This window comes from Schistocerca americana, chromosome 7, assembly GCF_021461395.2.
Source record: "Schistocerca americana isolate TAMUIC-IGC-003095 chromosome 7, iqSchAmer2.1, whole genome shotgun sequence".
NCBI lineage: Eukaryota > Metazoa > Arthropoda > Insecta > Orthoptera > Acrididae > Schistocerca > Schistocerca americana.
In genome coordinates this window covers 551552800-551624888 of record NC_060125.1, presented here as the reverse complement: position 1 = coordinate 551624888, position 72089 = coordinate 551552800, and the positions used below count along the sequence as shown (strand labels likewise).

The 72089-nt window shown below is 42.8% G+C and overlaps 1 pseudogene; it reads left to right on the top strand.

Annotated features, from left to right (window-relative positions):
- Positions 1–60949: 60949 nt before the first annotated feature.
- Positions 60950–61067, top strand: LOC124623219 (annotated as a pseudogene).
- The last annotated feature ends 11022 nt before the right edge of the window (positions 61068–72089 follow it).

Sequence of the window (72089 nt, the reverse complement as noted above, 5' to 3'; positions counted from 1 at the left end):
AGAGACAGACAATGACTCGCACAGCAGGCAGCCGCGTGCGCCCGCTGGCTCCGAGAAAAATAACATAAGACGTTAAGCCTTGAGAAAAATTTTAGCATTCTTTACCGATGTATACAACATGATAATTGCTTTGAAGTTGAAACTCTGTGCACTAGGAAGAGTAAAGGTTTACACCACATTTCACATGTAAAACCGTTTATAGAAAGATAATCTGCTTTTTAACTTTGTCTTTGCCATAAAATTTTTCACTTCACATTTCTAGTATGCTTTGTCAGACTTAGAATCTGTTAACATGCAACAATGTTTGAAGTTAAATATCCAGTCAAGAACCAAGAGAACTTATTTAAACAGAAATTACGAATGCATTGTTATAGTGAACAGACGACACAGTGTTGTTATTTGTACATTCTTGCTTGTTAGTTGCTTGATTACGTAACGACTATCAGGCTTACATACATAGAACATATACTGGTACTGCTAATGAGATTTTAGTGCAACATTTTGGTTTACTTGAAAATACATTACGGATTGAAGGTGCTTTCTGAGAGATACCAGATGACACAGTGGTTAGTTTATTTGACAGCTACACGACTATATCACGACGCTACTAATGTGTGACACAATTTACCTTGTTGCTTTTGCGGTATACCTGTTTTATATCTGCACAGTTTTTCTGAATTCTTCTGGAAGGTAAAACATGTTTTAGTAGTAACTTTTGTGTTATAGTTACAAGGAGACAGCCTTTTCTGTAGCACAACAATACGTTACAGCACAGTACTTTCTTCATCACGGCAATAAGCGTAATAACTAAGATATCTATACGCAAAGCATTTCACTTTTGTTTATCATGAGGTAAGTACATTGACTTCTGCAGAACTTAGCTTGCGGAAGACGACAACTACGACACTTCCACAGAGATTATCTTACAACAAGACGCACAGTTTAGCGATACAGTACATGTATTTGAGTGATTAATTTTATACTTAAAACATTTATTTTTAAAGGTTTTTGAATTACAAAGAAAATTTTCCGTGACACATTTCATTCCATTGCTGTAATCTGTAACACTTGAGGGTATAATTACATTAATCCTCAGGGGGGTACACGGTTACTTTGTGTACCATGTGTCTGGCAAGCACAAGGAGCCCTAGCTAATATGGTATTTGCTTATACAACTTTACACATCGGTACCATATTTCTCTAAGACAGAATTACACAGCTATCTGATCATTTAACTGAGAGAGACAAACATTTTTTTTACTACGTCAGTGACAGATGTTTACGTAATTACACAGTTGGGTGACTTCACACTTACGAAATCGTATTTTGTCTGTACTTTGTAAACTGTTCATATTTTTTCGGAACCATTGTGATACTACGAGAGCTTTGAATGATGTATTTGGTATGAGATCATGATTTTTAAAGTACGTTTGAGGTAGATGACACTATTGAAATGAGCAGCGATTTTTTTTTAGGTTTTGAAATTATTGGAGGAAGCTACGACGATTTTGAGATGTGGCTGAGGTTTTATGATGTTATTATTGCGATGATGATGTGTATTATGCTGTTGCGGTATGTTTATGATCAATAAGCTGATGCTATATGAGTTATTTGATTATGCTATGTATTTATTATTATGAAATATTGAAGTGTTGTCGCAAGATTGACGTGTCGACGAATATATAGATGTGTAATAAGGTAAGGAGTAATGAATAGTGGTTAGGGACTCTGACTTGTGAAAAAGGATGTTGGAAACCAAGAATCGTACTTTAAGAGTTATGAAATGTGTGTAAATGCGTGAATGTATCACAATGCCGGCGAAAATTTTTTGGACTCTGTTATGTTTACAGGATTTTGTTTCTACAGATTTGTAACGCAAATTCTTGACCTGTGGAATATTTTTATATGAGACTGTCACTGTAGTGGAAACTGGTGTCGTAAATATTTCGGTAAGAAAGTTAAGTGACCACCTGCACATAATGCGTTGTGGGCACCCAGCTGGGCGACAGTCGCCTGAAAAAAAAAAGCCATTAGCATGTGCCCCTTTCAGAGGCACAGATAGAAAAGAAAAAAAAGGGAAGCCATTATCCTCGCTATTGACATTCCTTGTAGAAAGCACCGCAAATACGACACGCTCATTACTTGGAAAGATAATTACATCTGCACCCCTGATTATGACAAGCGTCTTTCTCAAGAATTGAGAGAATTTTTACTGCCTTATGAAATGCCATATGGCTAATGAATGATGTTTCATGCCTTCCTTTGTACATATTTGCTCATTTTCTTTAATATCTAGTTTCTAGCTGCACTGCAGCATTGGTTAAAATAAAATTTCATATATGTACTAATATAGTTATTTTATGCCTACAGATCCAGTCAATAAGAAATTTATGATCTACTTCCAAGAAAACGAGGGCACATAAATAAACATTTCCCTTCACAGGAATTGCATAAATAATTTCTTTACGATTTGATAACTTATTTGCTAGTGTAAGTTCTCGTGATGCATCACTCTAGTTTTAAGATGTGACATAGGTATTAGCCATGGCCATTTTTTAGTGTAATATTCTTTCTGCTTAAGCTTTGTCATGTTTAGGTTTATAGCACTTGCTGCTGCTGCTTGCCAGGCATAGTGTTACTGAATTTGACTTTGTATTACTGGGTTAAGCCAGTTTTACTATTGATTTATTTTGATTGTTTGCTGCACATTGCCTTATATTAGTTGTAATATTGCAATTGCTCTGCTAATTTATGCTGCTTGCTTTGGCATTTGTATTTTTTTATCATTACTGTTTGTGTTAATTGTTTTGTGCTGCTGCATTGCCTCGTCCCATAGTTTAGCATCTGAGCTCAGTAGATTTAAGTTAGCTTAAGAGGGGGTAGACTATATAAGAAACTAACTGTGATGAATTGGAAGAAATGCATTTAGAAGCTATAAGAAAATGGTTTGGCCAAAAAAAAGGTATTTTGAAAGAGGATATGAACCAAAAAAGTTGGGTTTAGGGACAACAGGTTTAGGTAGGATTTTCTTGGAAATAAATGATGAGGTAAGATAATGGAAAATAAATAATTAGGTAAGAAATGTGTGAACATATAAATACAGAAAGCATGCTTGGATAGAATTTTTTTGGTGGAAACAAATATTGAAATAAGAGGAAAGATATATGGAATGAAGTTCTGGGTTGGACTGCAGTACCAAATGTTACACTGAAAACAAACCCTGTCCTTTCCTTTTGTGTTATCCCACTATGTGTTTGTGTACCCTTGTGTATTTCTTTTCTTCCTGTCTCTGTGTACTGTTTCATAGAAATTTTTTTCTGTTCTAGTACTAAGCTACATTCACTATGATGAGGAATACTGTTATCCTCAAGTATAATTTGCATTTATAATATGTTATTTTCTTTGTAAAGATGTTTAGACATTATTTATTCTGTTCTGTTTTAATACTTAGGTGTGAAGTTGATATTTCAAAAGTTATTCTGATCTTTTATGTATGTACTTATGTCATAATTCCTGTAACACTGATGTACATGTTATTTCGATTCTTTTGTAAAGCCCATATTACTACAAATGTTATCTGTACTATTATGTTCTTTAATGATGTATTTTGTACCTTTGTAATTGTATTCTTATGTTATAAAATTGTAATTGACACCAGTTCATCATATTATTAACTTGTAAGTTCCATTTCACTGCACACATTTCTGTTGGTCATAGTATATGGACAATATGTGAGAAGTAGGGAGTGTTAGTGTTTGCATGTGTGTTAATAATTCAGCAAGGGACTGGATAACAGCATTGCTGGTTCTAAGGACAATTCCAGAAACTTTGTGAGTGCACAAGTGGTGGTTTATGGACTTGCTATATTCTCCGCAAGACTCTTCGATGGTGATTGTGCACCTACACAGTCGCAGCAGATGGCTGCTGGCCATTTCTACAAGGACTACATTGGGTCTGCATCTTTGATGACCCACCAGTACCATTATTTCTACAAGGACTGTTGTGGATCTCTACCAAGACTATAGTGGGTCTGCTCTGTGATGACCTACCTACCAATATTCTTCAAAACGTCGAATGACTCTGCAGTGGGTTTGCTCTGTTGGCCAATTACCTGTCAGCATGTCAAGAGTCAGCACTGTCTTTCCGTTGGAAGGACAACACTACTTCTTCAAGATTGCATGGAAATCCACTACTTCTGTGTGCATTTTCTTTTACTGCTCAGACTTTGAGAAAAACACTATTTTACTGTGATGAACGATTAGGACTGTTTTTATGGACTGTGAGAAAATTTTAGCTTTTGACCAACATTGTATCAATAAGTGTGTGCATTTGATTTCTTTGTTATTGTAATTATGGAAAATTTTATCAAATCATTATTGGCCACTGCCCAAAACAATTTGTAAAATTTTTTGTGGGGAGCATGGGTGCTATGTAAGTAGGCTGTTTATGTTTTCTTATTGGCAACGTTACATAGCGCTCTGTATGAAAATCACTGGGTGTGCTGTGTGCAGTCTGTGGCTAGTTTGCATTGTTGTCTGCCATTGTAGTGTTGGGCAGCGGCAGCTGAATGTTAACAGCGCGTAGCGTTGGGCAGTTGGAGGTGAGCCGCTAGCAGTGGTGGATGTGGGGAGAGACATGGCGGAGTTTTGAAATTTGTCATGAACTGCTATATATATATATATATATATATATATATATATATATATATATAGCAGTTCATGACAAATTTCAAAACTCCTGGAAATTGAAATAAGAACACCGTGAATTCATTGTCCCAGGAAGGGGAAACTTTATTGACACATTCCTGGGGTCAGATACATCACATGATCACACTGACAGAACCACAGGCACATAGACACAGGCAACAGAGCATGCACAATGTCGGCACTAGTACAGTGTATATCCACCTTTCGCAGCAATGCAGGCTGCTATTCTCCCATGGAGATGTTCGTAGAGATGCTGGATGTAGTCCTGTGGAACGGCTTGCCATGCCATTTCCACCTGGCGCCTCCGTTGGACCAGCGTTCGTGCTGGACGTGCAGACCGCGTGAGACGACGCTTCACCCAGTCCCAAACATGCTCAATGGGGGACAGATCCGGAGATCTTGCTGGCCAGGGTAGTTGACTTACACCTTCTAGAGCACGTTGGGTGGCACGGGATACATGCGGACGTGCATTGTCCTGTTGGAACAGCAAGTTCCCTTGCCGGTCTAGGAATGGTAGAACGATGGGTTCGATGACGGTTTGGATGTACCGTGCACTATTCAGTGTCCCCTCGACGATCACCAGTGGTGTACGGCCAGTGTAGGAGATCGCTCCCCACACCATGATGCCGGGTGTTGGCCCTGTGTGCCTCGGTCGTATGCAGTCCTGATTGTGGCGCTCACCTTCACGGCGCCAAACACGCATACGACCATCATTGACACCAAGGCAGAAGCGACTCTCATCGCTGAAGGCGACACGTCTCCATTCGTCCCTCCATTCACGCCTGTCGCGACACCACCGGAGGCGGGCTGCACGATGTTGGGGCGTGAGCGGAAGACGGCCTAACGGTGTGCGGGACCGTAGCCCAGCTTCATGGAGACGGTTGCGAATGGTCCTCGCCGATACCCCAGGAGCAACAGTGTCCCTAATTTGCTGGGAAGTGGCGGTGCGGTCCCCTACGGCACTGCGTAGGATCCTACGGTCTTGGCGTGCATCCGTGCGTCGCTGCGGTCCGCTCCCAGGTCGACGGGCACGTGCACCTTCCGCCGACCACTGGCGACAACATCGATGTACTGTGGAGACCTCACGCCCCACGTGTTGAGCAATTCGGCGGTACGTCCACCCGGCCTCCCGCATGCCCACTATACGCCCTCGCTCAAAGTCCGTCAACTGCACATACGGTTCACGTCCACGCTGTCGCGGCATGCTACCAGTGTTAAAGACTGCGATGGAGCTCCGTATGCCACGGGAAACTGGCGGCGGTGCACAAATGCTGCGCAGCTAGCGCCATTCGACGGCCAACACCGCGGTTCCTGGTGTATCCGCTGTGCCGTGCGTGTGATCATTGCTTGTACAGCCCTCTCGCAGTGTCCGGAGCAAGTATGGTGGGTCTGACACACCGGTGACAATGTGTTCTTTTTTCCATTTCCAGGAAATATATATATATGATATTAAGGTAAATACATTGTTTGTTCTCTATTAATATCTTTCATTTGCTAACTATCCCTATCAGTAGTTAGTGCCTTCCGTAGTTTGAATCTTTTATTTAACTGGCAGTAGTGGCGCTCGCTGTATTGCAGTAGTTCCAGTAACGAAGATTTTTGTGAGGTAAGTGATTTGTGAAAGGTATAGGTTAATGTTAGTCAGGGCCATTCTTTTGTAGGGATTATTGAAAGTCAGATTGCGTTGCGCCAAAAATATTGTGTGTCAGTTTAAGGACAGTCGTGCATAATTTTTCAAAGGGGACGTTTCATGTTGTCTTAACAGATGTCGCATCATCTTGTCCCTTGTGTTTCCCACATATTCCTTTGCGCTCCGGTTCTACGCAAGAACCTCCTCAATCCTTACCTTATCAGTCCACCTAATTTTCAACAATCGCCTGTAGTAGCACATCTCAAATTCTTCGATTCTCTTCTGTTCCGGTTTTCCCACAGTCTATTTGATGAAGAGATAGTATTCCGTGAATCCCGCGTACTGGCGAACAGTCACTTACGTTGAGGACTATGATTAGAGTGGTGACAGAAACTGCCAAGCGACGCGCAAGCATAAATAGAGAGAACGGGTATAGTTTTCGGCTTTCTGGCTGCCAGCAGCGACAACGCTATACGGGAGGACAGTGCGCGCAAAGCAACTCACGTAGGCGCGCGGGAGACAGCGGGGGTGGTACATACACGGATCGCACGCACGCCGCAACCCGCACCTGGCAACAAGTAAACAACGCTTCGTCACAGCTGCTGACCGTTTTTAATTCGTCTGTTTCCAACAATGGCAAGATATGATGTAAACATCAATCGAGAACGTCTTTATCTGCCGATGGCAAGGAATAATATAAAGTCCAATAAAGAACGCCTAACATCTCTCCTCCTATCCTCAAGTACCCTAAAGTAAAGATCGTGTGACGAGGGCCTCCCGTGGGATAGACCGTTCGCGGGGTGCAAGTTTTCGATTTGACGCCACTTCGGCCACTTGCGCGTCGAAGTACCCTATCAAGTTACGTAACCAGCTTCCTCCGCTACTATACAAGATATAAAGTCTCTCTTATTTAGCAGTCAGCTCAGCACAAAGGCCTGAGGAGCATCACTGGCAACAGCAGCCGGAGCGTAGGACAATTTTATATTGACAATGCGGTCAACAGCCCAGAAGAGTTTTATTGACAGTTTTGATCAAGCGCTACGTAAGTCTGTGGAAAGATGAGGAGTGCCCGGTACTATAAACACTGATAACGTTATTGCCTTCCATCCCACGCATACCGAGCTGAAGGGCCTGTGGCGAGCTCTCGTGGCAAATAAGACGCACGAGAACCTCTCCCAGCAAACGATCACATGGAAATTCATAGCCCCACACGCGCCTTGGTGGGGACGGTGGCGGCAACGGATGGTGGGACCCGTCCAAAGCTGCCTGGGAAACATATTGGTACGGTCGCCTCGGACGATGAAGGTCCCAACACAATCCTGGTCAGCAATGAAGCAGCACTAAATTCAAGGCAAATTGCGCAAGGGGGGAGTAATCTGAGCAACTGACGCTTGTCCATTTCCTTGCAGGTGATCGACTTACAACAGTTGCCACAGGTCCAGAACCACCAGTTAGAATTGATGTGTCCAATGATTTTCGACGACAGCATAATGTGGTAAAACACTTCTGGGACTACTGGAAGTAAGACTCCTAATCCCGCTCATAAACTTCCTTGAAGCTCATCAAGTTCAGAAGGGCCCCGGCTCTGTGACGTCGGTCTTCTACAGACGGATATTCGTCCACGGAAGGTGTAGAGGACAGCGCTGACAGATCTTCGTGAGGGAACAAACCTTACGAACTTCGGAAGGTTCCATAACCTGACGTCCGGTTCAACTGGTCATCCCTCTAGAAGTTGACCAGAGTGGGGAGGGGTGTTGAGGGATGATACCTGTATAAAGACACTCTAATGATATTGATTATCTATAATTTGATGTTTGTTGTATACTCCAAGATGTACGTTCCTTTTGGAAGAAATAAATTAGTGTTATGCTGGAATGACGGTGTTGTGAGTCCGCAACACGCTTATTGTACTGAGAATTATTCTGATATTACCAGTAAGCGTTGCATCAGACGAAACGAGCTTTTCCAAACTGGAATTGATAAAACAATACTTACAAACGCCAGGGACTTGTAATCATTTAGCAGTTTAGTTTGGTCGGATGCAGAAAATCAACTATGTGAAAAACAAAGCGCGATGTCACATACCGCAGCCAGAATTTTCGCAGCTCCTTATTTCGTAACGCACAACAAAAACACCACATCACCTATCACACTCTATGCGGCCGCGAAGAGAGCGGACGCAGTGGAATCTAGTACGAAGGTACGTCGATGAGGCAGGGGAAGTCTTCAGCTTTTCCAGATCGCTTTCAGTGACACTTATCTCACTACTTTTCTTCCACATCTTGCAATGCACCGAAGGCACTTTTTGGTAACCAAGTAATGTGGCAGTTATCATGCAATTCGACTGGCGTGACCAACTTCTGATTTTATGAAGATAGGCTAAAAAAATTTTCGTTTGATGAGACAGACGTCGAAAAGACATATCTTAAATTTTTAATGAGTGAAGCTGGATCGTTAGAACATACAGTCTGCTGTTGAACTCTGCTGACTGATGAATGAAACTAAAAAATAATATGCTGACTTAACGCCCCGTCCACGACGAGGTCAGCAAAGACGACACTAACACTGATTAGGGAACGGTCGAGAACGAAATGAGCCGTGTCGTTTTCAAAAGAACCATCTCAATATTCTCTTTAACGCGAATCAGCCAAACCACGGAAAACCCAGATCTGGTCCCCTCTAAACCTGTGTGAGACTCTTGAAGAGCGAGAGAAACCGTCCGTCCATTAACTGCTGTTTTCTCCCACTCGGGAACTACGAAGTACTTCCAGTAGCCGATTCCAAAAGAGAAACAATAAATTTATTGGGGAAACACTGTAGTCTCTAGCGACAGTAAACCAGCAAATTACATGCAGTAAAATAACACAATACTTACTATTCTTACCATCGCTCTTCGAGGCCAAAAGATCACTTTTTGTACTCTAAACATGACCTTGTTGCGAGTTCTTTCTCAGTACACTCGCCGCAAAATTTCCCCACTAACAAACGATGATATTTGAATAGCAGCACATGAGAGAATACACAATCGGTGCCTCGTGAGGAAAGAGTAGTGAAAGTAATTATTTTGATAATCGATTTCTCCTAAACGATCCATTTTTAATTTTCGTTTCATTTAGTGAAACATGTGTGAACCACTTGAAGTTGGAAGAAAAAAGTCTATTTTGACTGACACTGAAATTACCTTGCGTATTCATACCTTTATACACAACTGTAAATTGCTCGAGACAGAGCTGAACAATATACTGAGAATTGTCAGTGATACACTAAGATCAACCCCTGTAGAACAGTTGTCCATATTGAGCCATATTCCGCCACATAGACTTCACTGTTCTAACGGATGCTGTCGTCGTGCATTCCATGTTGATTTCTGGTGTTATTTCACACAGTGTTGCCCGTTTGTTAGCAGTAACAGCTCTACACAAACGCCGCTGCTCTCGGTCGTTAAGTGAAGGCCACTGCGTTGTCCGTGGTGAGAGGTAATGCCCGAAATTTGGTACTCTCGGCACACTCCTGACGCTGTGGGTCTCAGAATACTGAATTCCCTAGCGATTCCGAAATTGAATGTCCTACGTGTCTAGCTTCAATTACTACTCTGTTAATTACCGTCGTGGGGCCATAATGACATCGAAAACGTTTTCATACGAATCACTTCAGTACAAATGACAGTTCCGCCAATGCAGTGCTCTTTTATACTTTGTGTGCGCGATACTACCACTATCTGTATATGAGCATATCTCTGTCCCATGACTTTCTTCATGTCAGTGTATTTGTAACAAGCAACCTATATATATTCAAAACCATGTTAGAGAACTATAGTTACCTGACATTTCAGTTTTGTGGGAGGCGATCTTTAATTATAGTGTTGTAGTCTTCTTTAGGAAAATTTTTTATTTACTAAGATCATAAGAGGGACACATCGATTTCCTTGTTTTGTCCAGTCAAATAGCATCTTCAGATCACGTAACAGAAAGCAGTGTCTAAACACTGCATTCTATTATGTGATCTGAAGGTGGCCCCTTAAGTGGTCGAAACTAGTAATCGATATATCCTTCCATGGTGTGCGTACTGTAAGACCTTCGGTACACACACCATCAGATTATTTGACTTGTCACTCTAACGAAGTAGGCGAGTGTCAGCAATATGTCTCGTGGTCTTATCGTGGCGTGTTTATCTTCTGCCGTTAGGTCAGACGATAGAAATGCCACTTGCACACTTACAGTAGCAGATTGACGGGACCAACTTTAAACAGAACTTGATTAATTTTCACACACATTAATTAAAATAATAAAAATCATAGACATTACGTAACTTGATTCTGGATGTTGTTTACAATTGACAATCTGAAGTTCCTTTGGTCTTGGTACGTTAATCTTATTCTCACATATCTCTGATACTTGACAAAGTGTCTATACACTTCTCTTCATGGCTGTATACAGGAATATGATAATCTTATTAGGCACAGACTAATTCAGACTGACTGATTGGAGGTCTGTACACTCGTTATAATACCTCGAGCGTTCAGGTATCACTGCGTGAGTGTGATCCGTGAGGAGAAAAGGTTCTACGTTAGCAGCAATTTCATTGGCTGCGTTACATATTAATACGAGGATCGGAGGAAGCAGAATTTGGTCCGTCTCTATGGCAGCGCCATCTCGTAGTGCGGAGACGGATGAGCGCTGCGCCTGCGCTGTTGTGCTTAGCGGGGCGCGCTCTAGTGGGAAAGTTGTGTACGCGCTGACTACGCGCAACAATGTACACAACACCTTCCTTGCTATCTTGTCAGATAAAAACTTTTCCTAAAGAAGACTGCAACACTATGTTTGAGCGCATTCACTGTTCATTATAAAACCCCATAATTACGTTAACAGTCCTTTAAGGACTTTTCGTACTGAACAGCCTGACATTGAGGTCTTGGATACCCTAATTGGATCGAATTTCGATTGTCACATGTTCATATTATTGCATTTCATTGACCATAGCTGTTGATTCAGACAATTTCATACAAGTGATTAGCTTTCACTGACGATTGATGGTTACCAAGTTGTGTAACATGAAAGTGAACTGACTGTGAGCGAGCTGGCTGGCAACAATGAGTGCCACACGATCTGCTCTCCTTTCCTTGTCGGCACATTTCGTCATCACATCCGCCAGTTGCAGCTATGCACTGTCACGTCATCTGCGATATCCATGAAGTACAAAGTGATATTTATGAAGCGCAAAGAAATGCGTGGAACAAAGTGAGGAAAATGTATACAACGCCAAAATCAGTGTTACCCTTTATGTTGCACGCACTGTCGAAATAACTGCGCATATTCGGCAAAATTATGCCGAACTTTTCTCTCGAGACCAGTCAGCTCTCAAGTGATGATAAATTGTTAGCTACAAGACAGCGTTTTCGCGACAAATGTGTTATCTTTAAAACCTGTCTGTGCACGCACAGTGGGATAACCACTATGAGAATTCATTCTGAGAAAGTGGGTAACGATCGGGGGTGAGACAAGTCGTGATTAAAAACGTAGACGCAATTATAATTCCGGTTTTGCAGACAAGACCAATCACTTAGATTAGTTACTTACGAAAATGAAGCAGTTGAATTTGTCACACAGCGCAATACTGTGGTTTGAGAGCCAACTTGAAAACCTTTGCCAACGAGCCGTCAGTGGCTCTGAGAGATCGTCGTGGAAAAATGAGCTATCAGGGATCTTCCACGGTTCTGTCCTCGGTCCGTCGCTTTTCTTTCTGTACATCAGTGATATGTCATTCGTGGTACATCTCTGAAACTATCACTTACATGCTGATAACATCCTGCTGACCTAAATGACAGTCCTAAAAGCATTGCTTCTGCGAAATCATACAGTAACGACGACCTCTGTTCAATGGGTATGTAAAATGGGTCTTAATAGATTCTAGGAAGTCAGATGTGGTTCTCATACAACCACCGAAAGTTAATTAGCTAGGACTATCGAAGGAGGGTAACAACAGTGCTGAAGAGCGGAGACTCTGAATATTTTTCAGCCCACCATTCAGTGTAAATATATAATTACACTAATAATAGGTTACACATTGACGAACATGCGATCACACTTACCAAGCTTGTGAAGAAAACGGTTCTAAGAGATTTTAGTTATTTATCTCAAAAGAACCTGTTTTACTTCCAAAGCAACCACGTCAAAGTTTGGTATCGAACTCCGTAAGAACACAAAAATACTAAAGTAGTGCCGTAAATAATTCGTAAATATTAATAAAACTGTTTGTAATTATGCTCAGTTATAAATGGAAAGCCAAACAAGTTCGCACTTGGTTATGAGTATGCGGTAATATTATGAAGTTTTACTGAACGTAAATACGGTTTGCGTAGTTGGACAGCTGCCTGATTTAAAGTTCCCGCTAATGTGTGCCTTGCACCAATAGCGAACGAGCATCGCTGCTATGATTGGTCAGCGCTCGGAATATAAGGGGTCCTCAAACGGTCACTAATTCAGCACAATTATATAATGTAATTTATTGACGTCCTGCCTAAACTGGGCAATAATATTGTCAATCAAATTGTGAACAATAAAGGCGCTGCTTGTGGGATAATTGCTCTAGTTTGTTACAAGCAGAAAAAAATGTGGATGAAAAACTGGTTCGAGGACTGTCAAAAATCAGTCACACAAACCTGAGATAATTGAGGGCTAACGAAAAAAAATAGATTACTGTATAACTTTTTGTGTGTTGATGGTCAAATATTTGATACATAACTGGAAATGGTTCCTCCCATACATTGGCCTCCCCATACATAGGCACTTGGCCCTCCCCCTGAATAAATTTCTGCGAATACACGTATCCCCATGATCAAAAAACAATAATGTCAGACGCAGTTCCACCAAACCAGCGCTTATCTACTAAGGTACAATTCCTTGCTACCGGAAAATATTTCGATGACTTGAAATTCAAGAACAGTTTCACTTCCCAGTATTTGAGACGTTGTTATGTAAACGTGTCATGCAATAATGAGTGCACTAAGGATAGTATTCACGTAAGTAATGCATACATAGAGATAAATATTTACAGGGCGTTCGGAAATTCCCATTACAAACTTCTAGGATTTGCGGGGGGGACTGAACACAGTGCATAACATTTTGAATAGGAATCCATGTCCGGAAACGTACCGTTTCCGTTTCACGATGGCTTCAGTTCAGATGTTTAACTCATTCATTTCTGCTTGAGGAATTAAGTTAGACGTGACGTAGTACAGTTATTATGTAACAGCTCGAAAGGATACGTAATGAAGGATCCATTTTTATCACCTAAGCTCATTTGTAAGCACACTTAAACATTAACATAAAAGAACCTAACAACCCAACATACCGTATGTGCAGAACAGTACTGGTGCATTACAACAGCGGCTGGATGTGAGAGCCACCGACGTTATTACAGACATTGTACCTACGAAGTATGTTCTGGCACACACTGTCCATCCCATCTGGTGCCTCTTCAGTTTCTAGTGCAGCGGTCGGAACTCGTGCCAGCAGATCTTCCTCTGTCTCTACAGAAGTCACGTAAATTAAACTTTACAAGGCATATGTTAGGTGACGTCAGATGAGCGTCTAACGTAGTACCTATCATCCTGTATACTAGGACTGTTGATATTTTTAAAAATATGGAGGACGTGATATATCGATATTTAAAAAAACATCGTTATCGGCTCTCGATGTATCAGAGAAAAGTATCAATATGTCAATGGAAAAAATATCGTCTTTCCCGCCTATAACAATATCGGCTGCACATTGTAAATACACTGCCGATTTTAGAGCTGCGTATTTAAGTACTGATTTATTATTATTATTCTTGGTGTTTTGCACTTAAAGAGCGCAGTTGGACTAAACTACATGGCCAATTCCTTTTGCTGCCTTCCTTGCTGCCCAAACTTCCCTCATTCGCTCGCTGTGTTTCTGTTTTCGGTCCTCTGTCCATGCTTGTTGTCGGCTTCGTGTCTTTGGTTTCATCTTGATTGCCTTTTTGGTTGCCCATATTTCTTTCATCTTCCGGCTGTGTGATCTTGCTTGCGTTCTTCGGTCCATTTTACGCCCGTTCGTTTGTCACAGTGTATCTCATGTAGTTTACTTTTCTTAATTATGTTTTAGAATTTTATTCTGTCGTTTATTGTGTCTGCTGTTATTTTGAGCTGGTTCAGGTCGTTTATTACCTCTGTCACCCATTTGTTGTTTCTAGTGGTTACCCAGTCAAAGATCTGTTTGGTCAGTCTGTGTGATGGCATTCTGTATAGGTGTCCATAGAATTGTAGTCCGCGTTTTCTAATCTTTTCTGTGGTTGTCGCTGTATGTTTGTATAGTTCCTCTGTAGGTTTCTTGATCCACATTCCATTGTGGTTAGTTGCACCAAATATTTTCCTAAGTATTTTCCGTTCTACTTTTTCTAGTTGTCTGATACGTGTGTGCCCTAGGATTAGTGTGGTCTCTGCTGGATACAGGTATAGTGCCTCGGGGAGCACCACCGTGTCGTAGTGGCGTAATTTGGCTTTTTGTGGGATAGACTTCTTGTTGTAATGATTCCACACTATTTAGTATGCCTTGTCCAGTTTAGCTTTTCTTTCTTCGTTTGAGCCTCTGTTATGTCCGCTCATTTGTAGTGTTTCACCGAGGTATTTGAAGTTTGCCGTTTTGTAAATCGTGCCGTACTTTGTGTTCAGAGATGAGAGTTTCTTTGTGCTCATAAACTGTGTCTCTTCGTAAGAGATCTGTAGTCCAGTATTGGAAGCGATTTCGTGTAGTTTTTCAATAGCGACTTTTGTTTCGTTTATACCTTTCGTGATAATCGCCAAATCGTCTGCAACAGCCAGGCATTTAATCTGTAGGTTTCCTAAGGTTATCTCCTGTTGTGATGTTTCCCATTCTTTCATTACCTTATTTAACACTAGATTGGAAAGAAGAGGTGAGAGACTATCGCCTTGGCGGACACCTGTGCGAATTTAAAAGGGCTCTGATAGTTCCCCACATAACTTTACTTTGGAGGTAGTGTTGGTCAAGGTTTGCTCTATGATAGTCCGTGTTTTGTTGTCTACTTTGTATTCTGCTAGATTTTGAAGAGAGTTTTCCGTTCGATAGAGTCGACAAAGGTGATGATCAGGTTCTGTTTGTGTTGTAAAATCATTTTCAGGTTCCAAATTTGTTCCACACAATATCGCCCTTTACGGAAGCCTGCTTGGTATTCCTCAATCAAGTGGTCGGTCTCGCATTCTTGTCTGTTTAGTAAAGCTTTACAGAGGATCTTGTATGTGACCGGTAGTAGGGATATTCCCCTGTAGTTGTTCGGGTCAGTCTTGTCACCTTTTTGTGTAGTGGGTGTATCAGGGCAGTTTTCCAGTCGTCAGGAATTTTCATGGTCTTCCAAGATCCTGTGGATGTCTTTGGTGAGTTCTGGGTCTTGAAACTTCCAGATTTCCGCCATGATGCCGTCTTCTCCTGGTGCTCTACGATTCTTGACTGACTTGGTTAGCAAGAAAGCAAGAACTACAAATCGACCACATAATAGTCCAGAAAGACTCACAAAAAGAAATTTTGAACATAGACACACGTAAAGGCTACTTCGACTCAGACCAGCGCCTACTACAGATCAGGATTCGTCTTTTGTCCAAGAAAAAGCTCCAGAAGTACAAAATTGTTAGACCAGATCCAGAATACGTTACCTTAAATCAGACACAAATATTACACAAAATTAAAATGGAGGAAACGGCAGACTGGACACAACTTTCACGAAGAATCCGAGAGGCCATGAAACTAGCACAAGCACCACGAACACGGAAACACCGTTGGTGGAACCACACATGTGACCAAGCTATTGACCAACGAATCAGTGCATGGAAAAAATTTAGTTGCCATAAATCCCAAGAGAATTGGATGAACTTCTTGAAAACACAGAAGCAATCAAGCAAAATCATTCGCAGTGAAAAACGACAGTATGATAAAAGGCGACTGACGGAGATCGAATCGGACTTCACGAAGAACAATATAAGAAACGTCTACAGAACGTTCAGAGAAAATATGACTGGACATCAACCACCCAACTTGTGCTTCAGAAGACCGGATGGAACCCTGGAAACCAATACCAAAAACAGTTGTGACATTCTGGCAAAGTACTTTGAAAAACTCCTCAACACGGACTCCCCCTATGGAAGAAATGATGACAGAAACGAGCACGTACAATCCAGATAGTGAACCTCCAACTCTAGAAGTATTGATTTATTATTAGATATTTTATACGTCACCAAGGTAGCAGACTGCCTATCCCCCTTAGAGTAAGAATTGAAAGGAAAAAAATGCACGTTTACGTTTGACGATAACCACTGTGCTAACAATGGTAAGTGCATGCAAGTGGCACAATAAAAGGTGTCCGATGGGTACGTCGCTCGGTTTCGTCACATATCGGATTTGTCCGTAACACTCCATGTCGAATGCCCTGTTTTGTCATTTCTGCCAGCGACCTAGCAGTTGTAGTGTCAAAATTGCGTACTGGAGCTAGACGCTGGCGTTTCTGCTGGTAGTGCCGAGTGCCAATTACGTCAGAGTTTCTCCTCACACGTCTCTACCTACTGCAAAGAACAGTCTTCTCATTCAGATTTTTGTTCATCATTTTGAGCATCTGTTTTTGAATAATGCTGATGTCAAGAAATAGCAACTGGTATTCTATTTCTTCTCATCGGAAATCTTGTTATTCCACTGCCAATCCCCAGTGCATTCGAACTTCTTGTTTCGTGCCACATATACTTGCTTTACCCAGCCAAAAGAGATAGATTGGACGTGATGAAAGCACAGAAGGTAGTAAGACTGCTTCACACAGTGAAAGTAAAATTATGTTCTAATGCGACTTCAAATATTTATCAAAAATTGTGGAAAAAATATAATATAAAATAAAAATATCGGCACTCGATATTGCAATTTTGATACCGATATATGAGTATGTCAGTGGAAAAAGTTCGCCGGCATATTTTTAATATTTTTGGGAAATACATCGATATTTTATCAACAATTCTACTGCCTGCCCTACTGGATACCCGGACAAGCAGGTCTCTTGCCCTCAGCAGATGTGGATGCGTTACACATCTGAACCGAAACCGTCTACAAGTACTAGAAGTTTGTAACGGGATTTTTCGGACAGCCCGTGCATATAATTTTGTCCATAACTTTGAATTAATTAAATTTTTTAAAAATATTTTCCTTCGTGGGCGTTCTCTATATTTTCTGAGCAACAAATCATACGGTTCCTCACATTTAACACTTTTATTTTTGCAGTCATCTGCCTTAATGTCCGCCAGCGATGATTCACACGGTTCTGTGGACTTTAACAATGCTGCTTGTTTTGAACTCATTTTCTGCACAAAAACAAACCTAACCTAACCTAATCTGCTTGGTATGTGTAGCACGCGATAGACTGTCAAGGTTATTATCAATACTGTCCGCAGAGGGCAAATATTTCCAAGCAGCACAGTATATTTCCAAAACTTTGATGTTCTCAGTATTATTGTGCTACCTGTCTATCTCACTCGTAGGCGATCAATATTGTTGCGCATCCGGGAATAACTTCGAGTAGCTGCAGTTGTCTATACCATAGTAGCATCGCCAGAAGATAGTAAGAATTTGCAGAACGACCTACAGAGATCTGATGTATGGTGCCGGCTCTGGCAGTTGACCCTGAACGTAAATAAATGTAACATATTGCGCAGAAATACTAAAAGATATCCACTACTGTACAGCTACACTATTGATGACAAACAGCTGGAGACAGCGTCTGCCGTAAAATATCTAGGCGTAACTATCTAGAATGACCTTAAGTTGAATGACCATATAAAACAGATAGTGGGAAAAGCGGACACCAGACTCAGATTCAACGGAAGAATCTTAAGAAAATGTAATTCATCCACGAATGAAGTGGCTTGTAAGGCGCTTGTTTGCCCGATTCTTGAGTGTTGTCCATCTATCTGGGATCCCTATCAGGTAGGACTGATAGAGGAGATAGGGAAGATCCAACGAAGAGCGGCTCGTTTCGTCACGTGATCGTTTAGCTGGCGAGAGAGCGTTACGGAGATGCTCAACGAACTCCACTGGCAGACGTTACAAGAGAGGCGTTGTTCATCACAGAAATATTTACTATTGAAATTTCGGGACAGCCCTTTTCAGGAAGAGTCGGACAGCATATTACTAACCCCGAAATACATCTCGCGTATTGACCATGAGGAGAAAATTCGGAAATTTGAGCCAATACGGAGGTTTACCTACAATCATTCTTCCCACGCACTATTCACGAGTGGAACAGGGTTGGAGTGATCAGACAGTGGTACCGAAAGTACCCTCCGCCACACACCATTAGGTGTCTTGCGGAGTATGATGTAGATGAGACGGTCAAGTGGCCGCACAATGGCGGAGGTCACAAGTTACGGGGGTTAGGAAAAAAAAGAAGGAAAAAAAAGTTCAAATTGCTCTGAGCACTAATGGACTTAACATCTGAAGTCATCAGTCCCCTAGACTTAGAACTACTTAAACCTAACTAACCACAGGACATCACACACATCCATGCCCGAGGCAGGATTCGAACCTGCGACTGTAGCGGTCGCGCGTTTCCGGACTGAAGCGCCTAGAACCGCTCGGCCACACCGGCCGGCCGCGGGTTAGCACAGATCACGACATATAACGTAGCTGTACCTGTTAAAACAGTGCCCTCATATGTAAAAGCACACCTATCCAAAAGACATGTAAAACCACATGCAACAACAGCTACAACAAAACAAAAGTGAAGAAGAGAGGTAGCAAATAGTGCTGAGAACTGTTAATCCTCAACAGAGTTGTGACTTCTAGTTATCATAAGAGGAGTCATGTGGTCGAAAAGGGCACTGCTTTTGTTTTTGCCATGAAAAATAATTTATTTTCCTTTCATCATAAATAATGTTCATTCGTCATTTTCATATTTGCGTATATTGTAATACGAAATGTCAGCTTAACAAACACAAACTCAAAATAAGTCACAAAGTGAAAAAAGTTTATGTAGTCCTGCAAAACAGTGAAGTGAAATGAAACATAAAATTGAATTCAAACTAGTTTATTGTCTTAGGAGTAACATGAAACAGGTAATAGATGGCATCAAGATGAACTTACATGGTGTCAAAAATTAGCAGTATATAATGAACTTCACATATGAACTGAAACAAATTTTGTCAGAAATGTTGACATTCAAGTTGTCCTCTCCACACTCTTCACACAGCACTGAGCCTCCTCTCTGTATTCATTTCGCTCGTCATCGTCTGAATCACAGCTTTGGTACTTTCATGTTCACCATTGTAAGAAAGCGCAATTTCATCTTCGAGATCATATTTTCTGTCGCTATCTTTATCTTCTTCTTACGTTTACCTCACAAAGTCCAGAAAATTTGCATCAAACACTGACATAAATGAATGAGGGTTTGAAGCCATCGGAACACTGAACATAAATGGGAACACTATTTAAGCCCAAAAATGAAATGATATTTAGTTGATAAATAACTTTTGATCTTACAGAAAACACACTTACGGTGTCATGGAGTTAATAATGGAACCACCCAAACTTTACAATTGTGCACTGAAAAAGAAGACTACTCGACATTGCTATCAGTTTGTCTGGAGACCGGTTATCAACTGCCGACAAAGTGTACGGAACCGCTAACAACTGAATGACCGACAGAGGAATCGCAGGGGTGTATAGTTTCACTAGTATCGAAAAGGACCCCACAACTCAGTTTGACGGTTAATTGTGGAAACAACGTCAACGTAGAAACACTCTTTGAGAAGCTACATTTATTTTAAGAGAAGCAGATATTAACCTTCAACTCACGAGGTGTGGTCTCTCAGACCGGGCGAAAGTTTTCGAACACGCTCTCCAAGGCCAGTTGTGCCGGAATGCTTCTTACTCCCCCTACACTCCTTCAATTGCCAAGCATGTGTTTTGTTGTCGGTTGCGTTATCGCCTTCTGTGTTCATTGTTGACATGTGTTATTGATAGGTGTTGGAGTCTCCCAGACCGCGCCTCGTGAACTACGTACCTGTTTCCTTCAGTACGGTACCGTATAGCTCAAAATGTTTTGGCACGAATGTGTCATTTTTAACTTTCTCGAGTTTGATGAAAGTGTTTGTCGGTCTATGGAGGAAGGTGTCTGTGATATAGATCAAGAAATAAAAGAAAAAGACGACGATTTTACATTAGCCAGTGATCACAGTTTTTCTATCGAACAAGAGTATCATTCAGAGGAAGAACTTCAGGAAAGTTGTGATGGGGATCTGTCTGTTTCTTCAGTGAAATACTTAAAGTGTCTGTTAAAATCGAATGTGTTCTGAGTGGTGATAATAAAAATGTAGTTCCCAACAATGAATGTCAATTTGACAGATTTTCTTTTTGTACCTGGCGGGTGGATTTTTATGTGCAAATTTAAACCTTGGAATTTAGTTTTATTTGGAAATTTATTTCCTACCGAGATTGTATAATTTTTGGGAATGTAAAATTCAGTACTCTAACAGTCTATTTATCTGTACTATTTAAAAGAACCACACAAAATGATATGCTTTTGTTTTTGTGTGATAAATTGTAAAATTGTTTAGTGCAATAAAATAAACTGGAAGCATTTAAGCAACACTTGAATAATTGTAAAAAGAAGTGTTTTATATGGCATAAACTAAATTTCAGACGATTTTTGCATTAAACCTCTGTTTAAACATAGGGGTCCCAGAGAGCCTACCTCGCGGTATAGAGAGTTAAGGGTTAAGAAACAAACGAGTTAAGGGTTAATAAACATTTCTCGCAGTGAGAAAAGAAATTCATTTGGAACTGTTTAAAACGCTTTTAGTCTTTGTAAGCGATACGAAGAGCGAGTGTTTTTCTCTGCACCTTATCTGTTCCTGGCTTGTGTGTTGTGACGTCGACGGCGGCTTTCTGCTGGTGGCGTAATTGTTGTAACTCCATCTGTTGTGAAATTTGCAATAGACATAGCTTCTCCTGGCGAAAATACTATATCCGTAGCATTTTGTCACAGGCTGGTCGGATGTATTTGTTGTTGCGTAGATCCAAATTCGCATGTGTGCGATTACAACTTTCCTTACACGTACTATTCCGATATCAAGTTCCCGTACACAGTTTTAAAACAGAATAAAATTCAATTCAACTCGCCGTCTCAAAGGTACAGCCCATTCGCTTTTAGCATGAGTACCACAATCGCGAATTTGGTTCCGCCACAAGCAGTACCACATGGAATACACAGTTTAAATGTTTCCACGACCAAAGTTATTATTTTACCTCGTGTGACAGTTCATTGACTTCCAAACGTGACAAGTATATTAGTTTATATAACTCAGTTACACGGAACAGTTCAGATCTATTAATAACAATCACTGTCCATTAACATGTGCTTCACTGCTGTTTGTACTACTCCACGCGGCTTTCAATATTCAAACAGTATAATACTTTCTTTCAAAACTCCCACTTCAAAATTTTGTTCAAATGATGATCGAAACATGATAATGCAATCAAAAATTTTTGTGTGTTTCTGTCTAGCACAGTTACACACGCCAGATCACTGCACATGCACTGAAACTGACTGCAACTACCGATATCACCTTCGCATCACATTTCATACAACAGTAACTGTGTTTACATGCGGTCCCAAACCGGATTTCGTAAGCCAATTTACCAACACCGCTCCTGGTTGTTCATGTAAACACTACAAAATCGATTCTGGAAATTCATTTCTAGCTGCCGATTTTCTACTTCTACAATCGATTTTCGTTCCCATGTAAACGCACAACCGTTTTTGAAACGTGCTTGGGCTGTCAGGTTATGTCTTGTATTCAAAATGTTCGACTAATATGACCGAGTGACTTATTGTGCAATGATGGAGAAGCAAAAATATTAGACTGAGCATGAAAGTGCCTAGTTCTAATATTTAACCGAAGAGAAATAGCGACTGTGCTGACTATATCAGGAACTGGAACCTCTGTTTTCCAGAGGCCATATTTGACCTTAACATGTGAAAACAACAGCGAAAAATGGTTTCCGAAGTTCGTTTTTCGTCTTACAGAAGATATGTAGCATGTAAACATAGTGAGTGCTGCATATTACATTTAGTTTTACATGATGTATTTAACAAAAGCATAACAAAGAAGTTCAAACAGATGCTGAAACTTTTGCATACTCAATTAATAGGTGACTCTAGTAACAATATTAATTAAACAAAACTAAGTTACATTTCATACTATAAAACAAAACAAGAAAATCTTGTAGATCACCAAAGACATATGCACAGAGTAAATGAAGCAAAAGGAAAGAAAGATGCAAAAATTTAGCCATCGCAGTTGGCCATATCTTCACAAGTTTCATCTGAGAATGAAATGAGGAGGAGCGCAAACATATGCTTCAGTAAAAAACAGAAAAAGGAACCTCTGCTATAAACTTTGTGTTTTGTAGAATACAGATGAAGGTATCAATTTACCCCAGCTTCTACACGCAGAGACAACCGACCGACGTCAAGAGAAAATACGTCCCCTTTAGGCTCCAGAGGCGAGAAGAAGATTGGGTTGCAGCTATCTTTCACTGCAGCGCTGTATTCGGTTATAACCACAGACAGACCCCCTCAGATGCCGCTAGGAAAATTACTCCGCTTCTGCGTCCTGACGCCTGCGCAAATGAGACAAACATTTTCTCCGCCCGCGCTGTTCCGTTGCGGCACAGAAGTGGGTTTTGCGACAGCGGCCTCATTAGGCGCGGGAAGTCTCGCCGCGAATTGCGTTCTGAAAGGAAGCGACGGTGGCTCGTCTGCGGCCCACGGGCACAGAGCTGCGTGCAGTCGCAACACTCCGGCGTTCTCCATCCCCCGTCCCACTGTATGTGCGAGGCCTGTGCCAAGGAGACGCCACCGACAAAATGTTCGGTACGGCGCAGAGACGACGCTGGCATCAATGAGAGTTTGCTTCTGATATGTCGGTACAACTGAGGTAGTGGCGCAAGGCATAGAACAGGCTCGTTGCTCAACCTGCGTAGATCCTTTAACATGTCAGCGAATTTTGCTCTATCGCAAGGAGAACGGATAATGAAGAAATATGTAAGAAAGGCGTAGCATAGGGCAGAAAGGCTATGTATAATCCCTTCGGTCCGAGTGAGAAAATTCACTGATGAGCCAAAATATTATGACCACTTCCCACAGCGAGGCTGAATGCATCCTGGTGGTGTTGCGGGCACATGACGCAGTAAGGAAAGAATTATAGTGTCCCTTTTGAAATATTCAAGCCGATATATTTGAAGTAAATAATAAAAGGACTCTGAATAATATTATATGGACATAAACGACAAATTAATTATGAAAATGTGTTAAATTAGCTTCAAAGAAAGACTATATCGATTGCAATGCAATTAAAAAACATTATTTATGTTAGATGAGATCGTAGTGCATAACGTTCTCGAAACTAACATTATTATCTGTGTCATTATATACCGGGTGATCAAAAAGTCAGTATAAATTTGAAAACTTAATAAACACACATGCTTGGAATGATATGGGGTTTTATTAGAACGAAAAAAAAAACACCCCATATTGCTACAAAATGGTTCAAATGGCTCTGAGCACTATGCGACTTAACTTCTGAGGTCATCAGTCGCCTAGAACTTAGAACTAATTAAATCTAACTAACCTAAGGACATCACACACATCCATGCCCGAGGCAGGATTCGAACCTGCGACCGTAGCGGTCACGCTTTTAACCGCACGGCATATTACTACATGCGTGAAAGATCTCTCGCGCGCGTCGTTTGGTGATGATCGTGTGCTCAGCCGCCACTTTCGTCATGCTTGGCCTCCCAGGTCCCCAGACCTCAGTCCGTGCGATTATAGGCATTGGGGTTACCTGAAGTCGCAATGGTTGACATATTGATTATTTCCTGTAAAGAACATCATCTTTGCTTTGTCTTACTTTGTTATGCTAATTATTGCTATTCTGGTCAGATGAAGGAACATCTGTCGGACATTTTTTGAACTTTTGTATTTTTCTGTTTCTAATAAAACCCCATGTCATTCCAAGCATGTGTGTCAATCTATCTCTCTATCTACATTATTCCGTGATTTATTCAGTTTTCAAATTTATACTGACTTTTTTATCACCCGGTATTTGAAGTAAATAATAAAAGGACTCTGAATAATATTATATGGACATAAACGACAAATTATGAAAATGTATTAAATTAGCTTCAAAGAAAGACTATATCGATTGCAATGTAATTAAAAGACGTTATTTATATTAGATGAGATCGTAGTGCATAGCGTTCTCGAAACCAACATTATTATCTTTGTCATCATAATAAGAGAAAAAAGATATTTAAAATCACTTCGAGTCAGATCATTTCTTCTGCTGTGTGTAAGGTACCCCTGCTATTGTAAAGCGGTAGCTTTTGTTCTATTTGTTGTACCTAGCGAATAATTCAAGTGTGTATTCTGTGCTTAGTGGAAATATATTTACAAAAAGTGAGTGAATTGTGTTACTTAAAGAACCCATGCAAAGAATTCTTCCTACATTAATAATTGCAACAAGTTATTTAGCATTTTTTTCAGTCTCTGCGAAGCGAGCAGCGGTGATCTTTAACTGGCAACAATTGGCCGCAATTACGCGACGTATTTAAATTAATTTTTTTGCGTAACATATCACCACAGACGGAGCAGAAAGAATCATTTCAAGTTATTCAATTAACTAAAATGTAAAGCTTCACAAATTTTATTTCGACAAAAAACGCATACTTTCAAAGATACGATTTATTCAAGGACAGTAAACTCAGCCTGCATTACATGTCGCCGAAAGCATTTGAAATAATTTGTAGGGAGCCTGGCGCTCATTTGAAACGTAATTTAATATTTATCTTTGGCCACCTACAAATCAGTATATATATACAGGGTGGTCCACTGATATGACCGGGCCAAATATCTCACGAAATAAGCGTCAAAAGAAAAAACTACAAAGAACGAAACTCGTCTAGTTTGAAGGGGGAAACCAGATGGCGCTATGGTTGGCCCGTTAGATGGCGCTGCCATAGGTCAAACGGATGTCAACAGCGTTTTTTTTTTAAAGTAGGAACCCTCATTTTTTTACATATTCGTGTAGTACGTAAAGAAATATGAATGTTTTAATTGGACCAGTTTTTTCGCATTGTGATAGATGGCGCTGTAATAGTCACAAACGTATAAGTACGTGGTATCACGTAACATTCCTCCAGTGCGGACGGTATTTGCTTCGTGATACGTTACCTGTGTTAAAATGGACCGTTTACCAATTGCGGGAACGGTCGATATCGTGTTGATGTATGCCTACTGTGATCAAAATGCCCAACGGGCGTGTGCTATGTATGCTGCTCGGTATCTTGGACGACATTATCCAAGTGTCCGGACCGTTCGCCGGATAGTTACGTTATTTAAGGAAACAGGAAGTGTTCAGCCACATGTGAAACGTAAGCCACGACCTGCAACAAATGATGATGCCCAAGTAGGTGTTTTAGCTGCTGTCGCGGCTAACCAAAAATGGCTCTGAGCACTATGGGACTTAACATCAATGGTCATCAGTCCCCTAGAACTTAGAGCTACTTAAACCTAACTAACCTAAGGACATCACACAACACCCAGTCATCACGAGGCAGAGAAAATCCCTGGCCCCGCGGCTAATCCACACATCAGTAACAGACCAAGTGCGCGAGAATCGGGAATCTCAAAAACGCCGGTATTGAGAATGCTACATCAACATCGATTGCACCTGTACCATTTTTCTATGCACCAGGAATTGCATGGCGACGACTTTGAACGTCTTGTACAGTACTGCCACTGGGAGCAAGAGAAATTACTGGACGATGACAGATTTTTTTGCACGCGTTTTATTTAGCGACGAAGCGTCATTCACCAACAGCGGTAACGTAAACCAACATAATAAGCACTATTGACCAACGGAAAATTCACGATGTCTGCGACAAGTGGAACATCAACGACCTTGGTGGGTTAATGTATAGTGCGGCATTATGGGAGGAAGGATAATTGGCCCCCATTTTATCGATGGCAATCTAAATGGTGCAGTGCATGCTGATTTCCTTCGTAATGTTCTACCAATGTTACTACAAGATGTTTCACTGCATGATAGAATGGCGATGTACTTCCAACATGATGGATGTTCGGCACATTGCTAGCGTGCGGTTGAAGCGGTATTGAATAGCATATTTCGTGACAGGTTGGATTGGTCGTCGAAGCACCATACCATGACCCACACGTTCACCGGATCTGACGTCCACGGATTTCTTTCTGTGAGGAAAGTTGAAGGATATTTGCCATCGTGATCTACCGACAACGCCTGACAACATGCGTCAGCGCATTGTCAATGCGTGTGCGAACATTGTGGAAGGCGAACTACTCGCTGTTGAGAGGAATGTCGTTACATGTATTGCCAAATGCAATGAGGTTGACGGACACCATTTTGATCATTTATTGCATTAATGTGGTATTTGCAGTTAATCACACGCTGTAACAGCATGCGTACTCAGAATTGATAAGTTCAACAAAGGTACATGTATCACATTGGAACAACAGAAGTAAAATGTACAATGTACCTACGTTCTGTATTTTAATTTATAAAACCTACCTGTTACCAACTGTTCGTCTAAAATTGTGAGCCATGTGTTTGTGACTATTACAGCGCCATCTATCACAAAGCGAAAAAAGTGGTCCAACTAAAACATTCATATTTCCTTACGTACTACACGAATATGTAATAAAAATGGGGGTTCCTATTTAGAAAAACGCAGTTGATATCCGTTTGACCTACGGCAGCGTCATCTAGCGGGCCAACCATAGCGTCATCTGGTTTCCCCCTTCAAGCTAGAGAAGTTTCGTTCTTTGTAGTTTTTTCGTTTGACGCTTATTTCGTGAGATATTTGGCCCGGTCGCGATCAATGGACCACCCTGTATATTTATTATATCATCCCTTTCCTGTGTTTTACTTAATAATAATAATAATAATAATAATAATTAATAACAAAAGAAAGGAAGGGATAATATAGAATGTAAGCGGAAGAGAGACAAATAGGCAGTCATTAAAGCGAAGATATGGCCCGCAATTGCGGAAATCTACATCTACATGCTACTCCGCAACCCACCTAATGGTGCGTGGCGGAGGGTACTTTCGGTACCACTATCTGATCCCTTCAACCCTATTCCAATCGCGAATAGTGCGTGGGAAGAATGATTGTCGGTAAAGCTCTGTATTGGCTCTAATTCCTCGAATCTTCTCCTCGTGGTCAATACGCGAGATGTATATGGGGGGAAGTAATACGTTGTCCGACTCCTCCTGAAAAGTGCTGTCCCGAGATTTCAATAGTAAATCTTTCCGTGATGCACAACGCCTCTCTGGTGATGTCTGGCAGTGGAGTTTGTTTAGCATCTCCATAACGCTCTCTCGCCAGCTAAACGATCACGTGACGAAACGAACCACTATTCGTTGGATCTTCTCTATCCCCTCTACCAGTGCTGCCTGATATGGATCCCAGATAGGTGAACAATACTCAAGAATCGGGCAAACAAGCGTTTTATAAGCCACTTCTTTCGTGGATGAGTTACATTTCCTTTAAATTCTTCCGATGAGTCTGAGTGTGGTGTCTGTTTTTCCCACTATCTGTTTTATGTGGTCGTCCTGCTTAACGTCGCTCTGGATAGTTACACCTAGATATTTTACGACAGACGCTGTCTCCAGCTGTTTGTCATCAATAGTGTAGCTGTACAGTAGTGGATTTCTTTTCCTATGTATGCGCAGTATGTTACATTTATTTACGTTCAGGGTCAACTGCCAGAGTCTGCGCCATTCATCAATTCTGTGCAAGTCGATCTGCAAATTCATACTTTCTTCTGGCGTTGCTGGTTTGGTATAAACAATTGCAGCATCTGCAGATAGCCTTAAAGAGCATCCGACGCTTTCCACTAGACCATTTACGAGGGTTATTCCAAAAGCAAGGTCCGGTTATAAAAAAAAAATCAAAACTAAAATGTTTTTTCAAAACAATTGTTTTATTTACATTCCTTACATCTTTATCTATTTTTCTACATAACTTCCATACTTATTTAAACATTTGTCACATCGTTCAACAAGCTTTTGAATGCCCATGTTATAGAAATCGGCCGCCTGTGACGATAACCAGCCCTTAACTGCTTCTTTCACTTCATCATCTGTGTCGAAGCGCTTGCCGCCGAGAAACTCCTTTAAGTAACGGAACAGGTGGAAATCACTTGGCGCCAGGTCCGGACTGTAAGGAGGATGGTCCATCTGTTCCCATCCAAATTTCTTGATCAGAGCTTGCGTTTCATTTGCAGTGTGGGGTCTGGCATTGTCATGCAACAACAAGATTCCAGACGACAAAAGACCACGTCGCTTATTCTGGATTGCACGTCGAAGTTTAGTCAGGGTAGCGCAGTAGGCGGCTTTATTAATCGTTGTTCCTCTCTCCATAAAGTCGACTAACAATACTCCACGTCTATCCCAGAACACAGTCGCCATAACCTTACGTGTTGAGATTGTCTGCTTTGCCTTGACCTTGACTGGCGATGACGTGTGACGCCATTGCATTGACTGACGTTTAGACTCTGGAGTGATGTGAGAAACCAATGTCTCATCCCCTCTGACAACATTGTCTAAACGACTGTCACCTTCCTTATGATATCGCTCCAAAAAATCAAGAGCAAAAGCCATTCTTTTCATTCGTTGGGGCTCAGTAAGCAGCCTGGGAACCCAACGGGCACACAATTTGTGAAACTTCAAATGTTCAGACACAATTCTGTACAAAGTTGTTCTACTCACATTCGGAAAATGCATGTCTACGTCTGTAATAGTGAATCGGCGATCTTCACGAACTTTTTTGTCAACCGCATTGACCAAATCGTCTGAAATCACTGATGGTCGGCCACACCGTGGTTCATCGTGCACATTATCCCGTCCTTCATTAAAAGCTCGCACCCACTTGCGCACTTTACTGTCGCTCATTATGTTAGGACCGTACACTTCAGTAATCTGCCGATGGATTTCCGCCGCTGAATTGTTTCTTGCAGACAAAAACCGTATCACTGCCCTTACTTCACAATCGGCGGGCTGATCAATTGTCTTAAACATTGTAAAGTGACACTGTGAACTACACTCAGCAACAGTAACAAAGCGAATGGCGGCGTTTGACGCGCAAGGCTTGCCGGGAGTCGGCGCGCATGCGTGTTTTGTCATTGGCGCCAAATTTCAATAGTTACGGCGAATCGGACCTTACTTTTGGAATAACCCTCGTATATAAATTGTAAACAGCAACAGTCCTATCACACTTCCCTGTGATACTACATCTGTCGATATAGTTCCGTTAAGAGCGACGTGTTGAGTTCTATCAGCAAGGAAGTCTTGGAACCAGTCGTAGGTCTGCTCCGATAATCTGTAAGCTTGCGTTTTTTTCCATTAAACGGCAATGCAGGATGGTGTCAAACGCCTTACTGAAATCAAGGAAAATGGGGTCAACCTGAGCGCCGTTGTCCGCTGCGCTGAGATCTCATGGAGGAACAGAGAGAGCTGAGTTTCGCAGGATCTCTGTTTGCGGAATCCATGTTGATTTTTATAGAGGAGATGTTCATTTTCCAAGAACGTCATAATTCTTGAGCATAAAACATGTTCCATAATTCTGCAACAGATTGACATCAACGGTATAGGTCTATATTGTGTGGATCTGTCTTACGGTCTTTGTTACAAATGGGAATGACCTGCGCTTTTTTCCAGTCGTTAGGTACCTTTCGTTGCTTAAGTTATCTACGATAAATTACTGCTAGAAGGGGAGAAAGTTCTTTCGCATAATCTTTATATAATCGTATTGGTATCTCATCGGTCCTGAAGCCTTTCCACTACTAAGCGATTGTAGCTGCTTTCCAATTGTGAAATCGGTAACCTCAATATCTGCCATTTCGACGTTCGCACGACGATTGAAAGGAGGATCTTACGCGATGAAACAGGTCGCTGAGAGAATGAATAGATGACTTTGACCCACTTACTGATTTTACAAACGACCAAAGTCTCTTAGGGTTTTTACTCGGGTCGGTACACAATGTCTTACTTTCAAAATCCTTGAACGCTTCTCTCATTGCTCTCCTTACGCTCATTTTCGCTTCGTTCAGCTTTTGTTTGTCAGCTAGGTTTTTACTTATCTTGAATCTCAGATGAAGTGCTCTTTGTTTACGTAGCGCTTTTCTAACACGGCTATTAAACCATGGTGTATCTTTCCCATCCCTTAAAACATTACTCGTAACGTACCTGTCTAGGGCATAGTGATCGGTGCCTTTGAATTTTTTCCATTTGGTCTCCGCATCTTCGTCCTCATCACCGAATATTTGATGTTGACTGCTGAGAAGCTCTGAAATTTGTATCCTGTCACCCTTGCTGACCAAGTATATCTTCCTACATTTCTTAACGTTCCTTGTAGGACTCGTCGTCATAGATGCTGCCACAGCCTTAACGATGACTGATACCTTCCTCTACGTTAACTGATTCGATAAGTTTTGGTCTCTTTGTTGCCAGGAGGTCTAAGACGTTACCCTCACGAGCTGTTTTCTAACTATCTGCTCAAGGTAGTTTTCGGACAAGGCATCCAGAGCAAATGCCACACGATTCCCTGATTCTGCCACCAGTTTTGATGGCATAACACTCCCAATCTACACGTGGCATGTTGAAGTCACCCGCTATTACAACGACATGATCAGGAAAATTACTAATGGCATTCTGCAAGTTCTGTCTGAAGCGCTCTACAACTACAGATCGTGACCCTGGTGATGTTTAAAAGAATCCGATCACCATTTTTGACCGTTCTTTGATACTCAGTTTCACCCAGATTAATTCACATTCGGAATCGGTGATAACCTCGCTAGATTTTATCGAATTTTTTACTGCAATAAACCCGCCGCCACCATTGGTGACTAACTTACCCCTTACGATAAACATTCCTACCCTTTCGTTGTCATTGACATCATGCCGGCTAGTGTGACCGAGCGGTTCTAGGCGCTACAGTCTGGAACCGCGCGACCGCTACGGTCGCAGGTTCGAATCCTGCCTCGGGTATGGATGTGTGTGATGTCCTTAGGTTAGTTAGGTTTAAGTAGTTCTAAGTTCTAGGGGACTGATGACCTCAGAAGTTAAGTCCCATAGTGCTCAGAGCCATCTGAACCATTTGTCATTGACATCTGGCTTCAACCAGTTTACTGTTCCCAATACTATATGTGCATTATAGCCTTCAGTAAGTGATATTAATCTGGGACCTTTCCTTGGATGCTCCTGCAGTTTACTAAAATCATATTAATCTTTTCTATCTCTGATCTGCGAGAACCAAGATTCTCTGAGACCGCTGTGGCTGATTTAAAAGGCAAATCGTCTGATTCCAAGGAAGGGGTTCTTAACCTAAAAAAGCCCCATGTCCACTCCATGCGTATTCTTCTACCCCAGTAGCTGCTTCCTGCGTGTAGTGCACGCCTGGCCTATTAAGGTTCAAATGGTTCAAATGGCTCTGAGCACTATGGGACTTAACATCTATGTTCATCAGTCCCCTAGAACTTAGAACTACTTAAATCTAACTAACCTAAGGACATCACACAACACCCAGCCATCACGAGGCAGGTACGAGGTGCTTCCCAGTGCTGATCATAACTCTGAGTCAGCACGGGATATCTCTCCTGTTGGGCCAGCGGTAGATTTTCCTGCCCAGTCCGGACAAGTACATAGGGTGGGTATGCTAGTCATTGGGAGCTCCAATGTTAAGCGGGAATCGAACCCAGGTACCCGGGCGTGGGAAGCGAGAACGCTGCCGCACGACCATGAGCTGCAGGCACCTATTAAGGAGAATCCTACAATTCTGCACCCGATAGCGGAGTTCAAGAAATTCGCATCCGATACCGTTGCAGAGCCGTCTGAGCCTCTTATTTAGACCTTCCACTCTGCTCCAAATCAGAGGACCGCGATCGACCCCGGGTACGATGCTCCAAATAGCTGAGCCTGCACCCCGCATGCTTTGCAACTTGCCTTCGCCAAATCAGCCAGCCGCCGAAAGGAGCCGAGGACGGCCTCAGAGCCCAAGCTGTAGGCGTCATTCGTGCCACTACATGAAGCCGGTTGCACCCCGTGCGCTCGATAGCCGCCGGCATGATGGGACCTTCCGGCAAACATACTGAATGCACACTGGAATTCTTTCCCACCTTGCCTGCTATCGCCCTAAGGGGCTACATCACCCGCTTAACATTGGAGCTCCCAATGACTAGCATACCCACCCTATGTACTTGTCCGGACTGGGCAGGAAAGTCGACCGCTGGCCCAACAGGAGAGATATCCCGTGCTGACTCAGAGTTATGATCAACACTGGGAAGCACCTCGTACCTGTTGCTAAGATGCAGGGAGCCAGCCACACGACTGCTCCCTCTTTCGCCTTCCCCCAGTGACATGCGAACCCACAACTGTCTGCCAGCCACTCTGAAGTGAGGGCGGACCGATCAGATGTTGCGTATCGGAAGCTGCAGCGACTTCGGGTCACCAGGGGACTCCAGTGGCACCAAAGGTGTCGAAGGTCTCGTCACTGGCGCCTCGACATCACCGCAACGTCGAGCATCAGCTTAGAAGCTTGTCGACAGTAGCCGACGCAGCTTCCAGCTCTTTATGGACAGCAGTCAACTCTCCTTGTGTCCGCTCACAACAAGCACAGTCCCTAGCCATATCGTACTGTGTATAAAATAGATATAAAGTATCTAACCAAAATTTTTTCCTTTTTAATTAATGAAAGTATCAAAGATAAAATTTGTTCCAAAATAATTATTCAACAAACCTGCATCTGACTGCATCTGCGAACTTATTTTGTGCACTCATCCATTTTTCCAGTAATGAAACATGTATTTGACTCAGCAATCAAATTTAAGAGAATAATGCCATTAGTGCAATGGCATTAAGATGGTACTGAAAAATTAACTTTTGGCCCCGAAATGAAATTATATCTTGACTTGAATAATGCCAGTTGTGCAATGGCATAAAATTACTTATCTGAAATAACTTTGCTCTAATAACTTTAGTTAAACCAAAATCGATTTCAAACCATGAACTGCACATATATATTGCATAGAGGCCTCATTTTCTTAATGTTCTTTCATTTGGTGGGTAACTTTACTTTACTACTCATTTTCATATTCAGTTCAAGCAAACGATGTGGATTATGATTCAGGCTGTTAGATTTAAACACAATGTTGATTTAAATGTATATATATTGTTAAAAATTTAAGTTATATACAAAAACTACCATTTCAAACATTTTTGTAGCACGAATCACTCTTACAAAAAATTTTTACAAAACGTTTACTGCGTCAAAACTTGGACATACAAATCCTAACTCTGAACATTAACAAAAACCATTTTGAAATCATTTTATAGCTTCTCCCATTAACGTGCTAAAGTTTGCTCAGTGTACAACCTGAAAACTGCGTAGCACGAATCCTACCTTAAAACTGTCACCACACGTCTGCTTCCTCCGGGCACCTAGCTGCGACTGCCGAGTTTTTTACTGCGTGCTCCCGGCTCTCTTAGCCATCAAACATCCTCCTAGTCAAAGATATTATACTCATTCCACCTTGCGGTTGGCAACTATCGACTTTATTTTCTGTATCTACCCTGATCAGACCTTAGCACATACCTTTCACTGTCAACGACTTGTAGAATCCATGCCAAGCAGAATCTCTGTTGTACTGTGTTTGAAAAATGGAACAACACGCAACAGGTGGTCACAGTAGCGGATTCAGGAGAGGAGGGGGAGGGTGGCTAAGAGGTTCAAGCCCCCCCTCCCCCCCCCCCCCCAAAGCATCTGGATTCATCCGTGACAAATCTCAGATTAAACTTGATATTATCCTGTTGTCTTGGTACTATACTACCTCCAGTACAATTTTCATCAGTTGTTACGTAATCCATTTTAAATAGGTGTAGTATGTTTTCAGATTTTACATTTCTCGAAGAAGGTGCTTATGTGACTAGTTTTTAAATCGCGCGCCACCTATTCGGAATGCAGTTTCATACACACTACTGCCACCGAAACCCGCCTGCCCGGTACTCGTGTGCTGGTTTGCGAGTGCGTGCCGCGCTATTGTACACATAGGGCATTGTTGTATGGTATGTCGAATCAGACACAATAAAATGCTCTGTTCAAGTGGTTTTTAGTTGTAATCAAGCCGTGCTTTTGTTTGTATTTGTCAGATTTAAAAAAAAAAAAAAAAAGACATCGAAAGGTAGACAAGGAGATCTTCGGTTTTTTTTTTTTTTTTAATACTGAAAATGAAGGAAGAAGAGGTAGAATCGAGCGGAAATGAACCAGTATTACCTGGACACAATGTCGGTGACTTATCATTCTCGACTCAACGTTCAGCAGGTACATCTTTCTGATTATTTTGTATGTATAAGGGGCGTTCAAAACGAAAAGACCCGGAGTCTGGAATGCGCAAACGGGTGACAGAAAGGTAATATCGTGGCGTGTGTAACGAGGTGTGGTTCCGACCAGACCGTGGAAGTTCACAGCCCGTCGCTAGAGGTCACGCGTTCACGTCACAGCAGCTAGCAGCAACATGCATCAATGGTCCAACGCTGCCAGTCTCATTGCAAACAGTGACACGGACGCGTCAAACGAAGAGCAAGGTGGTGTTGTTCGTTTTCTGACAGCGGAAGGAGTAGGAGGAACGGACATTCATCGACGAATGTCACAAGTGTACGGCGTACACTGCTCGTCCCTTGCAAGGTTCAAGGTATGACACAAGCGCTTCAGCGAAGGACGGGTGTTGTTAGCCGATGATGCACGGCCTGGCGCACCACACTGCATTACCGATGACATCGTCCAGCTGGCGGATGCACTCATTACCCAGGATCGCCGGGTGACAGTGAAAGTCATAGCCGTCGTGGTCGGATTGAGCGACGGAAGTGTTCACACCATCATGAAGGAACGACTCCATATGCGCAAAGTGTGTGCCCAATGGGTGCCCCACAGTCTTCAACCACACCAGGAAGTATGTCGAATGGCCCACTGTCCTGCTCATCTGCAGCGCTATGCCTGGGGAGGGCATGCTTTCCTGGCACGAGTGGTGGCTGGATATGAGTCAAATGGCTCTGAGCACTATGGGATTTAACATCTGTGGTCACCAGTCCCCTAGAACTTAGAACTACTTAAACCTAACTAACCTAAGGACATCACACACGTCCATGCCCGAGGCAGGATTCGAACCTGCGACCGTAGCAGTCACTCGGTTCCGGACTGAGCGACTAGAACCGCACGGCCACCGCGGCCGGCGGATATGAGTCATTGTGTCATTACTTCGAACCAGAATGAACGACAGAGTTTCCAGTGGATGCATCCAGGGTCACCACCACTAAGAAAAGCTAAGGTCACCCACACGAGTGCAGGAAAGGTTATGCTGACGTTCTTCTTTGATCAAGATGCCCCCCTTCTGATTCACTTCCTGCAGCACGGGACAACAGTGAATGCTCGGCGTTACTCGCAAACCGTGAGCACCCTTCGCCAAGCAATCAAATCAAAACGACCAGGCAGTCTCACCCGTGGGATCATTCTGCTCCACGACAATGCAAAGCCTCATACGGCGAACACGGTCGCGGCACTCCTGCACAAATTCAAATGGGAGGTTCTCGGCCATCCTCCATGCAAACGATTCACCTGTAACGACGACGTCCAGCAATACGTGCGGAAATGGTTAACATCGCAGCCCTGGGAATTTTATGAGACAGCCATTCACCGCCTTGTGTCACAGTCGGTCAAGTGTCTCAACAGCCAGGGTCAATACTTCTAACAGGTACTGGTTTCTGTAATTATGCCTCCGGCTCGTTTCTTTCTGAACGGCCCTTATACTCAATGATATTCATTCAAACACGATCAGTCGAGTTTGTGACTTTTTATTGGGTTGAGTTCGTTGATCTTTCAGTCGGTGTGGTGTGGGTGGCTGTGGACTGGACTCTGGATCAGTATTGCGAAGCTAGTGATTTTCCCCACTAAATTCGGTGGTTTTGAGTATCTTTCTAGTGTGCAGACTTTGCATCTACTGGCTGGTGTGAATGGTGGATTTTAAAAAGATTTGGGTGCTTTATAGTAAAATTATTTTTTAAAATCACTTGATCCATTCTACACACAGCAAACAGCACTATTTAATTTGCTAACGTCTAGTTGCTCTTAAATTTATATCACCTAAACATTTGTAATACACGGTATTTTGTCTTCGTTTCCGTGCTGTTTTGTGGCCGTATTGTTATGGACCCGTTTTGTTATGCGTTCTAGTATAAATATATCTCGAATTACATGTACAGTGCTTATCTGCAGTGCCAGTGCTAATGTAGTGTTACTTAAATCGCTTGCTGTTGTTTTAATGCTAAACATATGTAAAGTAAAGGAACAGTATACCCAAAAATATCGTGCAGAATCGCTACGCGATAGTAAATTTACAGACTAGCTAGAAAGAATTCAAGGCGATGACACAAGAGCATATTGTAAATTTTGCCGTAATATTTTGTTAGCGTGTTCTGCCGCAATAATAAGCCACAGTGACGTAAAAAAAACACAAGATAGTGGCAGTACCATTGTCAACAAACAAAAAATACCTTTCAAAACTGTGAAAGAGTATTCAGAAGTGAATCAAGCTGACAGTTCCCTTGCATTATTTGTTTCCACCCATTGTCCGATCATGTCATGTCATCACTTAACTGATTTCACTGACAGTAATATTGCCAGAGAACTTAAAATACTTAGAGCAAAATGTAGTGCAGCTATAAAACATGTAATAAGGCGGTATTTTGTGGAAAACTTGCATTAAGAAATCGGTGACAACATGCATATCATTATAATTAATAAATCAACAGACATTTGCGTGACCAAATTTTTAGGAATAACAATGATTTATTACAGTGCTGTAACCAATGCGATCATTTTAACGTTTTTAAAACCAGCCAATCTCGAACATTATAATGCACAGTCTAGTGTAACAGCAATTAAAGACAAGCCTCAGGAATTGAAATTAGATCTAAACAAGCTGCAAGTAATAGGCACAGACAATACGAATGTAATTGTAGGTGTTCACAATGGTGTCAAATTTTGAAAAATGTAATTCTGGATTTGATTGTTATAAAATATGTAAGCCATTCAGTCCAACTTTCTACTTCTGCTGCAGGTGAGACGCTCCAGGAAATCTCGGAAACATGTAATTGGTTTTTGCATTCTTCAACTCGCCAAAAGTTGAATAGTGATATTTATCAGACTGTCAAAGGAGCAGAACCCCTTAAAATTCCACGCGCATGTGATACTCGATGGTTGTCCACAGAGCCTGCGGTAACAAGAACTACACACAAGCGGTTAGAGCTTAGAACGCACATTGAAATAACGCGAATCAAACACAACTGTTACACTGCAGAAATGCTGTATCCAGTGTTTTCTAATGAATCCAGCTGGCGTATTTAAATATTTTCCAATACGATTCTTTCAAATCTGCATCTGGTTAATAACATTTTGGACCCAACTCAGAGGATCAGTGTAAGCTGTTAAATAACCACGTTGTGCTAACAGAATCTTAATAAAAAAAGTTATTGTCCCTACGTATCCTATGCAAAGAAAAATAAATTCAGACTTTGAAAACCACTTAGATCCCAAAATATATCGAGGATATTAGTTCGAAAATAAGATTAATGAATTGAAAAAAATCTTAATTATACCTAGAACAAGAACATGCCCTACGTCTAGATGCACCAGTTTGTGTAGCAATTAATAATTCAGTTGTTGCAACGACTTCTAGACAGTAATGAAATTCTGAGGAGAATTTCAATTCTTTCAGTGCCCAAAGCTCTTCGTGTCGTTAAAGAGTCACTGATTCCTCTCCTTGAATCGTGTAATATTGATCCTAGCACAATAAAAAAAATTAATTTTCGATGACAAAATTCAGAGCGCTTGACAAAAGCTCTGAAACAGATGCTGTTAATTTCTGGTGTGAAGTGTCTCAACACAGAGATGCAAATGACGTTAACCCATTTCACGAATTGACAACTTTTGTGGTGTCACTACTAATGTTACCATGGTCGAATGCGGAAGTGGAAAGACTTTTTAGCCAGATGAACATTATTAAAACTAGAGCGAGAAATAAAATGAAATCCGAAATTATGAATTTCCATGTGTCGATTCGAGCAGGAATTGGAAGGAAGAAACGATGTTGCCGCAACAATGAATTGCCAACAGAAGTGCTGACGCAAGTAGGAATTAAAAACTTTGTATCATGGGCAGCCACAGCCGTTGCAATTCATGGTGACTTGAAACTGAGCAAAACCACAGACAGCTGTTAACTGATGGTTTATTGACCCGACCGGTTTCGATGCGTTAAAGCAGCGTATTCGGGTGTAAGTGGTTTCACATATTAGCACATGGAGCTGCTCCCAAGGTTCGCAGTCACAGAATCCACTAGTGCTTTACCCTTACGACCACTGACTACAGTTGCCGCCTGCCTTGCACTATTCGCCGCAATATTTCGCCGATTTTTATTCGTTGAGCACTTCCCCTCTTCATGGGGCTGGATTCTCTGACTTCGAACGTTGGGGTGTCTCCATGTGCTAATTTATGTGACACCACTTACATCTGAAGATGTTGCTTTGACGCAGCGAAACCGATCGTGTTAATAGACCATCAATTAACAGCTGTTTGCAGTTTCATTCAATTTCATGTTACTTGATAGCAACTGTTAACGACAGGCAAAGCATCTGAACATACTTTATCCTCTACTACCTCTGACTCTGGTTGAACCTTCTGTCGAGGAAGACGTTGATAACCCCGAGCTCTTCATTTTCTCTTAGGTAAGTTCGCTGTGGCACATTTTATAACACTGTCCTAGCTTTAAACAAAGGGATAAATTGAATTGTCTCATACTATTGGTTACTCAACATACTCTGTGCTTAAAAAATAATCTAATGGTTTTGTTAAAGGCACAATAAAAATGTAGAGGTTTATAGTGGTTTTGAATAAGTTCTTCTAGCAGGAAATCTCATTTCACAGTTGGCAACAAAAATGATCTGAGTACTCCATCCTCTCTGCCTGCACTGCATGGGACAGATTGAAATAATATTTAGCGTAAATGATGTTATGTAATATCAATCATCACGTTTGTTCGGTATTGAATTCTTTTTAAACTAACTTTCTTCGCACGCTTGCCGGTGTTGCGGTGAATTTCATACTTTTATACCGCGTTATTTACCTAAAATCGGAAAATAATCTTTCAATGGGCTAAAGTACTCATCAATAACAACAACTTTTACTGTGGGACCAGCTTCGCCAGCCGGTGTGGCCGAGCCGTTCTAGGCGCTTCAGTCCGGAACCGCGCGACCGCTACGGTCGCAGGTTCGAATCCTGCCTTGGGCATGGATGTGTGTGATGTCCTGAGGTTGGTTGGGTTTAAGTAGCTCTAAGTTCTAGGGGACTGATGACCTCAGATATTAAGTCCCATAGTAATCAGAGCCATTTGAACCATTTTTGGACCAGCTTCAAAATCGCAAAAAATCAGCTGTTTCATACATTTTGGTCGAGTAGATTTGTTTGTGTGTAACTTTTACAGGGACTAGCTGATTTCGAGTTTGTCCCATAATAAAAGAAAAGCTTCATATTAATGAGTTTTATTTTAAACCCTTAAATGATTATTGACCTTTTTAAATAAGCCTGTAATATAGTTCCGAAGAGTTATTTTAGTTGTTGGTAAGTTGTTGATTTGTTATGTATGATTCTCTGATTCGCGTACAGGTATTTTTGTTTGCTGTTGTTACAGAACCGGATCCAGTGTCAGTGGGAGTGGCTAGTGCATCGACTACTTGCGCTGAAAATCCTTTTGGTATTTCTTATGTGGTAGGAAAAGTACTCAGTGACGAGGAAAAGTATAAACATCTGACGGAGTCTTCAGAACAGCCTCGTAATTATGAATATCCGGAACAGACAGAGGGTGGACAAAAAGTAAAATTCCGTTCTGATTGGCTAAAGGAATACTCTTGGCTAGTCTACAGCCAACAACAGAACGGTGAATATTGTTTGCCACGCGTACTATTTTCTGGTCCAGATAGTGCGGACAAGCATTCTGTAGCTCTAAGATCTTCAGTCACTCGTCCACTTTGCAAATACAAAAACGCACTACAAATCTTCGGAAACCATTCTGTTGTAGATTATCACAAAACGGCAGTTTTAAAAAGCACACATTTCAAAAGTTCATAATAAAACCCTGAAAAAGTTGTAAATAATTTAATCGAAACTGAGAAACTGAAAATGATAAATCAAACAGTGAGCGGCTAACTCCTATAGTAAAGACGATCGTATTATGTGCTCGAGAAAACTTACCGTTAAGAGATCACCGATATGATGGTACACTGAGTGATGAAATCAGCCAAGGAAAATTTCGAGCACTTTTAAAATTTCGCATTGACTCAAGTTATTCGTCTCTCCAAAAACATTTAGAGACAGCGCCAAAAAAATGCTACATATCTGAGCAAAAGAACTCAGAATCAGCTGATTGATTGTTGCCATTCTGTCGTTATCAAAAAGGTACTTGACAAAGTCAAAGAAGCAAAATATTACGCTGTCGTTGGCGACGAAACATTGGATGCCAGTAGTACAGAACAACTTAGTGTATGTATCAGGTATCTGAATTTACAAAAAAGCAGAATAGACGAAGATTTCATTTGATTTCTATCTGCAACTACATGACTGGTGCAGCATTAAGCGATCAAATCTTCCAAGAATTAAATCCAGTCTGCCTACAAGTTAAGAATTTGAGACGTCAAGGTTATGATGGAGGTGCCAACATGTCTGGAAAGTTCAGAGGTGTACAATCCCGAATAAAGCAGCTGCAGCTGCTAGGGACTTCAATGCATTGTGCAGCACAGAAACTAAACCTATCTGTCGTGAGGGCCTGCAGCTTGCCTAGTATTCGCAATATGATGGGAGTTGTAAGTCGTGTTATCAATTTCGTGAGCGAGTCAACAAAAAGGTTGGAACTTATAAAGCGAGCTATCCTTGAAAAATAAACAGAGGCGAAAAGAGTTAAGTCACAAAGTCTTAGTAATACACGCTGGCTTCAAAGGCATGATGCACTCCTTCAATTTAAAGAGCTCTTTGACTCTATCGTACAGTTCCTTGAAGAAATAGACAGAACTTCTCCGTCATTGGAAAGTGCAAGTCTTCTGGCTTCTATTCAACGATATGACATGTCGTAACTTTGACGGTAACCGCCACTGTATTTGAAATTACTGTTTCGTTTTCAAGGCAACTTCAGGCTGTTGTATTAGATCTCAACCTTTGCTATGAGATGGTAGACAGTGTAATTAGAACACTGGAACGATGCAGAGAAACGAAATATGAAGTAATTTTCCAATAGGCGTGTCATTTTGCAGAACCTTTCGACATCTCAGTGCAGCCATCCAGAATCGCCAAACGTTCTGCTCATCGCTCAAATATAGAAGCACCTGATGCTAAGGAATACTACAGGTAAAATAAACCTTTAATGCATGCACACGCATTTTCCTTGATGCAGCATTTCTTTCTTTTCTGTTCTTTCGAGTTCGAGAACAATGTCACGTCGTGTTTTGTTTCAGATTGAATGTATTCCTTGCTTTCATCGATTTTGTATTGGGACAGTTGAGGAGTCGCTTTTCTAGAGCAGAGAACTCTTCAATTCTCGACCTATTCACCCTTATACGAAGTGCCATCGTAAAAAACAGAAAATCTGAACTCTTTAGTGGCAGCTGCAGGTGTTTAAAGCAGCAACTTGCCTCATCCTCTCTCGTCATTGGGAGAAATAACTCTTTGGAAGGAGCTCTGCTGAAACAGGGAACATCGCCCCCCCCCCCCCCCCCCCCCAAACAGCAACAGAGGCTCATCAACTCATCAAGAGACATATGAATTTTTCCCTAATATAAAAATTCTTTTACAAATTCTCGCTACATTGCCAGTGTCTGCCTGTAGTGTGGAGCGTAGCTTCTCTTTGCTTAAACTAATAAAGTCGTACCTTCGTACGACAATGACGGATGACACGTTGAATGGTTTGGCTGCCATTTATATTCAACGAGAGGTATCTGGCAGCTTACAACCTATCGAAGTCATTGAAGAATTTGCAAAGCTTTATCCGAGGAGACTCGCCACGCGTTAAATGAGCAAAATAAAATTATGTGTGCCTTTTAGTATACTAATGTTTACCTTGAGAAAGCCTACGCTCAGCTGGGTCAAGCGCCTCCCAAAACAAAATCCTGGATCCGCCTCTGTTGCAGACTGGAGCTAATATAATTGTAGCACACGCTTTCTTTTCGGCGTTCGACATCGTAGCCTTGTAAAGCGGCTTTGTCAGCTGACGAGATTTTTCAATATTATTGATGGTGTGAGGTCGCTTCAACATATCGAAGTTCGACAATTTGCCAATAAATATTGAACACGGGCAGGCCCTTCTCAGCTGTCGGTATTGCGCTGTCTTGCATATAGTGCATAAAAAACTTGCACCGAGGTAAGATAGTAAGTTTCAAAGTATGCTTGAAATTCAGTTAGAACTAGACTGGTGAATCTCGTAAGAACTTAAGGTTGAGTTTTTTTTAATTTATTTCTGGTAGCTGAAGATGATAAGCGGAGAAAGAAAATAAACAAGAGAATGAAAATGATTTGGGCTGCTGTTCTGTAAAGTCAGGAGGGCTTCCAAAACTAAGCTTCCGATCAATCAGAAAGGGAGCCTTTTAGGCCCGTTCCACACTGGGACTGTGGTGACGGTCACCAACGACGGTCACCGACTGAGAGACATTCGTTTGAACTGGAGAATTCACACCGGCACTCTACACAGCCACACTGGGCCCCTGTGACGCAGCGGTGACTCACCCTCGCCACATGTGACGGACAGGGTTACCGTGTTCACAGCAGTCACCGCCGGACATGCATTAGTTTGGATTGGAGTGTTCGCACTGGGACACCGATCACAGACACAGCGATGCAGTCATTTCTGAGACAGTGCCACGAGACATTCATCGTGCATTACACTGTACACATTGTAGCCATGAGCTTAGATTTCATTAACACGGAAGATTTTATAAGTGAAATAGAAAGTCGTCCAGCTAATTGGGACGTCAAAAGCGATGACTCTAGCAACAAAGTGGTGACTAGGAGGGTAGTAACCTTCAAGCACATTTGCATTCCTCGCCCCCTTTTCTTCTGCGTTTTCAGGCGTTCCGCCTGAAACGTCCCCTTTTTAACAATTTATATAGGACTGTGCTTAACCTGACACACAATATTTTTAGCGCAACGCAATCTGACTTTCAAAATTTCCTACTAAAGAATGGCCCTGACAAACATTAAACTATACCTTTCACAAATCACTTACCTCACAAAAAATCTTCGCTGCTCAAGCTACTGCAATACAGCGAGCGCCACTACTGCCAGCAAAATAAAAGATTCAAACTACTGAAGGCACTAACTACTGATAGGGATAGTTAGCAAATGAAAGATATTAATAGAGAACAAACAATGTATTTACCTTGATATCATCATATATAAATATATCAGTTCATGAAAAATTACAAAACTCCGCCATCTCTCTCCCCACATCCACCACTGCTGGCGGCTCACCTCCAACTGCGCAACGCTACGCGCTGTTCACATCCAGCTGCCGCTGCCCAACACTACAATGGCGAGTATTACAACAATGCAAAGCAGCCACAGACTGCACACAGCACAGCCAGTGATTTTCATACAGAGGTGGCGTTACCAATAAGAAATCCTAAACAGCCTACTTACATAAGAACCTAAACAGCCTACTTACATAAAGAAAACATAAACAGCCTACTTACATAAGAACCTAAACAGCCTACTTACATAAAGAAAACATAAACAGCCTACTTACACGCCTTATGGTTCAAAAAATAGAGTTAAAATATTATTATTCATTACAATTATTTACGCATATGTGGCTACTACAATAATGAATTTTATTTATTTATTATAATATCATTGACATACAAGCTCCTGACGCAGCATAATTTTAATTGTAAGTTCCAGTCAGTTCAGTGAATACAATGATGTGACTTCTTCCAGTTAACATAGTAATAATTGCACAATGCTCATCACAAATACAATGCCAGATGAACAATGAGGCCTAACCACGTTAACGTTCGCGTAACATTTCTAGCAATTACATTTTTTGCAGCTGCCAAGCCACTTCATCTTCAGGGCTAACGAAGTAGTTTGCAAAGTCATCTCTGACACTGTTCGCAATATTTCCTCCACGGAATAAACGAGGTGACATGTCCTGCAATCCCTGAATAGTTAACGTATCCTTAAACGACATTAAGAGTATAAAACAATCCTTTCTCCAGTCGATCATGTAGCAGTGGATGTACGTGTAATAAACGTTTTGTCTTCATTCTCCTCCTCCACCTCCTCCTACTTAGAAGTTCCAACAAAAGTTCCTCCTCGCTCGAGTCCATTTCACTAACTAATCAGTTGGCAATACTTACGGTGTCGGATGCTGGTGATCCAGGAGTGTTCACCACTAACACTCGTTAATTACGACAACAACGAGATATTAACTATTTCATCCCCATAAGAGGCGTAGATCACTCAGTCCACACCTTACAAAAATTAGCCAATATAAAAGCAGTATAGATACCATCGAACTTCATAAATTTAATTTACGTTATTTGAGGAACACGCCAGCAAGAACATTGCTGCGTGTGAAGTATCCTCTTCACAAGATGTCAACAGATATGGACAGGTATTACAATTTCCTTAGGCAACTGGAAATAAGTAACCGATATCGATAAGGAGATGTTTCTTACTTTCAGTATTTTTCTGGTGAACTTCTTATTGCGAGATCTAATATACAGCTATTGGGTGCTGCACTGTTGCTCGGCATTACCGACAGATGTCAGCTCGACAGTCTGCCGGGAAAACATGGCGATCATTTTATCCCCGTCTCTTGTCGCCATCTGCAGTTCGTGACCACCTGAAATCGAGTCACATAGTATTTGCAGCCACATTGATCGTACGCAGTGTGTTAAGTCAAACTTTACTATGTTTGCCAAATTTACGGAGGTATTTGACTTTGTCGACAACAAAGATCGCGTTTGAAGAGTTTCTGAAAAATTTTGACTGACGGAGAGTGTAACAGAATGGCGGACGTTGTTCGTGTCAGTGTTTCGCCTCATGTATTTAGTGAAAAAGAATTACATTCCAAATAACATTTCTCTTTTTTTTCTGAAATATTTAAGATACAAATGTGTATACTTCAGGTCCCAACCAATAGAAGGAAAAAATATTTTACAGCATATATTAAGAATTTCGTTCATGTAATTTTACAAACCCGCTGTTTTTAAGTACACACAATGTACACGGTGAACCAAAAGTATGTCACATTTGAAAATTAAATACCTCACGGAGTAATGTAGGCTGAGACGTAAAAACTGACATACATGCTTGAAATGACATGGGATTTTATTGAAACGAGACAAAGTGCACAAAACGTCCAACAGATGGGGCTTCATACGATACAATAGCATGTTTAGCAACGACGATGTTCTTTATAACAAATGTTTACAATGTCGGCCATTATTCAGCAATACCTGTAGTCGATGGACAATGTTGTGAACATCACTGTACAGCATACCTGTAGGTATGGTGAGAAAGTGTCATCGGATGCTGTCTTTCTAGCATGCCTAATGATTTTTTTTCCTTTATTGTAATTTCATTCCCTGTGCCCCATATGGGTATGGAAGTGCTGGCAGCAGCACAACCCACTGCTCTTCAGCCAAATGGCTTTACAAAAATACAGAAAGGGGATCTCTTACATAAAAAGGGGGATAAAAAGGGCGACATAAAAACACAGTAAATGGAGATGATGGAAGTAAAAATGTACAGGAACATGCACTGGGGGACAGTTAAAAAGTTGACATAAAGTTAAAAGGACACAGCTGGCAATTCAAAGTGCACTTAAAAAACACTGGAGGCAAATGCAAGTTAAAAGTCGGCCACAGTAAAAAAAAATCACACTGAGTGAGACCTTAAAAAACCACTGAAAACGACAGAGCACTCATGAAGAATAAAAAGTACTGGTAGGGACCTGCCAAGGGACTGGAGGCTGGAGAGGAGGGAGAAAGAGGGGAGGAAGGTGTGTTGGGGGGACCAGGGGGGGGGGTGGAAGAGGAAAAAAGGGGGGCAGGACGTGCATCAAGAGGCAGGGGATGGGCCAGGTGGGAGATGAAGAGGGAAGACAAGGCAGGAGAGAGTGCAGAGAGAAGGGGAGCATGAGAGAGGGAGAGGGTGAAGGAGGGGCAAAAGCTGCTCAGCAGAAGGGAAGAGGAGGGGAGGGAGCCCTGAGGAGTAGGGGAGGAAGGTGGTGTTAGAGTTGGTAGGAGGGGTAGATGTCAGGGTGGAGATTATTATCCAGGAGGGGTAGTTGCTGAAAGTTTCAGTGGGAAAGCAGGTGGAGGGTGTGGAGATAGAGAGAGGGCGGGACACAACGGTAAAGGTGCAGCAATGAGCTGTGGGTGGAGAGGAAGGGGAACACCAGGGGGTGGGGGGGATCGAGTCGGCGGAAGGTATACAGGGTGCAGATGTGTTCAAGGAAAAGAAGGAGGAGGGGCAAAAGGATGAGATCATAGAGAATGTGCATGGGGGATGGAAGGCGGATATGAAAGGCGAGGCCGAGTGCATGGTGGTGTAGGATCTGGAGGGCTTTATATAATCTGGGAGGGGTGGAAATCCTAGCAACGCTGGCATAACAAAGGATGGGGTGGATCAAGAATATATAGGTGTGAAGGATGGTGTAAGGATGCAGTCCTCATGTCTGGCCAGACAGGAGTTTCAGGAGATTGAGTATGTTGTGGGCTTTGTGTCAGATTCTCAGGAGATGGGCAGTCCAGGTGAGGTGACGGGCAAGGGTGAGGTCAACGTATGTTAGGGTAGGAATGAGGAGAATAGGACGACTTTATATGGTTAGGTAGAAATCATGGAGATGGAAGAAGCGGCTGGTGTGGCCTATGATGATTACCTAGGTCTTGAGGTTGATACAAAGGAACCACTGGTTGCACCACGTGGTGAACTGGTCAAGGTGAGTTTGGAGGGTATGTTGGGACTGTTGGAGGGTAGCCATCAGCAAATTGGAGGAGATGAAGAGGTGTGGGAGGTTTGAGCATATCAGCAGCATATGGGAAATAGAGGAGAGGGGAAAGGACGGAACCTTGGGGCATGTTGGCAGAAGGAGAGAAAGTACAGGTGTTGGAATTGTGGGTAGTGACATAGGAGGGATGACAGGATAGGAAGGAAGCAACGAGACAGACAAAATTGATAGGGAGAGCATAGGTCTGGAGTTTGAAGAGGAGCCCGGGATGCCAGACACAGTCGTTGGCCTTCTGGAGGTCAAGGGAAACAAAGATAGCAGAGGAGCAGGAGACAGAAGTTAAGCTGGAGGAAAAGAAGAATGGTAATGTTAAGGAGCTGGTCGTCTGCTGAGAAGGAGGGATAGAAGCTACACTGGGTATGTGGAAGGAGGTGTTGGTGGTTAAGGTGGCGGTGAATACGGCAGGGGAGGATGGTTTCGAACACCTTACTGAACATGGAGGTGAAGCAAATGGGGCGATATAAAGAGGTGTCAAGGGGGGTTTATTGGGTATAGGGAACAACAGGACCCAGGAAGTCTTTCACAGGTTGGGGTAAAAGCCAGTGGAGAGGAGGACATTGTACAGGGTAGCAAGGACAGCCAGGAAGAACTGGGGGGGGGGGGGGATTCCTTGAGGTGGCAGTAGGTGACAATGTCATAACAGGGGGCGGTGTTTTGTTTGGAGCAGAGGATGAGAGTGATGTCGTTTGCAGTGATGGGATTGTTGATGTCTGAGGGGCAACTAATCAGAGTACTGGAAAGTAGGGGCGAGTGGTGGAACAGAGGTATCATTGCAGTCAAGGACGGTGGGGAAGGGGGAATAATCAAAATGGGGATCTTCAGGAATGGAGAAGGTTTCTGATAGGGGGGAAGCAAAATGGTTTGCCTTACCTTAGGTTGTCAGGGAACTGGCTATTGTCATGGAGAATAGGTAATGTGGGGTGGGATGGCTACCAGTAAGGCAGTGGAAGGCTACCAGTACTTGGAGGAATTGACAGGGAGGGTGGAGTTGAGGAGTGTGCATGTCTGGCACCATTCTTGGCTGTAAGGAGGTTCTGAATGCGTCCCTGTAATTGTCCGTGGCAGATGAGTGTATCCCAGTTACTGCTGTGGAGGAAGGAGCGGTAGAGCATGTGGGATTCACGAAGAAGAAGGACGGCCTGTGGAGGAAGTGTAGGGTGGTGAGGGTGGATGAGTTTGGTGGAATGTGGGCCTCCATAGCGTCAGAGATGGTCTTTTGAAGGAAGGAAGAGGCATGTGTAATGTCGGCGGGATGATGAAACATGAGGGGGTGGCTTTCAACCTGTGAGGCAATGGATTCCTGGTAGACATCCCAGTCAGTGCGGTGGTAGTGTAACCTCCCCCTCACTTATCGACCTTAATGACAGTGAAAAATTAAACCGCGTGTACCTAATGGAAATTTGGGAAAAGCAATCGTCACCGAAGTTAATCTGTCGGTAAAGAGGGAGGAAAGGGTTACATCTAAATGAAAGGAAAAATGCAAATGAAACTGTTGGAAATTAATTTTGAAAAGGGGTAAAGTTAATAAAGAAAGTAAATGTGCGGCCATAACGTTAACAATTAACTAGCGGTAATTAGGTATTTGAGATTTGGGAGAAATTACGGTCGCCAGTCCTATGGACAATTACTATAGTAACTGAAAAAGAAAGGTTATTACACATATAATTAGCACTAGAAGCTTGGCAACTGAAGGTTGACACGTGTATTGTGAAAACTGAAAGTTTGTCAGAAGTAATCAATTTCGCTACACTATGACTTAATTTAGCAAAAGAATTAATAAACCTGGAAAATTGAAAGTTAATTTAGTGACTGAAATTAATAGTGAGCTTTGTTTCTAAAGCACATCGAAATTCAGTAAAATACGGTTAGTCTTGGGCTACTTCAACAATCATTTCAAAAGCTACTTGAATCTACACAATTTAGAAATAAGAGATTTAACTTTGAACTTGAATTGAATGATTCTGGACAATTAACAATAGTAACATTTAGTGCGTACCAAGCTGAGCTGCAGTCACAGGTAAGCTAAAATATGCTAACAAAACTCGCACTCTTAATTTGTGCTTGTGTAATCTAAATATTGTAGCCAGCTATGAATACTATAACTGAACTTTGAAATTAAAGCAGTGAAATGGAATGATATTACTTTGATGCTGGCGTCTGAATTTCAACGACACTCGGGTTCATTTCGGAAAAGGAAGGGAGCCTGCTTGGTAATGCAATTGGGACAATGAGCAACAAAGGTTCATACTAAGTTGCTGTAATTTTGTGATGCAACAATTTTAAAAGCTGAGGTCTGCTATACAGTTCTAAAACTTTACGTGCTTCCAGTCTTCCTTGTTGGTTGATTGAAGGTTTGAAGTCATCGATCGAGGAGGTGGCGACGGTCACTCATTGTCGGCCGTCGCTGTTGCAGAAGCTGGATGTTGACGCGCCTTCTTCTCGACACGGTCTCCAGCCGTAACGGGCTCTTGATGTGTGCCAGCTAACGCTGCCCGTCCGCGACACCGTGTCAGAAACTATCATAGCAAGTCGAGCGCAATTACATGCTGCCCAACCCCGAAAGCGCGGCAACTCGCGGGAGCGTTACACAACACACCTGCTCCACCGCCCTACCCCAGCCAGACTCCCCTCTGCCCGCGATCCACGCGGCAGCGTTAACACTACCAAAGATCCTAAACACTTTTGTTCGCCACACGACCTATCGATGTAATCGTTCGATAGCATAGTTTTCCTTAGGCCAGACCCAGCATAAAAATACAAATAATATTCACAAAACAAACCAATTATACATCGACATAAATGCATATATATATATATATATATATATATATATATATATATATATATATATATATATATATATATATACAAATAGTAAAACAATTACAATATATGAAGACACAGAAATGTCATATCTTCGGGTAACAAAATAAGGAAAAATCTGTTGTACAATAGATGGAAGTAGGAGGATATGCATTTCTGGCGTTACAGTAGTCATGGACAGACTTTGGAGGGGCAGCTGGGCGGAGGGCTTCAGGGTGGCAACAGGTGGAGGAGACAGTTAGAAGGATGGGTAGGTGGTCACTACCAATGGGATAGAGGACGTCCACGGTGATGTGACCAAGGAGGTTGGGGGAAACAAGGATAGCATATGGGGTGGAGTTATTTTCAGGACAGGTGTGTTGTGGGAGAGGAACCAGGTCTCCATGGAGGGTGGCAAGGAACTGATGACACCGCCAAAGGGTGGCAGGGTCATGGCTGTGGATACTGAGGTGGCAATCACATAGGTGGAGAAGGTACAGTCAACATGGGAAATGAAATCGTAGGGGAGAGGAGCTGTGGGATGGATATAGATAGTGGCACAAGTGATGGTGAGCGAGGGGAAAAAGATGCTGTGGAGATGGTGTCTGTCAAGTCATTGAGTAGGGGTTGTGGCTGGACAGGGAAATGCTTGAGGTAGCCAGTAGGAACCCCACCTCAGACGAGGGGAAAGGGTTGTTGGTGTGGTGAAGGAGATAGGGAGAGGTGTGGACAGCATGGTGAGGTTGGAGGAAGGTTTCATTAAGGATGAAGGAGTCGACCCAGTGCTGGGATTGGGTACACGTGAAGAGGTATTTGTTGGCACGGAGGGAGCGAACGTTTAGGTACAGGAGATGATACTGTTGACGCTCCAGGAGATGAGAGGGAGCGAAGGAAGTGGGGAGAGGAGAGAGGGGCTTAAACGAGGGTGTTTAGGCGGGTGAAGGTAAAGTGGACCTGGTTGTGGGAGTGGGTGCAATAGGTATTTAATGGAAAACAGAGTGGGCGGCAAGGAAAATCTGCTGGAGAGTGTGGGGGCGTTGGAAGGGGTGGATGGTCTGCAGGACGATGGACAGGAATCGGATGATGTCTTCAGCCATAGGGGAAGGGCGGAGGCAATTATTGGTGTGGATGGGCTGGTCGACGGGACAAACGCGGACAGCAGTGAGCTCAGGGTTAGTGCAAGGGGGTTTGGCTTTGCATTTGGACGAATAGGTGGGGTGGGGTTCATGCCTAATGAGGTCAGACGATCGCGATATACTTGCACTTCAGGTAACGATAGCTGGGCAGATGACCGTTAATGCGTTACGCGTCAGTTAATGATGTTAATTTCTCGAGTAACGGATTAACTTTTAAGTTAATTTTAGGAAACGTTAACGAGCTCTTTAACTTCCGATAACTTTCTTTGAGTCTATTAATCGTTAGTTAGGCACCTACTATTTATAACAGAACTGACGCCGCGCCTTCCGCGGAAACCATGTTACGACAAGTTCGGGTCCTGTAGGGGTGTGGTGCGCTCGATTGATGCAAAAAATACAGTGCTAGCTGGAGTAACTAGGTGTTGGCTGTTTATTGTTGTTTGTTTACTGAGTTCGCGTGAAGTACTACTTTTCGTTAGTGGATTGACTGTGGAAACAAAATCATGGAATCAGATTCTAGCTCTACAGCTGATGAAAATCCTTGCTCACATTTAAGTGATTACAATAATTCTGTATCCAGATCGCGAGAACAAATACTTTTCGACTGTAAAATGTGTTCGCCTAAAGAATCAACAACTAGGGCTGACACTGCGAGCCTTAACAATTTGAAACAGCACGTAAGGAGACCACATGAATCACGTTATGTACAACTTGAAGAAACAGTAAATGTAGAGTCCGGTCGTTGAAAGCCGAAAAGAAAAACCAATCTTAGGCATTCAGGCATCGGTAGTGGAGCCAGGAGCAGCAATCCGGTTCTGAATAAGGCAGTTAAGCATTGTAGAGTCTTTTGGCATTTCAGTAACTGGAATTTTCATTCAAGCAAGGTAATAATTTAGGCTCTACTATAAGTTCCGATTTTGACTCTAGGATTGAAAATAAAATACAAAAGTTCAAAGCTATCTGTGGTACCGTTTGCCGACCTTTCGGTCGTAACATACAAAAGGAGACAAAAGGATACCATCACGAAATCCTATAAAATGATGGCAGTTCCTGTGTTATCCTATGGAAGCGAAAGTTAGGTTACCATAAAATAAAAGAAAAACAGCAAAAAGGAGGTTCTTAAGAAAGACGAAGGGCTGCACAAGAAGATACATTTTAGAAATGACGATGTTGGACAGAATGAAATAGTTTAATCATGAATGAAAAAATTCAAAAATATCGTGAAAATAGGAGACAACACTTCATGAGAATGACAGGTCACAGAATTCCCCAGAACATCCTGAACTACAAGCCAAATGGGAAAAGAGATCATGGAAGACCTCGGAAAGGATGGAGTGATTTTGTTTGTGAGTTGAGAACAGGCAAACAGCCTAATTCTTGAAAGGAAGATGATGATTATGAAGATGCTACGGTAATACTTTTGATTCACTTGATCATTTCACTACACCCATAGCGTATTAAGTTACCTGTTTTGAGTTGACGGTTAACTATTAACTTTAACTTCCGATAAATCTCCAGTAAAATAAAGCTTTAACTTTTAACGAAGATAACTTCTTGGTTACAGATTAATGATTGGCGAAATTTACTTTCTGATTAACTATGCAGGTAACCAACAGCGCCCGTACGATAGTTTGTAGACTGTCGCGTGGGGGAGGGGGGGGGGGGCGGGTGTCGAACCGGGTGGTATGAAATACTTTTGTTTTGGAAGACGAATGCGACTTTAAGTAGATACATTATGTGATCAAAAGTATCCGGTCACGCATAAACGTGCGTTTTTCATGTTAGGTGCATTGTGCTTCCACCTACTGCCAGGTACTCCAAATCAGCGGCCTCAGTAGTCATTAGACACCGTGAGAGAGAAGAATGGGGCGCTCCGCGGAGCCGCGCGGTCTAGGGCGTCTTGACACGGTCCACGCGGCTCCCTCCGCCGGAGGTTCGAGTCTTCCATCGGGCGTGTGTGTGTGTCCTCCTTAGCGTAAGTTAGATTAGGTAGTGTGTGAGATTAGGGACCGATGACCCCAGCAGTTTGGTCCCATAAGACCTTACCACACATTTCCAGTTTCCTGCTCCGCGGAACTCACGGACTTCGAACGTGGTCAGGTGATTGGGTGTCACTTGTGTCATACGTCTATACGTGAGATTTCTACACTCCTAAACGTCCCTAGGTCCACTGTTTCCGATGTGATAGTGAAGTGGAAACGCGAAGGGACACGTAAAGCACGAAAGCGTACAAGCCGACCTCGTCTGTTGAACGTTCAAATGTGTGTGAATTCCTAAGGGACCAAACTGCATCAGGATCCACTGCAAGTAGATGACAGTTAGGCATGAGGTGAGAAAACTTGGATTTCATGGTCGAGCGGCTGTTCATAAGCCCCACATCACGCCGGTAAATCACAAACGACGCCTCGCTTGGTGTAAGGAGCGTAAAAATTGGACGACTGAAAAGTGGAAAAACGTTGTTTGGAGTGACAAATCACGGTGCACAATGTGGCGACCCGATGGCAGGATGTGGGTATAGCGAATGTCCGGTGAACGTCATCTGCCAGCGTGTGATGCCAACAGTAAAATTCGCGGGCGGTGGTTTTATGGTGGGGTCGTGCTCTACATGGAGGGGTCTTGCACCCGCTGTTGTTTTGCGTGGCATTATCATAGCACAGGCCTACATTAATGTTTTAAGCACTTTCTTGCCTCCCACTGTGAAGAGCAATTCTGGGGTGGCGACTGCATCTTTCGACACGATCGAGCATCTGTTCATAATGCACAGCCTGTGGCCGAGTGGTTACACGGCAATAACATCCCTGTAATGGACTGGCCTGCACAGAGTCCTGACCCAATCCTATAGAACACCTTTGGGATGTTTGGGAACGACGACTTGGTGCCAGGCTTCACAGACCGACATTGATACCTCTCCTCAGCGCAGCATTCCGTGAATAATGGGCTGCCATTCCCCAAGAAACCTTCTAGCGTGTGATTGAACGTATGCCTGTCAGAGTGGAAGCTGTCATCAAGGCTAAGGGTGGGCCAATACCATATTGAATTCCAGCATTACCGATGGAGGGCGGCACGAACTTGTAAGTCATTTCCAGCCAGGTGTCCGGATACTTTTGATCACATAGTGTATAAGAAAAGTTCTATTTTGAAAATATGCGTAATACCGACTTTTAAATCATTTTCGTGAAAGAAAAACGCCTGATTATAATGCACTTTTCCCCTTCCCCGAGAGGTAGGAGAGGTAGGAAGCTAGCTCCCCCTTGCTCACGGGTATGGGCGCCGTTGCAGGTATCGTGACAACCAACATTACACGGACTGAGATCTGGGAACCAGGTAGGCCAAGTATGACGGAAGCGGCGGCTCGGCACGCGATCCTCACCAAACGATGTGCGCCAGAGAGCTTTCACACCTATAGCAATATGAGGTGGAGCGCCGGCCTGCGTAGAAGTCGTACCTTCCAGAACGTTTTTATGACTCAGGATGGAGATCGTGCGATTCTGCAACATATCGTCGTACTTCGCCCCCGTCATGCTGACATTTTGTGCACGATCTTCATGCGTCACTGATTTGTTGCTGTCTGGCACCTTATGTTGGCCAGTTTCTGCACTCGGTTTTGGTTTCAATGTCAGACGTGTACGCCAGGTTTTATCTCTCTACCTGCTTTATTCCGTGATATAGTGCATTTTCAAACGTTAACGGACTTTTGGGTTGAAAGGTCTCTGTTGGATTCCTTTCATGTTAATTTCTTAAATCTGTTGTCATTTACGGCATAAATTTCTCTTCTAAATTTACTGTGGTGTTTCTATCTGGGAGGAGGCTGAGCAGTGGAATGTGTTACTTTTACACATAATCAACAACGATCTGTACACTACTACACTTTAAAACATAGCGTATATGTAATTCATGTCACACAGTCTCATACGGAAACTACATCCGCTTTCTTTTAGATACTGTCTATGATAAGATACTGTCATCCCCCTTCCCTTCTGCGTGAAAGGATGAATGAGCAAATGTATTTCTAGTTGCATGCTTGATGGTAGCAGACAAGCCTGTCTGCTAGAGAACAGTAGGACCTACGTCGGAACAGGTAGCTATGCTTTCTAAAAGCAAAGAGGTTTCTATTCTTAGTATGGCCCTGTCCATCCCTTGTCATGTTGGTATAGGAAGCTGCCTCTCTGGTCACTTCCGTTTGTATCTGTGAAGCACCCTCGGTAGGGGCCCACGGCAGTCAGACCACGGCGAGCGTCTGAAGTCGTAAGATCTCCGGCTAAGTGCGTCTCTGCTAAGTCCGTAGGACAATGGATTTCTTAAGTTCAGCCTAACTGAAAATTTAATCACCTTTATTTCAGGTTTAGATCTAAAATATCTAATGTTATCTTAAATTGCAACACAGTGTATTTCGAGTGTGAAGTTCAGAATATCTTCCAGTAGTTGCTTTGTCAGTACTTTGTGAGTAAAGTGGAACCACGTGTTGATCAGTAACTCTAACTAAGATCATCAATCTTAAATGCGAATGTGTGTGAGATTATAACGTCTCATCTTGACAATATTTTTCAATATAGCAACTTTTCTTTATGTTCAACCCACGTGGGGTGTACTTTGTGAGACCAGTACCACGTGCTTATACAATTGTTTGACCCATCAGGTTAATAGTAAGATGATAGTAACTAGTTCGAAGTTTTTCTTTTGTAAATTGCGTTTCGATGTAATTTATTTTAACTATCAAAATTATTGTGGAGTTACACTCTTTGTGTAAACCAAGTTGACCACGTGAAGCATGTGGTGTAATAATCAAAGTAGCCCTCAGTTATTCTTTTCGGGAAGATTTCACAGAGAGTTAGTATGAATTTAGTAGACCAGTGCGTGGTAATTTCATGACGGACGGGGTTGCGCTACAAATGTAACTTCTTTGGGTGGAAATTGAATCGGTTGGTTGTGGTTAATTTTCTCTTGCATATGTTTCAACGTTCTTCGTGTGTTATTTTATGAATGCAGTGTTGTATGCAGTCTCCCAATCTTTGCTCCATATTTGATGTGTTTGTAAGATTACAAACTCACATTTTCACAATCCTAAATAAGGCACCAGTTATGAATCAAGTTTAATATGCCAAAATTTTAACAGTACAATGATCAATGTTAAAATAAATGTCTAAATATAAACTGATTTATATATATATATATATATATATATATATATATATATATAAATTGTCTTTATATTTATTTTTTTATATATATATATGTAAGACAATTTATATATATATGACCGGTTATCGTAAGATGAGTACTAAAAGATTATAATTAATGTTACTCTGGTTGGGAATTTGGTAAGCTAGGCTGGATACCTGGTGAAACAGATGCTCAGTAATGCAAGTTAACTTCCCCGGATAGCTCACAGCTTTTAACCCGCTTTTATTGTCTTGAATATCAGCACCGCTTTCAGAACAAATTAATGCATCAACATTACAGGGTCAATCTGTATACTTCACATTTTGTACATGAGTCTTGTGGATAAAGTGCGGTCTTCATAGATACAATTAGAGGCATTTTTCTCTGCCCGCGCGGGGTAGCCGCGCGATCTACGTGCCTTGTCACGGTTCGCGCGGCTCTCCCCGTCGGAGGCTCGAGCCCTCCCTCGGGCATGGGTGTGTGTGTTTGTCCTTAGGGTAATTTAGGTTAAGTTAGATTAAATAGTGTGTAAGCTTAGGGGCCGATGACCTCAGCAGTTTGGTCCCATAGAACTTACCCCAAATTTCCATGCTTCTCCAATCTGCGGAGTCATACTTCAAGACATCGTAAGTGGCACTGTAAGAGCAGTGTGGTGCGATCTAGCAGCATAAACTGAAATAACGCAATCTACAGAAACGTGTGATACAGGTCTTCAGTTGGTAAAAATGGCTTATTAAATTTACGCCGTTAATTTTTGAAGTTCACGTGTGTGTACCCACAAACTGAAGAGAATAAAAAGAAACACGTACTAACATCAAAAAATATCAGTCTTGAGAGGAGCAAAAGGTCCAGAATGAGCTGTGTTTGGAGCTCAGGTTAAAGTAGACTATTGATGATCAGATGGTTTGTTCGAATGCGAATTGAACACGTACTGCTATGAGTCAAAGGAGTCAGGTTTGTTGCTTGTGGATCCTGAATCAATATGAATTTTCTGATAGGGAAAGTTGTTTATATTAAACGAAGGATGGGGAATGAGAGGGAAAGGATGGGAATTCGTGCCATCCAGGCGCACAGGGCTCTCTGGTAATGCAATGGAGAAACTTGAAGATTTCTGCCTGACTGCTAATCGAACTTGGATGCTCTGCTGCTTTAGAGAGGTTGACTTAATCGACTCTCCTATCTGGACACGCTTTCCCTTCGACCCACATGTTCAACTTAACGCACGCTGCAATACAGCGTGCTGCAGAATAGACACTACTAAATTATATATATTTAGTCCAGATTGTATACCAGTCAGGTTCATCTCAGAGTATGCTGATACAATAGCTCCATACGTAGCAATTGTATACAACCGCTCGCTCTTAGAAAGGTCCGTACATGAAGAGTGGAAAATTCTCAAGTCACACCAATACCCAAAAGAGGAAGTAGGAGTAATCCGCTGAATTACAGGCACATATCACTAACGTCGATTTGCAGTAGGGTTTTGGAACACATACTGTATTCGAACGATACGAAGTAGCTCGAAGAAGACGATTTATTGACACATAGTCAGGACGGATTCAGAAAATATCGTTCTTGCGAAACAGAACTAGCTCTTTATGCTCATGAAGTAATGAGTGCTATCGACAAGGGCTGTCAAATTGATTCCATATTTTTAGATTTCCAGAAGGCTTTCGACAACGTTCCTCATAAGCATATTCTAACCAAACTGCGTGCCTATGTTATATCGCCTCAGTTGTGCGACTGGATTCGTGATTTCCTGTCAGAAAGGTCACAGTTCGTAGTAATAGAGGGAAAATCATCCAGTAAAACAGAAGTAACATCCGGCGTTCCGCAAGGAAGTGTTATAGGCCCTCTGTTGTTCCTGATCTACACTCCTGGAAATTGAAATAAGAACACCGTGAATTCATTGTCCCAGGAAGGGGAAACTTTATTGACACATTCCTGGGGTCAGATACATCACATGATCACACTGACAGAACCACAGGCACATAGACACAGGCAACAGAGCATGCACAATGTCGGCACTAGTACAGTGTATATCCACCTTTCGCAGCAATGCAGGCTGCTATTCTCCCATGGAGACGATCGTAGAGATGCTGGATGTAGTCCTGTGGAACGGCTTGCCATGCCATTTCCACCTGGCGCCTCAGTTGGACCAGCGTTCGTGCAGGACGTGCAGACCGCGTGAGACGACGCTTCATCCAGTCCCAAACATGCTCAATGGGGGACAGATCCGGAGATCTTGCTGGCCAGGGTAGTTGACTTACACCTTCTAGAGCACGTTGGGTGGCACGGGATACATGCGGACGTGCATTGTCCTGTTGGAACAGCAAGTTCCCTTGCCGGTGTAGGAATGGTAGAACGATGGGTTCGATGACGGTTTGGATGTACCGTGCACTATTCAGTGTCCCCTCGACGATCACCAGTGGTGTACGGCCAGTGTAGGAGATCGCTCCCCACACCATGATGCCGGGTGTTGGCCCTGTGTGCCTCGGTAATATGCAGTCCTGATTGTGGCGCTCACCTGCACGGCGCCAAACACGCATACGACCATCATTGGCACCAAGGCAGAAGCGACTCTCATCGCTGAAGACCACACGTCTCCATTCGTCCCTCCATTCACGCCTGTCGCGACACCACTGGAGGCGGGCTGCACGATGTTGGGGCGTGAGCGGAAGACGGCCTAACGGTGTGCGGGACCGTAGCCCAGCTTCATGGAGACGGTTGCAAATGGTCCTCGCCGATACCCCAGGAGCAACAGTGTCCCTAATTTGCTAGGAAGTGGCGGTGCGGTCCCCTACGGCACTGCGTAGGATCCTACGGTCTTGGCGTGCATCCGTGCGTCGCTGCGGTCCGGTCCCTGGTCGACGGGCACGTGCACCTTCCGCCGACCACTGGCGACAACATCGATGTACTGTGGAGACCTCACGCCCCACGTGTTGAGCAATTCGGCGGTACGTCCACCCCGCCTCCCGCATGCCCACTATACGCCCTCGCTCAAAGTCTGTCAACTGCACATACGGTTCACGTCCACGCTGTCGCGGCATGCTACCAGTGTTAAAGACTGCGATGGAGCTCCGTATGCCACGGCAAACTGGCTGACACTGACGGCGGCGGTGCACAAATGCTGCGCAGCTAGCGCCATTCGACGGCAAACACCGCGGTTCCTGGTGTGTCCGCTGTGCTGTGCGTGTGATCATTGCTTGTACAGCCCTCTCGCAGTGTCCGGAGCAAGTATGGTGGGTCTGACACACCGGTGTCAATGTGTTCTTTTTTCCATTTCCAGGAGTGTATATTAACGACATAGGAGACAATCTGAGTAGCCGTCTTAGATTGTTTGCAGATGATTCTGTCATTTACCGTCTTGAAAAGTCATCAGATGACCAAAACGAATTGGAAAATGATTTAGATACATACTTGTATGGCGCGAAAAGTGGCAACTGACCCTTGGTAAAGAAAAGTATAAAGTTATTCACTTGAGTACTAAAAGAAATCCGCTAAATTTCCATTACACGATAAGTCACACAAATCTGAAGGCTGTAAATTCAATTAAATGTTTGGGGATTAGAATTACAAATAACCTAAATTACAACGATCACATAGATAATGTTGTTTGTAGAGCAAACCAAAGACTGCGGTTCACTGGCAGAACACTTAGAAGGTGCAACAGGTGTACTAAAGAGACTGCTTACACCACGCTTGTCCGCCCTGTCCTGGAGTATTACTGTGTGGTGCGGGATCCGCATCAGGTGGGACAGATGGATGACGTGGAAAAAGTACAAAGAAGGGCAGCTCGTTTTGTATTATCGCAAAATGGGGGAGATAGTGCCACAGACATGACACGTGAATTGGAGTGGCAATCATTAAAACAAAGGCGTTTTTCGTTGCGACGAGAATTTCTCATGAAATTTTAATCACCAGTTTTCTCCTCCGATTGCGAAAACATTCTGTTGGCACCCACGTACATAGAGAGAAATGATCATCACGATAAAATAAGAGAAATCAGGGCTCGCACAGGCAAATTTAAGCGATCTTTTTTCCCCCTCGCCGTTCGAGAGTGGAATGGTAGAGAGACAGCTTGAGGTGGTTCATTAAACCCTCTGCCAGGCACTTTATTGTGAATAGCAGAGTAATCATGTGATTTAGAGTAGGTGAAGTTGTTACAGAACTTGATGGTTTACTGCGTTAACATGAAGACCTTCCGTGATTACAAAAACATATTTCTATGGAACTATGCTGGATACAGTGCCAACGGCCTTACCGCAGTAGTAACACCGATTCCCATCAGAACACCGAAGTTAAGCTCTGTCGGGCTGGGCTAGCACTTGGATGGGTGACCATCCGGTCTGCCGAGCGCTGTTGGCAAGCGGGGTGCACTCAGCCCTTGTGAGGCAAACTGAGGAGCTACTTGACTGAGAAGAAGCGGCTCCGGTCTCGGAAACTGACATACGGTCGGGAGAGCGGTGTGCTGGCCACATGCCCCTCCACATCCGCATCCAGTGATGCCTATGGGCTGAGGATGATACGGCAGCCGGTCGGTACCGTTGGGCCTTCATGGCCTGTTCGGGAGGAGCTTAGTTTAGTTTTATGCTGGATACAGTTGTGCAGTTTGTTGCACGTGGTACCTTCGCTCATAAAACTTTTTATAGATACGATTCAATTTTTATGGACACAGTATTACATTAGCTGTGACAGCATCTGATTCCTTTTCTCTCTCTCATGGTTACAGGTAGAATAATTCAGCAGTGCTGTTGTCCTGATGAAGTCTACGCGGGAGAAACACGTTCGCCTATTACAGTTCGGCGACAGTTCCGAAGTGCCTACGGTCGATATCCACTGGAACAGATCGATGCACACAATGATTACTATAAAAAGTTCCTTTTCCCAATGAAGCATAATTTCATATCTCCAAGAAAGTAAATAGCATAACGTCCAGGTATTGGGGTCGGAGAAACCAGATACCGTGGTATGGCAGCTAAGGAACAGCCTGAAAGTAAATGTGTGGTGTGGCTTAATGCACAACAGAATTATTGGACCGTTGCTGTTGCACTGAGCCTGCCATTACAGCAACAGTCCCTGTGGATATATTGGAGCTGTATGTCTCACCTGTCACAGGAATTTTAACGATGCACTGCCTTTCAACAAGATGGTCCACTACCGCACAAAGGTTACTTGTTCGCCGGTTCTTTGATGAAATTTTACGGTCAGATGGATCGGCAGAGGCGGCCAACATAATTTCCACCACGTTCACCAGACGTAACGTTGCCTGACTTTTTTTGTAGGGTTACGTTAAGGGTTAACTGTTCAGTTTGTCAGTGCCTGGTGTGGAGACTCTTACGCCATGATGCTGTAGAGATGGCGACAGAAGAGACGTTGGCAAAGGCATGGAGAGCAACGAGCATCTCCTAGACCAGGGCCGGCCACGGCGTGCCAGACTTCACGCGGCAGGGTGTGTGAGCCGCGTGCCGGCCTAGATTCGGCCTGTCTCGGCTATATTACCTCCTTCCCGGAAGTACCGGGTGATCAAAAAGTCAGTATAAATTTGAAAACTTAATAAACCACGGAATAATGTAGCTAGAGAGGTAAAAATTGACACACATGCTTGGAATGACATGGGGTTTTATTAGAACACAAAAAAAACAAAGTTCACAAAATGTCCGACAGATGGCGCTGGCAGCAAAACGTCAGTGACTGCGTATGACAATCGTGTATAAAAGGAGCTGTAATGAGAGAATCACCTTGGCCTCACCCTCGACCGACACCTCACCTGGACCCCTCATCTCCAGACTGTCCAGCAGAAAGCCCATTCCCGCCTCTGCCTTCTGAAACTCCTGTCTGGCCGGACATGGGGATTGCATCCTTCTACCATCCTCCACACCTACAAATCCCTCATCCGTCCTATCCTCTGTTATGCCAGCGTTGCCTGGATCTCCGCCCCCACCCGCTTTTACAAGGCCCTCCAAATCCTTTAACGCCATGCGCTCCGCCTTACCTTCCGTATCCGCCTTCCTTCCCCCACACGGCTCCTGTATGAACTGATCCCTTTCCCCCACCTCCTCCTGTTCCTCCAACATCTCCGCATCCTTTACATTGTCCGCAGGCTTGATTCCCCCCACTCTCTGGTTTCCTCCTTCCTCTCCACCCCCCGCCCATTGCCGCGCCTCTATCGCTGTATCCCTCCCTCTCTCCACCTCCACACCCTCCATCTCCTTCATCAGGGCAATTTCCAACACCTCCCCCTCCCGTATGACGAACTTCGCCGTGACATCTACACTTCCTTCCAACTATAACCTGGCCTTGTTCCGCCCCCCATCCCCAGGGCCCCCTTTTTCCTCTTCCCTCCTTCTCCCAGAGCGGATTTTCCTCCTTCCCCCCCCCTCCCCTGAGACCCTGCACCCCATACTTGCCTCTTTCCTTCCCACATCCCTGCCTACCTGGCCCTCCTCAGCGCGCCCCCCACTTGTCTCCTCCATCTCTTCCCCTCCCTCCCTTCTTCCGGTCTCCCTCATCTCCTTGTGCCTGGCAGATCCTCTGTTTTGATCATCATCAGTGTGCCACATCAGTGTTGTGTTTAGTGCCGTTTCTCCTGTGCGTCAAGAGGTGTGATTTTAATTGTGTACTGCCTTGAGGTTCGCCGTCAGTGTTTGTTATGTGCTACGCCATCCGTCGATACCTTTTATGCTCCAGTCATACTGTGCCTTGTGTTCTTTTAATTGTCGCAGTGTGTGGCTTTTGTGTGTGCTACTTTTAAACAGTTTTTTATCTCCATTTTACAGTCACCCCTTTTTTTGTATATTGCCTTCCATGATGTTCCCCCTTTTTTTATATCTATGTTCACCATCTTCTCTCCTTTGTTATTTTTAAATGTCTTCTATTGTTTGTTTCTATGTCTTTCGGCTGAAGAGCAGCGCATATGCTGCTGCCAGCCCGCCCCGATGGGGAATTGAAATACAATAAAGAAAAAAAAAAAAAAAAAGAGAGAGAATCCGATGCGCCAGCAGTCGCAACATGTTGACGTTACCTGAAAAGGCGCTTTTAGTGAAGCTGTATTATCAGAATGGGGAATGTGCTAGTTCAGCGTTACGATCCTATCTCCATAGGAAGGGGATTCGAACGAGTAAAGGTCCGTTGACAAATGCAGCTGTGGCGAGAATGATTTCGAAGTTCGAAGCCACGGGCTGTTTAGACGATAGACCCCGTAGTGGCCGACCGACCACAAGGCGTAATGCTGCTGAGACAGTTCAGAAAGAAATGGAGACTGTAGCGGGTTCGTCTATGCACGGGGACGTCAGCTACTGTTTGGTTGGCACTGAGGCGTACCCTCCGATGCTATCCGTACAAAATCCATCGACATCATGAACTGTTACCTGGTGATTTAGTGAAGAGGAGGGCATTTGCGGTGTGGGCGTTTCAAAAGATGGCGGAAGATGACGATTAGTTGAGTAACGTGTTGTGGACCGACGAACTCATTTCACGCTCCGAGAGTCTGTCAACGCCCACAACTGCAGAATTTGGGTTATCGAAAATCCTAGAACTGTCGTGGAAACTCCATTACACGACGAGAAAGTCACGGTATGGGTTGGATTTACCACATCTACAGTTATCGGGCCTTTTTTCTTCGAGGAAATGCGTGATTCTGGTTTTGTCACTGCTACTGTGACGCGTGAGAGGTACGCCGATATGTTACAGAATCGCATCATCCCCAGCCTGGTTGATAAACACTTGCTGGAACGTACGATCTTTATGCAGGATGGCGCTCCACCCCATATTGCTAGACGCGTGAAAGATCTCTTGCGCGCGTCGTTTGGTGATGATCGTTTGCTCAGCCGCCACTTTCGTCATGCTTGGCCGCCGGCACGGTAGCTCAGCGTGTTCGGTCAGAGGGTTAGCAGTCCTCTGTAATAAAAAAACTGAGTTAATCGATCAACAACGAACTTAAAACGGATGACTTACGACATCCGCCCCGAGCAGATGCAACGAATGAAGGCGAACAAAAAAAGCCGGCACGGTAGCTCAGCGCGTTCGGTCAGAGAGCCGGTTGGCCTCTGTAATAAAAAACTGAGTGGAAGGATCAACCACCGAACTTGAACAGGATCTCTTGCGACGTCCGCAACGACTTGCCCGGAACGGCAAATGTCCCGAGTTCGAGTCTCGGTCCGGCACACAGTTTTAATCTGCCAGGAAGTTTCAATTGTTTGATTTTATTTTAGGTGAGCGCCAGGCTCCCTACAAGTTTATAATTTCACGAAATAAAGTCCAGGCCAGAATTCACACATCTGCCCCAAATGGTATCGTTGAAAACTTGAATTACTGAAATACTCAAACTCAAATTAAATATGGATTTGAAATGATTTCGTAGCCTCTGCTGTGAATGAAAATTGCAAAATAAGATAATATTTAAATCTGCTGCGTAATGGCGGCCAATTGTTGCTAGTCAGCGATAACGGCTTTTGGGCGTCGTAGCAACTAAAAAAAAACTAATTAATCTCTCTCGTCAAGTGAAACATTAAGATGAGGTGCTTGCATTATCTCGAAATAATAACATGAGCTATATTTATACATGTATTTTAAGCAATAATTTACATACACACCTTAACATCGTCTAGAAGAGAAAACAATAATAACATCTGCAAGCGTTAAGCGCTACACGTAATCTCTGTATAACAAAGGAAGCAGAAGATCGATTTGTTTTGTTCGTCTTATATATAGTTACACAAAGATATCAATATTTTATTTCAATATATATTTTTTTCACTACGATCTAATTATCAGCGATAAGCTCTTTTTCTCATCAGAGTATTTACGTTACAGTTTTTTTGTAAATATTAATCGTACATTTCTTCACAAATGTCTGTTAAGTCTTGTTTGTTTTATTTTAGTCAGGTTTTTTATATGCATTGCACACGCAATGTGCGTAAAAATCTCCTAAGAGACACTACAGCATGCAGACGTGAAGAAACTGGTGGTACGAAGAGTAAAATTTCTGAAGGCGCACGTATTTTCAGTTGCAACAGTTATCGATGGAACTGATGAAGAGTATTGAGACTATGTATATTAATGCGAAGTACTTTGGTTAAGTCAAGGGGCATGCTTGGAACGATTGTCGATTTAATACTCGCTATTGTTCAATTTATGAAGATAAAAGGAGTGCAGGGACGAAAATTGGAACATCCGGAATGGACTGCAGATCTCACACTTTAAGACGTGGACTTGGTTGCACACTGCCCACAGTAACACACTGAAAGGTGGGAATCAACTTCCTTCATATTTGATGAGGATGCATTTAAAAAGAAAATCGCATCGTAGAATGGACACATTCTGAAAAATACAGTCCAGTTCCCTAAGCAAACTGACGTTAAATAAAACGCGAGGTTGCAGAATTCATTGTGGCCTTGAAAGCATTGGAAGAAGAGTGTCCTAAAAGCTTTGAGGACACTACCAATCTTACACATCTGTTTTCGTGCTGTTTTCGAAACCGTCTGACATTTCTGTTGAAAGAACCCTGTGCAAGTACAGATGTATAAGTTTGATCTGGTAATTCCTGTTTCAGAGACAAATCCTTTTACGCTAAAACTGTCCAGGGCGTCTACGTTGCTTTCTTCAGGTATAGTTTCTACTTCTCCATAATGAGGTTACAAAAGTGCTACAAATTTCAGTCGAAACAAGGCCCCGGGAGCAGACAACATTCCATTAGAACTACTGACAGCCTTGGGAGAGCCAGGGCTAACAAAATTCTACCATTTAGTGAGCAAGATGTATGAGACAGGCGAAATACCCTCAGACTTCAAGAAGAATATAATAATTGCAGTCCCAAAGAAAGCAAGTGTTGACAGATGTGAAGATTACAGAACTATCAGTTTAATAAGCCACGGTTGCAAAATACTAACGCGAATTCTTTACACACGAATGGAAAAACTGGTACAAGCCGACCTCGGGGAAGATCAGTTTGGATTCCGTAGAAATGTTGGAACACTTGAGGCAATACTGACACTATGACTTACCTTAGAAAATAGATTAAGGAAAGGCAAACCTACGTTTCTGGCATTTGTAGACTTAGAGAAAGCTTTTGACAATGTTGGCTGGAGTACTCTCTTTCAAATTCTGAGAGTGGCAGGGGTAAAATATAGGGAGTGAAAGGCTATTTACAATTTTTACAGAAACCAAATGGCAGTTATAAGAGTCGAGGGACATGAAAGGGAAGCAGTGGTTGGGAAGGGAGTGAGACAGGGTTGTAGCCTATCACCGATGTTATTCAATCTGTATATTGAGCAAGCAGTGAAGGAAACAAAAGAAAAGTTCGGAGCAGGAATTAAAATCCATGGAGAAGAAATAAAAACGTTGAGGTTCGCCGATGACATTGTAATTCTGTCGGAGACAGCAAAGGACTTGGAAGAGCAGATGAACGGAATGGACAGTGTCTTGAAAGGAGGATATAAGATGAACATGAACAAAAGCAAAACGAGGATAATGGATTGTAGTCGATTTAAATCGGGTGATGCTGAGGGAATTAGATTAGGAAATGAGACGCTTATAGTAGTAAATGAGTTTTGCTATTTGGGGAGAAAAATAACTGATGATGGTCGAAGTAAAGAGGATATAAAATGTAGATTGGCAATGGCAAGGAAAGCGTTTCCGAAGAAGAGAAATTTGTTAACATCGAGAATGGACTTAAGTGTCAGGAAGTCGTTTCTGAAAGTATTTGTATGGCGTGTAGCTATGTATGGAAGTGAAACGTGGGCGATTAATAGTTTAGACAAGAAGGGAATAGGAGTTTTCGAAATGTGGTCCTACAGAAGAATGCTGAAGATTAGATGGGTAGATCACATAACTAATGAGGAGGTATTGAATAGAACTGGAGAGAAGAGAAATTTGTGGCACAACTTGACTAGAAGAAGGGATCGGTTGGTAGGGCATATTCTGAGGCATCAAGGGATCATCAATTAAGCATTGGAGGGCAACGTGGAGGGTAACAATCGTAGAGGGAGACCAAGAGATGAATACACTAAACAGCTTCAGAAGGATGTAGATTGCAGTAGGTACCGGGAGATGAAGGAGCTTGCACAGGATGGAGTAGCATGGAGAGCTGCATCAAACCAGTCTCAGGACTGAAGACCACAACAACATTTTTTTTCAATTGTGAAACTAAATAAATTACGATTACGTGGCAACCTGTGAGCGAAAATCTGTGACATTGTCTGTGTCTGTCTGTATGCTGACGGTTTGCCATCATCATCATCATCAATTTTCTGCTATCTTAGCAGGTCCTTTGCCTCTCCATTTTCTGCGATCCATTGCTTCCTTATTAAGGCTGCTGTATGTAGTACCGTCCATCACGTCATCCAGTATCTGAAATCTCTTCCTTCCTCGCTTCCTTTTCCCTTCTACGTAACCTTCTAAGACTGTATTTATCAGTCCGTCATTCTTTCTTAATATATGCCCAACCCATTTTCTTTTTCTTCTTTTTATTACATCTAGTAACTGTCTTTTCACTCCCACTCTTCTCAGTATCTCTTCATTTTTTACTCTGTCCATCCAACTTATTATTTCCATCCTCCGCCATGTCCACATTTCAAAAGCCTTCAGCCTTTCTCTGTTTTTCTTTCTGAAAGTCCATGTTTCAGCCCCATACAGAAGAACACTCCATACAAGACATTTTATGAGTCTCTTTCTGAGTTCTCTGTCCAGACCGCTGCAGAAAATTCTCCTTTTCTTATAAAACGCCTCTTTTGCCATTGCTATCCTTGTTTTAATTTCTGTGGTGCACTTCCAGTCGGTGTCTAGCCTGCTTCCAAGATACTTAAAATTTTACACTTGTTCTAGTATTTCTCCACTCAGCATAATTTTTATTTCTTTATTTCCTCCTAGTGCCCATAGCTTTGTTTTCTTTGTATTAATTTTCATTCCAAAATTTTTTCCGTTAGTTTCAATGGTGTCCACCAAATCCTGTAATTCTTTTTCCCCCGTGGCTAGGAGGACCATGTCATCAGCAAACCTCAAACACCCTACTCTTCTTCCTCCAATTTCTACTCCTTTGTCATCTAATGAGCATTGGTCAATCATATTTTCCAAGTAGAGGTTGAAAAGGGTAGGGGATAGACAACATCCTTGTCTTACTACTTTTCCTAGTCCGATCCAGTTTGTACTTTCTCCTCTCACTTTAACTGAGGCTTTTTGATTAAGATATAATGAGTTTACAAGTCTTCTGGTTTTCCAGTTCACTCTCTTTTTCCTCATTATAGTCGCAAGCTTGTCCCAAACCACATTGTCAAACGCCTTTTCTAGATCAATGAAGCACATGTATAGGTCTCTTCCTTTTTCAATAAACCTTTCTCCCAAGATTCGTAGGAGCCCTGTTGCATCTCTGGTGCCCGTACTCCGTCTAAAGCCAAACTGCTCCTCGCCAAGATTCTCCTCGATTACTTTTTCAAGTCTGTTATTAATTATTCTTAACATAACTTTGGCTGCATGAGACATGAGGCTGATTGTCCTGTGCTCATTGCATTTCTTGGTTCCTTGTTTTTTTCGGTAAAGTAATCTTTACAGTTGTCAGAAAGTCCTCAGGCCATTCACCACTGTCATATATTTTATTACATAACCTCAATATTTCTCTTATTCCATCTTGGTTCAAGCACTTTAATATTTCTCCCGGTATTGTATCAGTACCTACCGCTTTGCCATTTTTCGTTGCAGCTATAGCAGACTTTACTTCTTCCATTATGATTGTTGGTGATCACTCACACTGTTGAGTGATTCAAGTTCCAGAGTTTCTAGTTTGCGATCTGTGTCATATAGCTCTTTTAGATATTCTTCCCATCTCCAGAGGACATCGTCACAATCTTTGCACACCACCTCTTCGTCTTTACTCAAAATTTCCGTAGTAGCACTTCCTGCTCTGTTTTGATCCCATGTCCTAATCTTTAATCTGTTGTGTAGTAAGTCGTATCTTCCCTTCCTGTCCAGTTCTTCAGTTGCATCACATTCCTCTTTTAGCCATATTTTCCTAGCCTGAGTGAGTTATATGGCAGTGATAAAAGTGGTAGTGCGACCGCCAAACCATATGTGAGGAAACGCAGATCAGCAAATCGTAAGTAATTATATTTTTTACAAAAAAAAACAACCGCAAAGTGAACTGTTTAGTAGTCTAAAACTAACAAAACTGTATCGTTATAGATCCCATTGTTGATGCCTTAGAACAGGAGAAGGCGAAACGCGTAAGGAATAAATAAAGTAACTAGCAGCAGGAAAAGGCAGTTTTATTTACAAAACAAGTATGTAGCATAGGGTTTGTGAGCCTTTAGGGATTGTATATCCACCGCATATTTCATTTTAGGACGTGGTTTGACGCGTACTATGTGCGACGCCAGGAACTCCTGCATTATGATCGCCATTCATATCCCAGCAGGTGTTCCTGTGGACCGTCCCACACCATCAACGAACGCTGGACTCTTCTAGGCTAGGCGTAGTTTGATTCTCAGGAAAGACTGTCAGCGTTCCAAGCGTTCTCAGTTTCTGGGCTCAACTGATGTGTCAGAGAGTTGTCCTTTGTGTCAGGAGGGAATTTTCTTGGTAAGTGGACGTAAAATAACAAAAATGAGAGGTCATATGGGAAAGCCTCTTCAAGCTGAGGGTGCTGTCAACAGAGTTCGGTACAGAACCAATGGGAATGCCCAAGACTGAAGCAAGAGACAATGAATCGGCGACCACAGCAGTGATTGCATAAAAGGGCGGAATATTAAACAAGTTTTCGGAATTGCTGGAAATTTACGAAATCAGAGAGTCAGTCTCAGAGCCTGTGGGAGTGGGAACAACATGTTGACACATGTAGCCCGCCAACCTTTTTCCGCATTCGTGATTTCCAGAGTCGAGTCTTGTAATTTAGCTCACGTGGGTTTGATTGTCTGGTAACATTACAGTCTTCAGTTGTAGAACTAACAGCTAGCTAGCGATGGTTTTGGTCAAAAGTATGGACTTGACCATTTTTTATGTAAACGAATGAAGTTACGTACTTTTGAGTGACTGTGGACTCACGTATTTGGAACTGTTATCTCGGTAGTTTACTCTTTAGACTTCACTGGAACTCGTAGGCGATTAAGTGGAGACGTCAAGCAGTCTGTAACTGTCGGTTCACTGGACTAATTAGGAGTTCTTCAGAAAGTTATTAGATAAAAAGGGACTGAAATTCAGTGGTAACATTTGGAAATTTGTGGTAAGTTCTATGGGACCAAACCACTGAGGTCATCGGTCCCTGAGCCTACACACTTCTTAATCGAACTTAAACTAACTTACGCTAAGGACAACACACACACCCATGCCCGAGGGAGGATTCGAACCTCCGACGGGGCGAAAATTCAGTGGCGTAACACATTTGATTAAAAAGACTTGTCTCATAGTACAGTGTGAGACTGGTGACCCTTATTAAAATCCTTTCACGAACGTACAAGTGCTGCAGACTGATCCGTGTTCTTCAACGAAATGATTCCTTTTCCGGGGTTGTGTAGAGAAACATCTCCTCGATCAGAACGACATTGGGTGCTGCCGTTCTTGCGAATGTCATGAGACGAGGAGAAGCAAGAAAAACTGAGTTCTCAGCGGGACTCATCAGCAGAAGCAGCATTTTCCTGAAGATGGCGACCAGTTGGATCGCCGAAATATCAAGTTGATTTTAGGATCCGGCAGCAAACCCGAAGACACTTTCAAGACTTATTACACTGGGAAAGCCTACGTAATCACAAGATTTAAGGGAGTTTGAACATGGTGTTACAGTCGGCGCACGAGTGAGGGGACACAGTATCTCCGAGACAGCGATGAAGTGGAGATTTTCCCCTACGACCATTTCACAAGTGTACGTTGAATATCAGCGTGCGAACCATTCACTGAAACGTCATCGACATGAGTTTTCGGAGCCGAAGGCCTACTCGTGTACCCTTGATGACACCACGACACAAAGCTTTATGCCTCGCCTGTGCCCGTCAACACCGACATTGGACTGTTGACGACTGGAAACATGTTGCCTGGTCAAACGAGTCTCGTTTCAAATTGTATCGTGCGAATGGACGTGTACGGGTATGGGAACCCTGCATGTTAGCAGGGGACGGTTCAAGGTGGTGGAGGCTCTGTAATGGCATGGGGCGTCTGCAGATCGAGTGACATGGACCGCTGATACGTCTAGAAACGACTTTGACGACGACAAGTACGTAATCATCCTATCTGATCACCTAATTCATGTACATTGTGCATTCCGACGGACTTGAGCAATTCCAGCAGGACAATCCACACGTCCAGAATTGCTAGGCTCTAGGATCACTCTTCAGAGTTTAAACACTTCCGCTGCTCACCAAACTGCCCAGACGTGATCATTATTGAGCACTTCTGCCTTGCAACGTGCTC